The sequence below is a fragment of the Scyliorhinus torazame genome, chromosome 8, assembly GCF_047496885.1.
Source record: "Scyliorhinus torazame isolate Kashiwa2021f chromosome 8, sScyTor2.1, whole genome shotgun sequence".
NCBI lineage: Eukaryota > Metazoa > Chordata > Chondrichthyes > Carcharhiniformes > Scyliorhinidae > Scyliorhinus > Scyliorhinus torazame.
Window position 1 is genome coordinate 72,309,344 of NC_092714.1, and position 72,089 is coordinate 72,381,432.

The 72,089-nt window shown below is 52.3% G+C and overlaps 1 long non-coding RNA gene across 1 annotated transcript; it reads left to right on the plus strand.

Annotated features, from left to right (window-relative positions):
- Window positions 1-6,190: 6,190 nt before the first annotated feature.
- On the plus strand, window positions 6,191-42,529 carry LOC140428747 (uncharacterized). The gene is made up of 2 exons (XR_011948854.1): window positions 6,191-6,291; window positions 41,730-42,529. It is a non-coding gene; the product is annotated as an uncharacterized lncRNA (long non-coding RNA).
- The last annotated feature ends 29,560 nt before the right edge of the window (window positions 42,530-72,089 follow it).

The following is a 72,089-nucleotide window of genomic DNA, read 5'->3' on the forward strand; positions in this document are numbered from 1 at the left end:
CCCTGCCTGCTTCTCACAGGACAAGGCTTTGTCCATCAGCTCACCCCCTCTCCCCTTCCCCTCCTCCCCCACCATTGACCTCCTTCCCCAGCCCCCCAACCCCGACATTTCATGCTCCATCCTCCGAGGCTCTGTGTTACATCACACCAGGTTGATGGGCCTGTGTCAGCACTGTCAGTAGGTCAATATATAAGGCAGGAGAGTAATAATCGCTCGCTGTGTGGTTAGGTCTGGTTCTCCTCAGTTTATGCCAAAGTCTGACTGCTGTCTTTGTGCTCACAGCGTTCTCATACCCATCCTCTGAATGGGGTCTACATTGGGGGTGTTTGATCTTGGACCACTGTGCCTGGGGGCAGGGGGTTAGGGTAGCGGAGGGCAACAAGGGGTGGGGGTGCAGGCAGGCCCGCTGTGAAGATTTAACAGGAAAATTAACAAGTACCAGGTGTAACATGATTTAATAGTGCACATATGACATTTCCATTGCCCCTAGCTACTGTGCCCAATCAGTGATCCTCAATCATCTTGATCTTACATGGTCTAGTGCTACATCAAGATGCGTTCCAGAATGCACATCAAAGGTGGAGGCATCCCTTGGTGGATGTCATCTGGAGGACCTGGTGCCGGAGGGCCCCGGCCGACTTACCAGTGTCACTGGCATTGCCGGACCACCTTATTCAGCCCCCTGCCCTTTAGATGCACTGGTGCCAGGAGGGAGGCAATCATAGGAACTGGACTCCACCATTGTCTTTCTGTTGGCAGGCATTTGGTTGGCCTCCAGCGCTTCTTCCTCCCTGACAGTGTCCAGGGGGCCCTAGGAGTGAGCTCCAGGGGCCTCTACAATATCCGGCTCCGCTGGTTCTGGAGCCTTGCCATTGTCCGCATCATGGTGTCAACGCCTTCGGTGATGCTCCTCTGTGACTCGGCCATGCCCAGAAGTGCCTCAGCAGTATTTATCTGTCTGGAGTATGTCCCTCAGCAGCTGGGACCTGATGTTGAGGCCCTCACCCATGGTCGTCACAGACTGAACCACGCCTTGGACACAGCCACTTAATAGACTCTGGCGTTGTGCTGCAGTCCTTCCACTATGGTTACCACACTAGCAGTGTTGGTCTTGGTGCCACGCTTTGTCAGCATCATCTCCTGCGCCCGGAGCCTTTGGGGCTCCTCCAATCAGCTATGCACCTGCCGGAGTGTTGCTGACATCCCCTGCTGAATCTCACAGCCGTGCATCAGCTCTGGAATAACCTTGCCCAGAGGCTCGGCATCTGACTGGGACTCAACTGAGTCCTGGGATCCAGCAGACCTCCGATTGCTGAATCCCTTGGATGTTTCTGCCTCCATCTGATGTGTATCAGCAACTGTGTGTCACTCACCAGATTGTGCCCCAGAAGCCTGTCCACTAATGTCGCCCCCCCCCTGAGTTGTGTACCTCTGCTCTGGTGGAAAGTGGGGGTGATAGCTGTGATGCATCGCCGGTGTTCTCTCCAGAGTTCTCATCTGAGGTGGTCTCTTTTGTGGCAAGGGTGGGGACAACTGTGGAAGGCCCAGCCCCATCAGATGGAGATCCTGTGAGAGAATGGACATGTGGTCAGTGAGAGGGAAGGATCATTTTGTCTGACATGAACAACTTATTTGAGACAGGTATTCTGGGTGAAGGTACAGTGGATCCTCAGCTCTGCGGCACAGGCCAACCTCACTGTCAGTGACTGCTCTCTCCCCTGTCAATTCCGTGATCTCCAGGACATGTTCCTTGTGGAGGGTGAGGACTCTGATCTCTGCTACTCCTCTGCCCGTCTTGGCTCTTTAACACCTATTATGATCCAACTTATCCTGCGGGACAAAGAGAGGGCACCGTGAACTGCACGATTGATGGATCGGGGGGTCTATGGCAGGTGGCATGTGTGGGCACTGCAACTGGACATAAAGGAGTTGTGCTAGTGGGTGCAAAGCACTGCTGAGGAACAAGTCCAAAGACCAGTTGTAGGGGTTGTGAGGTGTCATCCAGTGATTTGTCGGGGGCGGGGGGGGTTTGTGAATTTCAGTGGTGGCAGCCGGAACTGATGTCAAGAGGGAGGTGGTAACTTACCCTTGCAGCTCAGTGGAAGTCATTGGTCTTCCGACATTGTGGCCGCAATTCTCTTGCCGCGTTGCGTTCAAGCGAGAACACAACATGGCTGGAGAATCGCGGGAGTGGCCTCCAGCTGACCTCCCGACAGCCTCCACGCCTCGAGGTATTCACCCAAATCCTGCGAGACGTCGAAGTCAGACCCCCACCCAAAATGGGCGCGACCAAATGACAATGGCTCCCAAGGGAGGCTGCAGCCAGGCGCCGATCAGTGCTGGTTCACGCAAACATGGACCAGACGGAACATCACCCTGGGGGTCTCCCGGGCCATCGGAGGCCTCTGGGTGGTTAGGGTAAATGCAGGGTAGCTCCCTGGCCTCCCACTGGAACGTGGGCACCTTGGCACTTTGGCACTGCCACCCTGGCACTGTCAAGATGCCCGTGTGGCACTACCAAGCCAGCAGGAGCACTGCCTGGGTGCCAGGGTAGCAGTGCAAAGTTGCACGAGTGTCAGGGTGGCATTGCCAAGAGTCAGGGGCCGAGAAGGGGGATCCTCCTGGTCATGCTGCCTGAACTGTCAGCCACTGCCACTGCCCCCCAGGTGGAATTGGTGGCCCTGCTGCTGGCCTTCCGACCCCCTCGGGGACAGGATGTCCCGTCTCACACCCACTGCGTCGAGAAGCCTGGTCAGGTCACATTGCCAAAGCGAAGAGCAGGTCTATGCGCTGCCATGCTTGTGTGTTGACTGGGAGTGGGTGAGAGGTGAGGGAGCATTTAAAGGCAGCTCCCCCTTGTTAGCAGCAGGACCCTGAGGCGGGGGGGGCTGGCGAATCAGACAGCGAGACAGCCAGTAATGGCGAGAAACTCCAGGGGGCTAATTTCTGGCAGTAAGTACTGTTAAATATGGGCAGCGATCTCGACAACGTGGCCGTCGGCACCCTTCCCGCCAATCACGTCCAAAATGAGTTAGAACTTTTTCCGTTAAATCGCGCCCCGTGTACTCTGAAGAAGGTGGAGTTTGAAATTTCTCCAGCAAAGAGTCAGAGCAGATATGAAGAGCTAACTGAGGAACTCTTTGGGGAAACTTTTCTATTTGTGTCCATAATTTTAATCAGCAATTCCACACCAAGCTGAATGTTTGCCCAGTCCTGTGCTGAATGAGTTAATTACCTCAGTCTCAGTTCCTTTGGCTGGGAGTCTCTAAGTCTGCCAGGAAATGAACAGCTACATGATTGTTCGTATGCCGGCAGACAATGAGGGCAGGTAATATATTCTCATCCAGACTAAAGGAGATTTAGAGGGGGCTGTAAATATAATTGAATATTCAAGGTATAGTAGCTTTTTCCATAGATTATTAATTATGAAAAGGTCAAATTCCTCTGCAGTTTCAGTATAATTTATTAGGAATAACTGTAAGTACAAGTAGAACATTCACAAAGGTGAACTTTTTGAATAAGGTTTTGAAGATCAGCTCAAATACATTGTGGTTCTAGGAGCTGGAAAATGAGCAGGTTGCGCCCAAGAAATCAAAAATCAATTTGACTATTCAATTGTAGATTAAGAATTATTACTGCTATATCAATGAATCAATTCTAAACTCACATAGCCAAGTACACCAATTAGGCAGTGAGTTGGCATATTGTCACAGCTGTTATTGTTACAGCTGTGATATTTGAAAATGTCAGTCATTAATGCCTAATTTATTTTCAGTCCAGGAACATGCAGTCCAGAATAAATCTGGTTCCATGCTGGTTCACCTGAAGTGGTTTGTACTGCACACTCGGATTGATTTTATTCTGATGTGAGTAACAGGGAGACCTCGTGAAGATATTGGGCGGGATTCTCCGTGCCCGACCCCAATATCGTAATTGACGATAGGATGGAGAATCCATGTTTGTGATCAAATTCGGGGCGGCGCCTATATTCGGATGCTCTGCCCCTTCCAAAACAGCATCACGAGGAGTACACTGCACGCTGTTGGGACCGCCTTAGGATGCTACCTGAAGACCCCCCCCCCCCCCGCCCCAGATGCTCCGCCCCCGATGAGCCGAGTTCCCGATGGCACGGGACACGTGTGTTCTCAGTTTTCATGAACCCGCCGTGGCGGCTGCAAACTGTGTCCAGCGGCGTCACAGTCGGGGGGGGGGGGGGGGCCGTGCTGCTGGCCGGCGGGGCTTCGGCGAGGGCTGGGGGAACTGTTGGGGGTGGACCAAGCATGACGAGGTGGTGTCCAGGGGGGCACTATCTGGCAGGTCGGGTCCGTGTGCAGCCGGCGCCATGTTGTATGGCATGACCGCTGCAGGTTGTCACCGTGCGCATCCGCTGCCACGGACCCGGCAATTCTCCAGGCGTTTATATTGGGAAGGGTGTGCGTTTTACGTGGTGTGGTTGCTAGCCCCTCACCGGTCGGAGCATCGGTGCGGGCGCGTCACTAACCTTTTTGTCGTACAACCAGACATTTCCTCTGGACATAGCTTCAAAATCGGAGAATCCAGCCCCATAACTAGTCACCAAGAAATCCAATGAGGAGTTCAGGATAATCATTTTTCACCAAAAGAAATATAGAATTCCGACAGTGCAGACGGAGGCCATTCAGCACATCGTGTATGCACCGACCCTCTGAAAGAGCACCCTATCTAGGCCCACTCCCCACCCTATCCCCATAACCCCATCTAACCTTCTCAGGTTCGGACACTAAGGGTCAACCTAGCATGGCTAATCCACCTAACCTACACATCTTTGAACTGGAGCACCCAGAGGAAACTCAAGCAGACATGGGGCAAATGTACAAACATCACACAGTCACCCACGGCTGAAATTGAATCCGGGTCCCTGGCGTTGTGAGGCAATAGTGCTAACCACTGTGCCACCGGGCTGTAAAGAGGGTAAAATGTGGAACTTGTTACCGCAGGGAGCGGTTGAAGTGAATAGTATAGATGCATTTAAGGGGGAGTGAAACGAACATTTGAGGGAATGAACTGTTCCGTTGGCAGATTTAAATGATTAAAAATGGGAGGAGGCTCGATGCAGCATAAACAGCAGCATGTTGGGTAGAATGACCTGTCTCTTTGCCATATATCCTATGCTACATGATCCACAGAAATATCATTACATTGCCTTCTTCTATAAAATATTTTAAAACTCAAAAAAACACTGCTGTAATGGCATCGCAAAGCACTATGTGATTTGTAAAATTAAGAAACTGATTCCACAGTCTACCCATGCTGTACTCCATGCCCACACTATACTCCATGGTTACAGACACACCATGGTTGGTTGTGCGAAATCCCAGCCAGCACAAGCACATTCTACAGGATGAGTTAATTGGGCTAATTTGAACACTCTCTCTATGTGAACGTGGTTAGAATCTATGGTCCCACAAAACTGTGCTGCTTTGCAATTATAATACAAAAACTGTGTGACTAGCAGTATAGCCAGAATCTTAACAGACTTTGATCACCTATGTAATCATTAACTAACAGCTTTGGTGTGCTAAAGATCAAGAAATTTGTTTTGTTAAATAAATGTTTCTCCATTGTGCTTTCAACTTCATTAAGAATTTAAGTAATGCATTTATTGTAAATGTTTTTCAGCAAAATTCATTTGTTTGGAAGCATTGGTAATGATGGATTTTGCTAAGTATTCCTTGTGCTAATATTTTGGGATTTACAGCATATTTGAGCTAATCCTGACCAGCTACCTCCACTTGGAATATGTATATTCACACGACCTTGATTTTGCAATTTGTCAGCCTCCTATGAATGGACAGTGTTGCTATTGAACGTGTCATTCAAGTCAGAACTGTATGTTTGTATACAGACGAGGGAGCATAATTATATCATTTGTAGCAACTTTGTTTTGATAAAGGCTTAGAAACAGTAAAACCCAAATTTCAAAAACTGACAGTACAGCAGATGCGAACTTACCGTGGCAGCCAATGTAATGTGAAAGATTTCTAATGTTACTATCTTCCCCTGTGAGTCTAGCAAGCACATCCTCAAAACATGCTCACAATTTCAATAGAAATCTTCACAAACATATTCAATATCACTGCACACGTCACTCTTCCCAGCGTGAGTTTTCAGAACAGACCATATTGCATGTATTCATGTCACATTTACATTACAGCATTGCACCAGAGGCAGCCCCTGACTGATGACAGCAGAACAGAGACTCGAGCTGAAGTGGGTTTCCCTCACACGATTAGAGGTGCAGTGCTGCGGAAGGTGAATATAAGTGTGTGTCTCCGTGTTAGCTACGACAGGCTGTTCAATATTGTAACTGTGAGCAGACTGATCTTTGTCTGCAGCTGTTATGGTCATCTAGTGTTTGCATTGTTGATCTATGATAACCAGGCAAAAGGGTGGAGACCTGAAGATTGGACAATAAAAAAGGTATATCAGGGTTAGACCCCCTCATAAATGTGATGGAGAAATTGTGCAATTCCTCCTCCAAGGGTTACCAGATGCCAGATTTCCCGGTTACATGGGGCAGTGGGCACTGGAGATGAACCACAGTAAATGATGTACACTCCCAGTGACTCAGCAAACACAAACAGGGTCAGTACTGTAAGGTAAAAATGGACACATTTCTAGCATTCCCCCCCCCCCCCTCCCATCCAGAGATCATGCGTCATTGGCACTTGGGGGTCAGAATTGGGATACTGGAGACATTATTCATAAACCGGAAAGTATTATGTTACACCTTTAACAACCACTTAGCTTCAGACAAAACAAAATGTAGAACCATGTATTCCTGGTTATGAAAGTTTCAATAGATGGCACAGTGGTTAGCATTACTGCCTCACGGCGCCGAGGTCTCGGGTTCAATCCCGGCTCTGGGTCACTGTCCGTGTGGAGTTTGCACATTCTCTCCGTGTTTGCGTGGGTTTCGCCCCCACAACCCAAAGATGTGCAGAGTAGGTGGATTGGCCATGCTAAATTGCCCCTTAATTGTAAAAAATTAATTGGATACTCTAAAAAAAAATTTTAAATGAAAGTTTCAAGAGACATAATAAGCAAAACGGGAGGACAAATGGAATTAATAATTAAAGGTGCAATTATACCATTCAGAAGAAATTACATTATCAAAAAGATTTTGCTCAGACTGAGTGTCTCTAAACTTAGTTTGGAAATAGTAAAGACTCTGTGTCACTACTTTAGACGATTATAAACTATAAATATATACAGTGAGAAAAGAATCGGGGAATTGATTTATCGAAGTACTTGAGCTGTAACAATGGAGGAAGTTAAACAATCCAAAGGTTTCCTGGGAAAATGGCAGTGATGGTGGCCAAGAAGGGAGGGGTTCACAGAATGCATTCATGATTGTTTCCTAGGCACAATGTTTACAAGTTCAATAAATAAAAAATAAGGACGGCACTCATTCGAGTGCAGACCTTAGCCACTGTGTTAATCCAATATACAGCTCTTCCTTGAAGCTTTTCCCTCCCTGGTTCATGTCCTGTAAATACAAAGCTGAAAAGGGGAATATTTTTATTAACAATTTCCATTGCACAGAGGAGGTTTCAGGCCAATTCACAACCAGCAACCTGCTTTGAAAACTCTGCTCACATTTTGACAGGCGTGACAAATTCCACCACAACAGTTAAGACAATTCAAAAAATGCAAGGGTGTAGTGGTAATGTCACAGGATTGGTTTTCCAAAGACCCAGGTTAGTGCTTTGGGGATATGGGTTCAAATCTCAGCTGGTGGAATTTATTTTAAATTAATATATCTTGAAATTAAAGCTAGTCTCAGTGATGGTGACCAAGGCAACTACCATTGTTTGTTGTAAAAACCAATCTGGTTCACTAATGACCTTTAGGGAAGGAAATCTGCCATCCTTTCGGGGTCTGGCCTACATGTGACTCCAGTCCCATAGAATTGTTGTTAATTTTGAAATGGTCTAGCAAGTCACTCAGTTTAAGGGCAGTTTAAGTTTAAGGTAAAAGATGTTGATCTTGCCAGCGACACCCAAATCCCATGAAAGAATATTTCAAAATACTAAAACTATACTAAATAAAATAACCCATAGCATCCTTAACAAACGTTAATTTCCCCTACCTCCCATCGTTAATGGATCATAGAATCACTACAATACAGACAAAGGCCATTTGGCCCATCAAGTCTACACGGACCCTGTGAAAGAGCACCCTCCCTAGGCCCACGCCTGTACCCTATCCCCATAACTGCACCTATCCTTTTTTGGAACTAAGGGGCAATTTAGCATGGCCAATCCACCTAATTCGCACATCTTTGGCCTGTGGGAGGAAACCGGAGTAGCCAAAGGAAACCCACGCAGACATGGGGAGAATGTACAAACTCCACTCAGTTACCCAACCGGATCCCTGGTCCTGTGAGGCAGCAGTGCTAACCACTGTGCCACTGTGCCATCCCATTCTTTAAAATCCTTTAAAAATATTCCAGGATGACTTCCAGTGCGGTGGCATGAAATAGCCGCTGCATCTTGGGTGGATCCCACGCAGGCTCCGGCACTTTCGGCTTATCTGCCCGATTGGAGGAATTTGTTATTTAAAATGGATTTTCCGGGAAGTGAAACTGACAACAAAGCGTATGATGTTGAAATTGACATCGAAAAGGGGCAGAGGGGTGAAATAGCAGATGCCGAGCCCAAGCAATGAGGCATCAAAGATGGCGGCGCAAGCGCACATGCCTATCACTCTCAACATGATGGTAGGAGTGGGAGCCAGAGAGTTAAAGAAATTTGGTGACCAAATGGATGAGCGCTTCAAGAAACATGGTCAGGAATTGAAGGTTTAATTTAAAGCCACGGTGGAAGAAGCTTTAGGCCCAGTCAGGATCCAACTGAGTAAAACAATTAAAGTGGTAGGCACGCAGGTGCAGAGATTGAAAAATGTGGAGAACGCCTTAGAGTCCCAGCACGAAGACAGACTTGCATCCTTGGAGGCTGAAATGTCGATCGCCAGAGACAGGAACAAGGACTTCAAGGCAAAGCTGGATGATTTAGAAAACAGGTCCAGGCGAATGAACCTGAGGCTGGTGGGTTTACCTGAGGGAGTTGTGGGTGCACGGTCGACCGACTATGTCACTGCAAAGTTTTCCCAATTGATGAGCGGTGATGAGGTATTTGCTGAGCACAGGGCCTTGAGGCGGAGATCGCAACCGAATGAGTCACCTAGAATGGTGATCATTCGATTTCATCGTTTTCAGAGAACGCAGCAGGTCCTGGAATAGGCCAAGAAAGCCCAGAACATCAACTGGGACGACAACATGGTAAAGATTTACCAGGACATTGGCACAGAACTGGCAAAGCAACAGGTGGTCTTCAATATTGTGAAGGTGGTCCTGTTTAATCGAGGAGAGCAATTTGAGGTTGTGCACCCAGCGAAATTAAGGGTCATGTTAAATGCAAAAGATTTCAATTTCGAAAGTCTTGAGCAGGCGGAGGTCTTTATCAAAGATCATGGTCTAGACACAATTTCTGGGATACGGGCGGGCGGGCGGTTGGTCGGTTGGGATGTTAATATTTTACTGCTTTTATTGTTCATGTTCATGTTGTTAAGGTGTTGAGTTGGGTTAATGGTGGAGATGTTTGGATGGGGTTTTTCAAAAATGATTTTCCTTCTTTATGGACTCAGTAGTTGCTGGGGCGCGGTGGGGGGGATGGGTTTAAGACCTCAGTTTAAGACCTTTGTTTATTATGGCTGGGAAAGAGGATCCGGGGGAAACGTGCTTGGGGCAGATATGAAGGCAATAGTTAAGGAATAGGTGGGACCTGGGGTGGGTGGTCACCTTACTACCACTTTAAAGTTAGTTAGTGGGAGATGGGGCTGCAATGTATTGGGATTGTTTGGTTAAGCTCGTTGGGTCTAGAAGGGAGGGGGAAGGGGAGGTGGTTAGAGAAGACGACAGGCTAACTGTTGACTGGAGGAGATTGGGGGGGGGTGGGGGGTAGACTGACAGTGACCAAACGGGTTTTGTTAAGGGGTGGAGGTTGACAGCGAATGTGAGCTGACTGTTGAATGTGGTGCTTGCTCCGGGGGAGGGTCGTGTCCTGGAGATCATAATCTCGCTCGACGTGGAGAAGGCGTTCGACTGGGTAGAGTGGAATTATCGATTTGCAGTTTTAATATAGAAATATTTTCGACTCTTCCTCAACTGTTTTATTTGCCAATTTCTCCATCCAATGTATTTTGGCACAGTCTCTTATGATTTCTGAAATTTGCTAATTCCAGACCTTTTATAGCTTTCTATCGGGTCCCCCTTCATTCTTCTGAACTCCAGCAAATACAATGAATAAGAAAACTGGCTCAGAAATAAAGAAACAAACATTGATAAAGTTAAAGCTAGTAAGGCAAATGACAACTAATACAAAAATTATACAGTAAGAAGTCTTACAACACCAGATTAAAGTCCAACAGGTTTGTTTCGATGGCACTAGCTTTCGGAGCGCTGCTCCTTCCTCAGGTCACCTGAGGAAGGAGCAGCGCTCCGAAAGCTAGTGACATCGAAACAAACCTGTTGGACTTTAACCTGGTGTTGTAAGACTTCTTACTGTGCTCACCCCAGTCCAACGCCGGCATCTCCACATCACAAAAATGATATGCTGGATTCTCCGCCGCTCACCAATGGTAGCGGAGTTCCCAATGCAGCGAAGAATCCAGCATTTAGAAACATCTCGGAGTTAAGTGCTGTCCCTTATTCTTTTTCTCAGCATAAAGCACTTAACTGCTTTTGATGTTGTCATAAGTTGTCAATCATAGCTAGATGTTTATAAACATTGTGGTTAGTTTCACGGCAAGGTACTTGAGATCCATTCAAGCATAAAGGGAAATTAAGTTTTAAAATCCAGGCATCTGGCTGTCTGGAAGCTGTCAATTACAGACTAGTAAAAGCTTTTTCTCCTTGAAGTGCATAGAAGCCTTGCAGGTCAAAGGATTGTAGGTGGTTGAAATCTTGGTGATGTGGTTTTTGCTTTCGATGAAAATACAGCTGCTGTTTTCTCTGCCTAAGGCAACAGGTGAGTTTTAAAGCATACTCACTAGCGAGGGGCACCATGCCTCCAACGCTGTAAAAGGCCACATAATGCTGATACCCAAAAAGGACAAAGACCCAATCGAGTGTGGATCATACTGACTCATTTCACTGCTCAATGTAGATGCAAAAAGACTTGTACAACTCCTGGCCAAGCGGCTGGGGAACTGCGTACCAGAGGTGGTCGCCGAAGACCAGACGGGCTTTGCTAAGGGTAGACAGCTAACTGTGACCATCAGGCACCTGCTGAATGTGATAATGATCCCATCGGGGAGAGAACACCAGAGGCGATCGTTTCCCAGAATGCAGAAAAGGCATTCGACAGAGTAGAATAATAATACTTCACTGAGGTACTAGAACGGTTTGGACTAGGGACAGGGTTCACCTCATAGGTGAAAGTCCTGTACAACGCCCCCAAGGCAAGCTTACAGACCAAAGCCACCAGCTCTGAATACTTCCAGCTACACAGAAGCACAAGGTAGGGACGCTTGCCGTCCCCTTTCCGGTTTGCCCTGGCAATCGAGCGGCTGGTAATTGCCCTGAGAGTGACAAGAGGTTGGGAGGGAATCTGAAGGGGGGGGCACAGAGTCTCACTGTATGCAGATGACCTGCTCCTCTACATCTCAGACCCACAAAGCGGTATGAAAGAAATCATTATGTTCCTGGGAGAGTTCGGAGCCTTCTCAGGCTACAAACCCAACCTGGGCAAAAGCAAAGTTGTCCAGTTGAACCCGAGAGGGGGAGGGGCAGAGCTGGAAGGTCTACCATTTAAAATAGCCCGAAACACATTCTGCTACCTGGGGGATCCACAAGTGGAACCTAACCAATCTGGTGGAGGAAGTCAAACAGGATCTACTGAGATGGGATGCACTCCCGCTTTCCCTGGCGGGGAGGGTGCAGATGATCAAGATGAACGTACTGCCCAGGTTCCTCTTCCTGCTTAGATCCATACCGATCTATACCCCCAAGGCCTTTTTCCATTCAATAGATAAGATGATTATGGTGTTTGTGTGTGGGGTGGGTGGTGGGGGGGGCACAAGAGTCCAAGAATCCCCAAAACAGTACTGCAAAGGAGAAGAAACATGGGATGCCTGGCCCTCCCAAACATGGAATACTACCACTGAGCAGCCACAACGGAAAGAGTGAGGTGATGGGCGAAGGACCCAAGCATGGAATGGGTGAGGATGGAGGAGTCCTCATGTACATGGCTGACCTTTCGAGCTCTTGTCACCAGCAAAACATTGAACAAACCCAGTGGTGGTAGCGGCCCTGGGAATGTGGAACCAGATGAGGCAACATTTCAGTCTGACTGAAGTGTGCATCATGGCCCTCATCTGCGGCAACTATGGCAACCATAGGTTCGCACAAGCCATGCTAGAAGCCACCTTCAAGAGGTGGAGACAGGACTGGGGGACACTGACGGTTAGGGGCTTTTAAACGGGTGGCAGGCTAGCGACCTTAGAGGAGCTGACAGAGAGACTGGACTTACCAAACAGGAACAGACTCCGACATACACATATCAAAAACTTTCTCTGCAAGCAGACGACTACATTCCCACGAACCCCAAAAAGCACAATGCTCGAGGGTAACTGGACACGGACAGTCTGGGGAGGGGAAACTGTGGGGACCTGTACGAACGATGTTTAGAAAGGACGCGCTCCCTACTGGACGAAACACGGGAAAAATGGTAGGAAGAGCTAGGGACGGAAATAGGGTGGGGACTCTGGAGCGGAACACTGTGCAGAGCCAACTCCACCTACTCATGCACAAGGCTAATGCAGCTGCATGTGCTGCACAGGGCGCAGCTAACAAGAACCAGAACGAGCAGGTTCTTCCCGGAGGTGGAGGACAAATGTGAACGGTGCCAAGAAGGCCCAGCCAACCACGCCCGCATGTTCTGGGCTTGTCCCAGACTTGTCGGGTTCTGACAGCCTTCTTCGAGGCAATGTCCAAGGTTGTGAGGGTGGAGCCGTGCCCAAAAGTGGCAGTCTTCAGGGTATCAGACCAGCCAGAACTATTCATGGGAAGAGGGTCGAAGCCCCAGCTTTATCTAATCACCTGCCGGAGAATCCTGCTTGTCTGGAGATCAGCAGTACCATCCACAGCCGCAGACTGGTTGGCAGGCCGATCGGAATTTTTCCACCTGGAGACGATCAAGTTCGCCATCCAAGGGTCAGAGGATGGCTTCCGCAAAGCATGGAGGTCATTCACCAACTAGGTGGGCAGGGGAGGAGGTACCATATCAAAGGAAATTGATATGTAGATTGTAACCGGCACATTACTGCTTGTATAGTATATAATATGTAAAACAAAACGTCAATAAAAACATTATAGAACATAGAACATGACAGCGCAGAACAGGCCCTTCGGCCCTCGATGTTGCGCCGACCTGTGAAACCACTCTAAAGCCCATCTACACTATTCCCTTATCGTCCACATGTCTATCCAATGACCATTTGAATGCCTTTAGTGTTGGCGAGTCCACTACTGTTGCAGGCAGGGCATTCCATGCCCTTACTACTCTCTGAGTAAAGAACCTACCTCTGGCATCTGTCTTATATCTATCTCCCCTCAATTTAAAGGTATGTCCCCTCGTGCTCGACATCACCATCCGAGGAAAAAGGCTCTCACTGTCCACCCTATCCAATCCTCTGATCATCTTGTATGCCTCAATTAAGTCACCTCTTAACCTTCTCTCTAACGAAAACAGCCTCAAGTCCCTCAGCCTTTCCTCATAAGGGGCGAGTTCTCCGACCCCCCGCCGGGTCGGAGAATCGCCGGGGGCTGGCGTGAATCCCGCCCCTGCCGGTTGCCAAATTCTCCACCACCGGATATTCGCCGGGGGCGGGAATCGTGCCGCGCTGGTTGGCGCCCCCCCCCCGCGATTCTCCGGCCCGGATGGGCCGAAGTCCCACCGGCGTACATTAAACCAGGAGCACCCGGGGTCCTGGGGGGGGCGCGGGGCGATCTGGCCCCGGGAGGTGCCCCCATGGTGGCCTGGCCCGCGATCGGGGCCCACCGATCCGCGGGCGGGCCTGTGCCGCGGGGGCACTCTTTCCCTTCCGCCTTCGCCACGGTCTCCACCATGGCGGAGGCGGAAGATACTCTCTCCACTGCGCATGCGCGGGAATGCCGTCAGCGGCTGCTAACGCTCCCGCGCATGCGCCGCCCGGAGATGTCATTTCCGCGCCAGCTGGCGGGGCACCAAAGGCCTTTTCCGCCAGCTGGCGGGGCGGAAATTCATCCGGCGCCGACCTAGCCCCTTAAGGTTGGGGCTCGGCCCCCAAAGATGCGGAGCGTTCCGCACCTTTGGGGCGGCGCGATGCCCGACTGATTTGCGCAGTTTTGGGCGCCAGTCGGCGGACATCGCGCCGTTTCCGGAGAATTTCGCCCAAGATCTTCCCTCCATACAAGGCAACATTCTGGTAAATCTCCTCTGCACCCTTTACAATGCTTCTACATCCTTCCTGTAATGCGGCGACCAGAATTGCACGCAATACTCCAAATGCGGCCGCACCAGAGTTTTGTACAGCTGCAACATGACCTCATGGCTCCGAAACTCAATCCCTCTACCAATAAGAGCTAACACACCGTACGCCTTCTTAACAACCCTCTCAACCTGGGTGGCAACTTTCAGGGATCTATGTACATGGACACCAAGATCTCTCTGCTCATCCACACTGCCAAGAATCTTACCATTAGCCCAGTACTCTGTCTTCCTGTTATTCCTTCCAAAATGAATCACCTCACACTTTTCTGCATTAAACTCCATTTGCCACCTCTCAGCCCAGCGCTGCAGCTTATCTGTGTCCCTCTGTAACTTGTAACATCCTTCCGCTCTGTCCACAACTCCACCGACTTTAGTGTCATCTGCAAATTTACTCACCCATCCTTCTACGCCCTCCTCCAGGTCATTTATAAAAATTACGAACAGCAGTAGCCCCAAAACACATCCTTGTGGTACACCACTAGAAACTGGACTCCAGTCTGAACATTTCCCATCAACCACCACCCTTTGTCTTCTTCCAGCTAGCCAATTTCTGATCCAAACTGCTAAATCACTCTGAATCCCATGCCTCCGTATTTTCCGTAGTAGCCTACCGTGGTGAACATTATCAAACGCTTTACTGAAATCCATATACACCACATCAACTGCTTTACCCTCATCCACCTGTTTGGTCACTTTCTCAAGGAACTCAATAAGGTTTGTGAGGCACGACCTACCCTTCACAAAACTATGTTGACTATCTCTAATCAAATTATTCCTTTCCAGATGATTAAACATGCTATCTCTTATAAACCTTTCCAAGATTTTGCCCACAACAGAAGTAAGGCTCACTGGTCTATAGTTACCGGGGTTGTCTCTACTCCCCTTCTTGAACAAGGGGACAACATTTGCTATCCTCCAGTCTTCTGGCACTATTCCTGTAGACAAAGATGACTTAAAGATCAAAGCCATAGGCTCAGCAACCTCCTCCATAGCTTCACAGAGAATCCTAGGATAAATCCCATCCGGCCCAGGGGACTTATCTATTTTCACACTTTCCAGAATTGCTAACACCTCCTCCTTATGAACCTCAAGCCCTTCTAGTCTAGTAGCCTGAATCTCAGTATTCTCCTCGATAACATTGTCTTTTTCCTGTGTGAATACTGACGAAAAATATTCATTTCGCACCTCTCCTATCTCCTCGGACTCCACGCACAACTTCCCACTACTGTCCTTGACTGGCCCTACTCTTACCCTCGTCATTCGTTTATTCCTGACATATCTATAGAAAGCTTTAGGGTTATCCTTGATCCTACCTGCCAAAGACTTCTCATGTCCCCTCCTGGCTCTTCTTAGCTCTCTCTTTAGGTCCTTCCTAGCTAACTTGTAACTCTCGAGCGCCCTAACTGAACCTTCCCGTCTCATCTTTACATAAGCCTCCTTCTTCCTCTTGACAAGTGTTTCGACTGCTTTAGTAAACCACGGTTCCCTTGCTCGACCACTTCCTCCCTGTCTGACAGGTACATACTTATCAAGGACACGCAGTCGCTGTTCCTTGAACAAGCTCCACATTTCCATTGTGCCCATCCCCTGCAGTTTTCCGTTCCATCCGCTGCATCCTAAATCTTGCCTCATCGCATCATAATTGCCTTTCCCCCAGATATTACTCTTGCCCTGCGGTATATACCTATCCCTTTCCATCACTAAAGTAAACGTAATCGAATTGTGGTCACTATCACCAAAGTGCTCACCTACCTCCAAATCTTAACACCTGTCCTGGTTCATTACCCAGTACCAAATCCAATATGGCCTCGCCTCTCGTTGGCCTATCTACATACTGTGTCAGGAAACCCTCCTGCACACATTGGACAAAAACAGACCCATCTAAAGTACTCGAACTATAGCGTTTCCAGTCAATATTTGGAAAGTTAAAGTCCCCCATAACAACTACCCTGTTGCTTTCGCTCCTATCCAGAATCATCTTTGCAATCCTCTCCTCTACATCTCTGGAACTTTTCGAAGGCCTATAGAAAACACCGAACAGGGTGACCTCTCCTTTCCTGTTTCTAACCTCAGCCCATACTACCTCAGTAGACGAGTCCTCATCAAACGTCCTTTCTGCCACCGTAATACTGTCCTTGACTAACAATGCCACCCCTCCTCCTCTTTTACCACCTTCCCTGAGCTTACTGAAATATCTAAACCCCGGCAACTGCAACAACCATTCCTGTCCCTGCTCTATCCATGTCTCCGAAATGGCCACAACATCCAAGTCCCAGGTACCACCTTAATCACCCACCTGATTCCGGATGCTCCTGGCATTGAAGAAGACACACTTTAAACCATAATCCTGCCTGCCGGTACACTCCTGCAACTTTGAAACCTTACTCATGTCCTCACTACTCTCAACCTCCTGTATACTGGAGCTACAATTCAGGTTCCCAAGCCCCTGCTGAACTAGTTTAAACCCTCCCGAAGAGCATTAGCGAATTTCTCCCCCAGGATATTGGTACCCCTCTGGTCCAGGTGTAGACCATCCCGTTTGTAGAGGTCCCACCGACCCCAGAATGAGTCCCAATTATCCAGAAATCTGAAACCCTCCCTCCTGCACGATCCCTGTAGCCACGTGTTCAACTCCTCTCTCTCCCTGTTCCTCGTCTCGCTATCACATGGCACGGGTAACAACCCAGAGATAATAACTCTGTTTGTCCTAGATCTAAGTTTTCACCCTAACTCCCTGAATTCCTGCCTTACATCCCTATCCCTTTTCCTACCTATGTCGTTGGTACCTATGTGGACCACGACTTGGGGCTGCTCCCCCTCCCCCTTAAGGATCCAGAAAACATGATCCGAGACTTCACGCTCCCTGGCACCTGGGAGGCAACACACCAACTGTGAGTCTCTCTCGTTCCCACAGAATCTCCTATCAATCCCCCTAACTATGGAGCCTCCAATGACTAATGCTCTACTCCTCTCCCCCTTCCCTTCTGAGCAACAGGGACAGACTCTGTGCCAGAGACCTGTGCCCCATGGCTTACCCCTGGTAAGTCCCCCCCCCAACAGTATCCAAAGCGGTATACTTGTTACTAAGGGGAACGACCACAGGGGATCCCTGTACTGACTGCTTCCTCCCAGCCCCTCTCACTGTCATCCGTCTATCTTTATTCTTCAGAGTAACTACATCCCTGAAGCTTCTATCTATGACCACCTCTGCCTCCCGAATGATCTGATGTTCATCCAGCTCCAGTTCCCTAACGCAGTTTCTGAGGAGCTGGAGATGGGTGCACTTCCCACAGATGAAATCATCCGGGTCACTGACGGCGTCCCTCACCTCAAACATTCTGCAGGAGGAACATTGCACTACCTTCCCTGCCATCCCCTCGAGATACAAAAAGAACAAAAGAGCTTATCTGTTATTCACTCCCCTTCTCAGCCAGCATTCACTCAGCAACCTCTGCGTCCCGCACGATAACACCTGAGGGAAAATAAAAGAAAAACTACTTACCAGTCACCAGTCAGTCCCTTACCTGCAGGCTGTGACGTCATGGTTCAACTTCTTTCAACTTCTACCTGCCCTCGAGCTCCCTCTTGATCTTTACAGCGGTTGTTTTTTTTTTTGCTTAGAGGAGGGGGTAGGGAGGGAAACAATGAAGAAGTGTTTCAGGATTACGTGTCACTTGACAATAGCTCCTCCACAAACCACCTTCAAGTTGGAGTGAGCACACGGACGTATGCAAATTTCCCCCACAACAGCCAACCAGCAGCTCCGCTTTACTGCCCGCTGCTGGCTGCCTGTGTACACTTGAACAGCTAGGGTCTCTTGCTCAGATACACCTTCAAGCTAGGGTGAGCACACGGATGTATGCAAATATCCCCCACAACAGCCAATCAGCAGCTCTGCTCTACCGCCCTCTGCTGGAAGCTTGACTTCACTTGAACAGCTAGGGTCTCTTGCTCAGGTACACCTTCAAGTTAGGGTGAGCACACGGACGTATGCAAATTGCCCCTGCAACAGCCAATCATCAGCTCCGCTCTACTGCTCTCTGCTGGATGCTTGTCTTCACTTGAACAGCTAGGGTCTCTTGCTCAGTTACACCTTCAAGTTAGGGTGAGCCCACGGACGTATGCAAATTTCCCCCACAACAGCCAACCAGCAGCTCCGCTTTACTGCCCGCTGCTGGCTGCCTGTGTACACTTGAACAGCTAGGGTCTCTTGCTCAGATACACCTTCAAGCTAGGGTGAGCACACGGATGTATGCAAATTTCCCCCGCAACAGCCAATCAGCATCTCTGCTCTTCTGCCCTCTGCTGGATGCTTGTCTTCACTTGAACAGCTAGGGTCTCTTGCTCAGGTACACCTTCAGGTTAGGGTGAGCACACGGACATAGGCAAATTTCCCCCACAACAGCCAAACAGCAGTTACACTCTACTGCCCTCTTCTGGATGCTTGTCTTCACTTGAACAGCTAGGGTCTCTTGCTCAGTTACACCTTCAAGTTAGGGTGAGCACACGGATGTATGCAAATTTCCCCCACAACAGCCAATCAGCAGCTCTGCTCTTCTGCCCTCTGCTGAATGCTTGTCTTCACTTGAACAGCTAGGGTCTCTTGCTTAGGTACACCTTCAAGTTAGGGTGAGCACACGGACGTATGCAAATTTCCCCGGCAACAGCCAATCAGCAGCTCTGCTCTACTGCCCTCTGCTGGATTCTTGTCTTCACTTGAACAGCTGAGGTATCTTGCTCAGGTACACTTTCAAGTTAAGGTGAGCACACGGACGTATGCAAATTTCCCCCACAACAGCCAATCAGCAGCTTTGCTCTACTGCCCTCTGCTGGATGGTTGTCTTCACTTGAACATCTAGGGTCTCTTGCTCAGGTACACCTTCAAGTTCGCGTGAGCACACGGACGTATGCAAATTTCCCCCGCAACAGCCAATCAGCAGCTCCGTTCTACTGCCCTCTGCCGGTTTCGTAAGTAGAGGGGCAATCCAAAGAGAAGAGTCAAAAGGACAATAGGAGAGGTAGGAGAGGAGGAAAGAACAGAAGGGAAGATTATAGTAGAAAGCTGCGCTGATTAAATTACAAAAGGGATGATTGTGTAAGGTAAAAATTGATGATAATAAGACAAGTAAAGGAAGTCAAAGAACAAGTTCAGCCAGACAGAGGAGGAGGTGATGAATGGGGAATGGCACTGCTGTCAAAATATGGGACCAGTAATAGTGCCATGTTCACAGGCAGCTCATCAGAATTCCCATAAGGAGGATAAATGATTGGAAATGATTGGGGCATACTAAGGTAGTGCGCAGGTTCTGGTGTGGAGTAGCTCCAGAACGCTGATGCACGATCAATTGAACAAAGACTAGAGTTGGATACAACTGAGGCTTTATTGCTCTAAGATGTGTGGCCTCCCGCAGCAGCTGGTAAAATGGCTGCTGAATGGAGGTCACGCATATGTATACTCCGCCTACTGGGTGGAGCCAGCAGGCAGGGACTACTGGCGAACCTGTAGCACAGGTCCTACCTTACATCACCTAATAAAGGTGTAACAGTGGTTTACCACATTCACCCCCTGTTAAAATTGAGTCCAGCGGGGGTGGCGGAGAACTATATACAGCAATTAATCTATATTTACAGTATTTGAGCAGAAGAAAAAGTATTTTGAAGTCCGCGGACCACTTAGAGGTTTAACCAGTCCGGTGCCTTGATGTTCCGCTGGGAGCAACGTAGTGGTGGCGGCGATGTCGATGTTGGCCCGATGTTCGGTGACTCCGGGAGCATGCCGAAATCCTCTTCATCCTCGGGGGTGGGCAGGGGAAGGACGGGTGGTCCTGGTGGGGTTAATGCTGGGAGCGCCGGGGGAGGGGAGGGTGGTGCCGGGCTGGAGGGGTGTGTGTGTCTGGAACCTGCTGGTGCCAGGTCCCTGAGGGAGACAGTATCCTGGGGCCGTCGGGGTACGCCACGTAGGCATACTGGGAGTTTGCATGGAGCAATTGCACCCTCTCCACCAACGGGTCCTTTCTAAAAGATGGACCTCCGTATCAAGCCAGATCGCTTGCAGCTGGATCCGCAATCAAGCGACGCCAAAAAGTACTTTAATCACTGGCTAGCTTGCTCCGAGGCGTACATCAACTCAGCGACCACCGCTGTTCCGGAGGCTCAGGAGATATAGATCCTGTACTCAAGGTTGAACTCCAACCTGTTTCCGCTGATCCAGGACGGCCCGAACTACGCCGACACCATGGCGCTTCTCAAAGAAAACTACGCACAGAAGACGAACACGCTCTTCGCCAGGCACGTACTCGTCACTCGCTCTCAACTCCCTGGTGAGTCCATAGAAGGCTTCTGCCGGGCCCTAATCCCACTCGTCTGGGACTGTGACTGTCAGGCCATTACGACCACTGAACATTCGAACCTCCTTAAGCGGGACGCGTTCGTAACAGGGATTGGGTCGGACCTCATACGCCAAAGACTGTTAGAAGTGGCCACGCTCGATCTAGCTGAGATAAAGAAGCTAGCGCTCTCTATGACGGTCGCCTCGTGCATCAGTCAGGCCTACCCTCCCCAGCCACGCGGCCCACCCCTCCTATGCATCGTGGACCCCACAGACGGACGCCCCAGCGGGGCCCTTATCCAGCCAGTACGCCTGCGCCACATGCCAGCCCACGCACCCCGGGGGTCCCCGATGTTACTTCTGCGGCCAGCAGAAACACCCTCGCCAACGTTGCCCGGCCCGCGCGGCCCTTTGCAAGGTTAGCGGCAAAAAGGGGCACTTCGCCGCGGTGTGCCAGGCCCGCGCAGTCGCCGCTATCGCCCCCGCCACCCCTAGTCTATACACAATGGGTGCTGCCATCTTCATCTCCCCGGACCACGTGCGGCCAGTGGGCGCCGCCATCTTCTCCCCCTCAGTCCATGTGCGGCCCATGGGTGCCTCCATCTTGTCCAACCCCCGCAACGTGCGGCCCATGGGCGCTGCCATTTGGTCCCCTGCAGGATCTGCAGGTGCCGCCATCTTGTCTCCCCCACAGCACATGGACACCGATAGCATTCCAGGACCTGTGCCCCCCGGGCTCCCCATCATCCAACGCCAGCGTCGACCGACCACGACTCGCCTCAGTGACGATCGACCAGTCTCGTCCGTACAAACTGGCCACCGCATCGACCAGCGTGAAAATCAACGGCCACGTGACCGCTTGCCTGCTGGACTCCGGGAGCACCGAAAGCTTCATACACCCAGATACGGTAAGACGCTGCTCCCTCGCGGTACACCCCGCCAACCAAAGAATCTCCCTGGCCTCCGGATCCCATTCCGTCACGATCCGGGGGTTCTGCATGGTCACACTCATGGTCCAGGGCGTAGAATTCAGCGGCTTCCGCCTCTACGTCCTCCCTAACCTCTGCGCTGCTCTACCACTAGGCCTGGATTTCCAGTGCAATCTCCAGAGCCTAACATTCAAATTCGGCGGGCCCCTACCACCCCTCACTGTGTGCAGCCTTGCGACCCTAAAGGTCGATCCTCCTTCTCTGTTCACAAATCTAACCCCGGATTGCAAACCCGTCGCCACCAGGAGTAGACGATACAGCACCCAGGACAGGCCCTTCATCAGGTCCAAGGTCCAGCGGCTGCTTCGGGAAGGCATCATCGAGGCCAGCAACAGCCCCTGGAGAGCCTAAGTGGTAGTCGTTAAAACTGGGGAGAAACACAAAATGGTCGTGGACTACAGCCAGACCATCAATCGGTACACGCAACTCGACGCGTACCCCCTCCCACGCATATCTGATATGGTTAATCAGATTGCACAGTACCGGGTCTTCTCAATGGTAGACCTCAAATCCGTCTACCACCAGCTCCCCATTCGTAAATCAGACTGTCCATACACTGCTTTCGAGGCGGACGGTCGTCTCCATCACTTCCTCAGGGTTCTCTAACGTCACTAACGGGGTCTCAGTCTTCCAAAGGGAAATGGACCTAATGGTCGACCGGTACGGTTTGCGGGCCACCTTCCCGTACCTAGACAACATCACCATTTGCGGCCATGACAAGCAGGACCACGATGCCAACCTTGCCAAATTTCTCCACACCGCCACTCTCCTCAACCTCACCTACAACAAGGAGAAGTGCATGTTTAGCATGACCCGCTTAGCCATACTTGGCTATGTGGTCCAGAACGGAGTTCTGGGGCCCGATCCCGACCGCATGCGCCCCCTCATGGAGCTTCCCCTTCCCCACTGCCCCAAGGCCCTCAAACGCTGCCTGGGGTTCTTCTCATATTACGCCCAGTGGGTCCCAAACTATGCGGACAAGGCCCACCCACTAATACAGTCCACACACTTTCCCCTGGCGGCCGAGGCACAACAGACCTTTGCCCGTTTCAGAGCCGATCTCGCCAAGGCCGGGATGCACACAGTAGACGAGGCACTGCCCTTTATAGAACATAGAACATAGAACAATACAGCGCAGTACAGGCCCTTCGGCCCACGATGTTGCACCGAAACAAAAGCCATCTAACCTACACTAGGCCATTATCATCCATATGTTTATCCAATAAACTTTTAAATGCCCTCAATGTTGGCGAGTTCACTACTGTAGCAGGTAGGGCATTCCACGGCCTCACTCTTTGCGTAAAGAACCTACCTCTGACCTCTGTCCTATATCTATTACCCCTCAGTTTAAAGTTATGTCCCCTCGTGCCAGCCATTTCCATCCGCGGGAGAAGGCTCTCACTGTCCACCCTATCCAACCACCTGATCATTTTGTATGCCTCTATTAAGTCTCCTCTTAACCTTCTTCTCTCCAACGAAAACAACCTCAAGTCCATCAGCCTTTCCTCATAAGATTTTCCCTCCATACCAGGCAACATCCTGGTAAATCTCCTCTGCACCCGCTCCAAAGCCTCCACGTCCTTCCTATAATGCGGTGACCAGAACTGTACGCAATACTCCAAATGCGGCCGTACCAGAGTTCTGTACAGCTGCAACATGACCTCCCGACTCCGGAACTCAATCCCTCTACCAATAAAGGCCAACACTCCATAGGCCTTCTTCACAACCCTATCAACCTGGGTGGCAACTTTCAGGGATCTATGTACATGGACACCTAGATCCCTCTGCTCAATCACACTTTCAAGAACTTTACCATTAGCCAAATATTCCGCATTCCTGTTATTCCTTCCAAAGTGAATCACCTCACACTTCTCTACATTAAACTCCATTTGCCACCTCTCAGCCCAGCTCTGCAGCTTATCTATATCCCTCTGTAACCTGATACATCCTTCCACACTATCGACAACACCACCGACTTTAGTATCGTCTGCAAATTTACTCACCCACCCTTCTGCGCCTTCCTCTAGGTCATTGATAAAAATGACAAACAGCAACGGCCCCAGAACAGATCCTTGTGGTACTCCACTTGTGACTGTACTCCATTCTGAACATTTCCCATCAACCACCACCCTCTGTCTTCTTTCAGCTAGCCAATTTCTGATCCACATCTCTAAATCACCCTCAATCCCCAGCCTCCGTATTTTCTGCAATAGCCTACCGTGGGGAACATTATCAAACGCTTTGCTGAAATCCATATGCACCACATCAACTGCTCTACCCTCATCTACCTGTTCAGTCACCTTCTCAAAGAATTCAATAAGGTTTGTGAGGCATGACCTACCCTTCACAAAGCCATGCTGACTATCCCTGATCATATTATTCCTATCTAGATGATTATAAATCTTGTCTCTTATAATCCCCTCCAAGACTTTACCCACTACAGACGTGAGGCTCACCGGTCTATAGTTGCCGGGGTTGTCTCTGCTCCCCTTCTTGAACAAAGGGACCACATTTGCTGTCCTCCAGTCCTCTGGCACTATTCCTGTAGCCAATGATGACATAAAAATCAAAGCCAAAGGTCCAGCAATCTCTTCCCTGGCCTCCCAGAGAATCCTAGGATAAATCCCATCAGGTCCCGGGGACTTATCCATTTTCAGCCTGTCCAGAATTGCCAACACCTCTCCCCTACGTACCTCAATGCCATCTATTCTATTAGCCTGGGGCTCAGCATTCTCCTCCACAAAATTATCTTTTTCCTGAGTGAATACTGACGAAAAATATTCATTTAGTATCTCGCCTATCTCTTCAGACTCCACACACAATTTCCCATCCCTGTCCTTGACTGGTCCTACTCTTTCCCTAGTCATTCGCTTATTCTTGACATACCTATGGAAAGCTTTTGAGTTTTCCTTGATCCTTCCTGCCAAATACTTCTCATGTCCCCTCCTTGCTCGTCTTAGCTCTCTCTTTAGATCCTTCCTCGCTACCTTGTAACTATCCATCGCCCCAACTGAAACTTCACACCTCATCTTCACATAGGCCTCCTTCTTCCTCTTAACAAGAGATTCCACTTCCTTGGTAAACCACGGTTCCCTCGCTCGACGCCTTCCTCCCTGCCTGACCGGTACATACTTATCAAGATTACGCAGTAGCTGATCCTTGAACAAGCCCCACTTATCCAGTGTGTCCAACACTTGCAGCCTACTTCTCCACCTTATCCCCCCCAAGTCACGTCTAATGGCATCATAATTGCCCTTCCCCCAGCTATAACTCTTGCCCTGCGGTGTATACTTATCCCTTTCCATCATTAACGTAAACGTCACCGAATTGTGGTCACTGTCCCCAAAGTGCTCTCCTACCTCCAAATCCAACACCTGGCCTGGTTCATTACCCAAAACCAAATCCAACGTGGCCTCGCCTCTTGTTGGCCTGTCAACATATTGTTTCAGGAAACCCTCCTGCACACACTGTACAAAAAATGACCCATCTATTGTACTCGAACTATATATTTTCCAGTCAATATTTGGAAAGTTAAAGTCTCCCATAATAACTACCCTGTTACTTTCGCTCTTATCCAGAATCATCTTCGCCATCCTTTCCTCTACATCCCTAGACCTATTAGGAGGCCTATAAAAAACTCCCAACAGGGTGACCTCTCCTTTCCTGTTTCTAACTTCAGCCCATACTACCTCGGAAGAAGAGTCCCCATCTAGCATCCTCTCCGCCACCGTAATACTGCTCTTGACTAGCAGCGCCACACCTCCCCCTCTTTTGCCTCCTTCTCTGAGCTTACTAAAACACCTAAACCCCTTTCAAGTAGAGATTGACGCATCGGACGTCGCCCTAGCCGCCACCCTCATTCAGGCAGGCAGACCCGTGGCATTCTTCTCCCGCGCATTTCATGCCTCAGAAATTCGGCACTCATCCGTCGAAAAAGAGGCCCAAGCTATTGTTGAGGCTGTGCGGCATTGGAGGCATTACCTGACCGGCAGGAGATTCACCCTCCTCACTGACCAACGATCAGTAGCCTTCATGTTCAATAGCACACAGCGGGGATTTTGTATCGTCTCGGCAAACTCAACGAGCCCCCAGATGCCCTATTCTGAGGTACATGTGCCAGCGCACAAGTAGACCGACTCCGGGCCCTGCACGACAGCATTTGTCACCCGGGAGTCACACGATTGTACCATTTTGTCAAGGCTCGCAATCTGCCCTACTCCGTCCAGGAAGTACGGACAATCACCAGGGTCTGCCAGGCCTGTCCGGAGTGCAAGCCGCACTTCTACCGGCCGGACCGTGCGCGCCTGGTGAAGGCCTCCCGCCCCTTTGAACGCCTCAGCATGGATTTCAAAGGGCCCCTCCCCTCCACTAACCGAAACACGTATATTCTCAGTGTGGTCGATGAGTACTCCAGATTCCTCTTCGCCATCCTATGCCCCGATGTGATGTCTGCCACCATCATCAAAGCCGTAAACATTATTTTCGCCAGCTGCTGTGGGAGGCCACATATCTTAGAGCAATAAATTTATGCACGATCAATTGAACAAAGACTAGTTTAGCACACTGGGCTAAATAGCTGGCTTTTAAAGTAGACCAAGGCAGGTCAGGAGCACGGTTCAATTCCCGTACCAGTCTCCCCGAACAGGCGCCGGAATGTGGCGACTAGGGGCTTTTCACAGTAACTTCATTGAAGCCTACTTGTGACAATAAGTGATTTTCATTTTAATTTCAGAGTTGGATACAACTGAGGCTTTATTGCTCTAAGATGTGTGGCCTCCCACAGCAGCTGGCGAAATGACTGCTGAATGGAGGACACGCATATTTATTCTCGGCCTACTGGGCGGAGCCAGCAGGCAGGGACTACCGATGAACCTGTAGTACAGGTCTACCTTACATCACCTAATAACGGTGTAACAGTGGTTTACCACAAACGCTACCTGAAATGGTGGGTTTTCCCACATCACCGAAGGTAGAGCATTAGTCCTGTCAAACAGCTGGCAACAGCAGCACCACATAGTTAGTTGTCACAAGCAAATTGAATGCTCAATCACCTGTAGAGACCAACAATGCTATCATCATACTGCTGCCTTGTAAGAGCATTCCCCAGCATTCAGAGAAGTTACAGCAGCAGAAAATTGAAAGATGGCAACTTATAAAGAATTCCATAGGTGTAAACCTATGTGTGTGCAAATATATTTGTGTTGAAGTCAGGGTTTGAATTAAATATAATCAACAAAAACTGTCGGATTGCACAACCATGGCAGCCAATGCAAACAGAATTACTTCTATTCCTGTGCAATATAAACTGGATATACATTTGTACCAATTCGAAATCAAAGATTTAATTTGCATTACGTAGGCAACTTAAAACAGCAAACACCCAAATGGAAAGATTCATTTAATAAATGTTATGAACAAGTAGATATCATCACACATACTATGACAATCAGCATAAATGAGGTTTTATATGTTACACTTTGTTTCATATCAACTTTGATAAGATTAAATCCTGAATGAGTTCAAACAGTTTCCATCTATAAACCATCTTCTTTCAGTGCCAGATAAACCGAGAGATATTGTAGTTTAATATTAACATCACAGGATCAAATCCTTTAAAAGATCAAAAGTGTAGACTCCAATTTAAGTTCAAAGTTCTTTTAATATGAGTTATTTGTCCAACCATAAATTACTCAAAGATTTCTACCAGTGCTATCTTCATGTCTCCAACTATCTCATGCGTATTGCTTTTCTGGTGCTAAGTTTCAAACCATCCAACTTGATTTGCAAACTTGCAAATCAGACACAAGTGATCGGTACTGTTCCCTGATATTTCTTTGATAAATTGACTGCCTAGCTCCGAACTGAAAAATAATTTGAGACGTTTGGCCCCAGTTTTGAAACACAGCCCATACAATGGTACTGGGATCAAAGATCTAGAAATTGGCTTGCGTATCAGATGTTGTGCAGGCGTCTAAGGGTCCAATATGGTGGGAGTCATGTGCATGCTCACTCCATGACAGAAGTGACATATTAGTAAAGGCTCCTCCTGCAGATTAGGGGTGGGATTCTCCATTTCAGAGACTAAGGGCACGATTCGCCTAAAAGGGAACAAAGTCCCCTAGCAAGCGCATTTAGCCGCATGTTTCTTGGCACTTGCAGTGCTGAGAAACACATGGCTATTCAACGTGACTCACATTGAATAAGGGGCCTGAACAGGAATGCACGGGAACCCGAACGCAATATGGGAGGATCCGCACCCCCCAACACCCACAGCAGGCAACACCAGCCCGATCGCACATGAGCAAAAAATGGCAGCTTGTATAAAAATGGCACCAACCTCACAGAGCCCATGACGGCCTACCACCTTGGCAGTGCAAGGCTGGCACCCAGGTGGCACCAGCAGTGCCAGAGCATCACCAAAGGGCATGCAGCTGGAGGCCTCCAATCCCCTGGCAGACCCCACGAGTGCTTTTCCGTCTGGTCCCCTTTTGTGACCAGCACTCACCCAAGGTCTCCGAGACAAAGGGGGTGAATCCCAAACCCTCAGGTACCTCAGGACTCTACACATTAGAGTAAGGCTTACTGCTCTAATATGCAGATTTTCTAAAATGTGGTCCCTCCCATTGTGGGCAGGATTCACTTCACAACGTCACTCGAGATTGCGTTGAATCTTGTGAGACGTGTGAGCCAGGTCTATCCCGGGAGCGGGATCTCCTGGCTTCAGCAGCGAGCTGCTTTTCTGGTGCAGCCTGACGGTTGGATCGCGCCCTAAGTGTTGACGCTGGGCCTAAATCGGCGAACTTCCTCGACAACTAAATTGGCGCCAGTCCCGGAGAAATTCCAGATCCATTAAAGGGCTAGCACCGGCGCCACGATCGTTTCCACTGAAAAACAGAGTCCAATTCGCTGGGGTTGGGATTGCCACTCGAGAGGCTGACAAGCTGCAGCCGCACATTAGCACCCAATCCCCCACACACAATCATCCCAGCTAGCAAGATGACAGCACGGAGAGCGACACCCTGGATTGCGGACGCAGAGCTCAAGACGATGCTGGACGCTGTCGTGTTATGCAGACATGCAGATAATGATATACAGACAGGCACAGACAGGCAGCTAATGAACACAGAGAACAGGACATGACCAATGAGCAGGCAGGACACTCAGGGGTGGTAACTCACTATAAAAGGCACGAGGCACTCACACTCCGCCTCTTTCCACTGATGAACATCCACAGAATGAGTCAGGGTGTATGTACAGTATCACACCTCCAGCACGTGGCTAAGAGCTAGTCACGTTCATTCAGACAGAGTAACCACACTTAGGTTAGCAGAGTCGAACTCATAGAGAACTGTGCTAACTGTGCTACTGGTTCGATAAATCAGATTGAACTAACTTCAAGGTCTGGAGTATCTTTTGGTTAAAGCTGCATCCAGTTGCAACCTGCGTTATCCCAGAGTACACAACACGACAGACGCCATGGAGGAGAGGCAGGCCACCCTGTTCCATGGGGTGAGAAGGAGGCTGCCACCCACTGCTGTACACCGGACCTGGGCTCAGGTGACAGAGGCCGTGAGTGCCCTGGGCACCACCGCCAAGGCCGGACAGTAGTGCAGGAAGAAGCTGCACAGCCTCAGGGCGGCCAAGGTGAGTAACCAGCAGCATGCCCCTTGCACCAACCCCCACCCCACACAACCGCATAAACTATCCCCCCCACCCAAAGGGTAACCAAACCCTGGAGGACGGCATCAGGCAAGCAAGTGAATCCCCGCTGAGTGGCGGTGTCCAAATGGCATGTGTGGCCTCACCACCCCCTCTCCTCCCACTCACCTTTCCCTCACCAGCCCCTCACCTCCCCTTCACCACTCCGCCTCCCCCTCACCACCCCCACACCGCAGCACCTCCGCCACACCAACCCCACGCCATCCCACCTCCCCCACACCACCCCAACCCGCGATCCAATCATGCGTCATGTCTTGAGTCTTGCAGGATCACCTGGCGACGAGGCGAGCCCCGTTGGTGTCCCCCGCCCCGACCCCAACCCCGAGTGATTCCAGCAAGGAGTCCGCAATGGATAGCGAAGGGAGCTGCCAATCGCCAGCCCTAGACATCCCGGAGCCGGGGTCAACACTGACTTTCTGTCACATGGTGCAGGCTTTGGGGGCAATGGTATCAGCCATGGGTCAGGATGTCCATGGCGGTGTGCGGGCGGTGGCTGAGGCACAGGACAGGGCTGCCCTGTCACAGATCCAGTCAAGCTTGGCCCAGTCAAAGCAGGTTATGGCTGCGGGCATCTCCGGCATTGCCCGGGCACTGGCTGACTTCAGAGAGAAGTGGCACAGTCACTCAGTGATGTGGCTCAGTCCCAGAGGGAGGTGGCCCAGTCCCTGAGCTCTATGGCTGAGAGGATGGAGACCCTGGTTGAGATGAGAGTGAGCCTCCAGGACTGGCAGCGACAGGTGGTGGGAAGCCCCATACGCTTTCTGCGGTCACACCCCCGTCTCAAGGAATAGCCTGGGGGGCCACCGGGCACCCCGAGGGAGGAGAAGGTGATGGGGCCCGTGACTCGCGCAGGGTAGCTGCTGGAACACCACAGCGCCTCAGACTCCCCGACCCCGCTCCTGTCCCTGGCGCATCCGGTTGGCAGTGAGCAGTAGGCAGAACACCTGGGACACCTGATTAACTTGCGGGCCCAATCCAGGCCCGGTGGCTCCAGAGGACGGCCGCCAAAGGTCGCCCAGGTCACAGGGTGAGAATCGCAATAGTCCGCTTTCACTCCTGGTGTACCACCTGGGATCTACCTAGGCAGTGTTAGGGCCTGTAAGGCCAGAAAGGTAGACACATGTTACGTTGGCATGGGTGCAAGACACAAGACAGTGTCAGGGGCTACAACACAAACCATTCAAGAGATATTCACCTGTTCAAAATAAACACCTGTGCACAAAAGTTCCAAACTGCCTTGGTGCTCATTCAGAAGTGTGTGAGGGATGGGCTGGCTACAGAGGGTGTGCTGGGGGAGGGGGGGATGGGCAAACATTGGAGGTGTGCACAGGCCACAGCCCTCAGGTCGGAGGGCGCACATCGCCCTGGTGCTCTGGCCCTCCCCCTCCCTCTCAAACCCGCACTCTTTCCACACTTCCGCCACCCCATGGGCTTGGTGAGATCGTTTGATGGATTGACCAACTCACATGCAGGGATCGCCGAGGCAGGACGGTGAAAAGGAGTCAGAATTTGTCAAACAATATGGAGCACCAGAGCTAATCGCAGAGCGGGTGGTCATCATCCCCCATCCCATGGACCAGACCCGCTGTTACTGCCAACCCAGAGCCCGCACCCCGTAGTGATCAGGTAGGAATCATGGAGGGGATTTCAGGGGGGGCGGTGGTGCGGGGAGGTTTGTCATGGGAGGGGAGTATTAAGCCGGCGGATGAGGGGGGAACAGTTGTGGGTGGTGCACGGGTTGTGGGGTGGGATGTTCGTGTTGTCGGCCAGGCCCCCTGCTCGGCGAACCTGGAGGCGATTAGAGCATCCCATGCGCGCCAACTCTGGCCCCCTGTGCCTGCCAGGCCCCATGCCCTGCCCATCTTCCTCCCCCCCCCACATCCTCCTCGTCAGACGAGGCCTGGTTTTCATCTACCTCTTTGAGTATGTCTGGGTTCTGCTGGACGATGTTGTGGAGGACACAGCAGGCCACCACGATGTAGGAGACTCTCCTAGCGCTGTACTGGAGGGCCCCTCCAGAGCAGTCTAGGCACCAAATCACATCTTCGGGATGCTGGTGCACAGCTTGATCACACCCCTGGTTGCTGCATGGGCGTTGTTGTAGCGTGTCTCCGCTTCGGCCTGTGGCCTCCGGATTGTCATCATCAGCCATGATCGTAGCAGATAACCCCTGTCGCCCAGGAGCCAAACCCTCACATGGATGAGCGACTCGAAGGTGTCAGGAACTGTTGAGTGTGCCAGGATGAAGACGTCGTACATACTGTCCGGGTGCAGACGTGCATCCCATGGTCACACACCAGCTGCACGATCATCGAGTGGAAATCCTTTCGGTTTGTGAAGACCGGCCGGACATGGGCCTCTGCTTGTAGGGCGACATACATCCCGTCGATCTATATGCACCAACCTGGCATATAGGTCCTCCGTGATGGCATGGATGCATCTGTGCACCGAGCTCTGTGAGATCCCGGACAGGTTCCCACTCGGCACCTGGAAGGACTCCGTGGCGTAAAGGTTCACAGAAACCATCACCTTGGCAGCCACCGGGAGCGGGTATCCTACCCCATATCCAGGTGCGCCATGATCCGGCAGATATTCCAAATTGTCCCCCTGCTTATCCGTAGTCTTCGATAGCATGCCAGTCTGGCAGGTCCTTGAATGACAGGTTCTGCTGGTACACACGAGGCCTGATGCAGCACCTCCATACCACCTCCTCCTCGGCCTGTTAGGCAGCCGATTTTCCATCCTCACCGGCTGCCTCCTGTTCCTCTGGCCCTAGGACCAGCTGTGATGGCAGCTACCTTATCCACATCCGGCTGCACACCCAATTGGGAGATGTGGTCCCCGAGGAACTTGAGTTCTGTCTGACCAAAAGAGCATTTGGTCCTGTTGAGGCGGAGGCCATGCTCATGTATATGTCTGAATATGCGCTGGAGGCGACTAACATGCTCCTGCGGGGTGGTGGACCAAATGATTATGTCACCGACATAGACGCGAACATCTTCAATACCTTCCATGATTTGTTCCATAATCCTATGGAATACTTCTGAAGCAGATATGATCCCAAACGGCATCCTGTTGTAACAATATCTTCCAAAGGGGGTGTTAAATGTGCAGAGTTTCCTGCTGGATTTATCGAGCTGGATTTGCCAGAATCCTTTTGAGGCGTCGAGTTTGGTCAAGAGCTTGGCGCGAGCCATTTCACATGTGAGCTCTTCACACTTGGGAATTGGATAGTGCTCTCTCATAATATTGCGATTTAGATCCTTGGGATCAATGCAAATTCTCAATTCGCCAGAAGGCTTTTTTACACACACCATGGAACTGACCCAGTCGGTCGGTTCCGTGACTTTGGTAATAACTCCTTGGTTCTGGAGGTCCTGCAGCTGCTGCTTGAGGCGGTCCTTAAGGGGTGCTGGGACCCTGCGAGGTGCGTGCACCAAAGGCGTGGCATTCGGTTTTAATAAAATCTTGTAGGTGTACGGGAGCGTGCCCATGCCCTCGAAGACGTTGTGGTACTGGTTGATAATGGCATCGAGCTGCGCCCTGAAGTCAGTGTCCTGAAAGGCAGACGCGTCAGCAGGAGAGAGAGAGTGAACTCTCTGAACTAGGTTCAACAGCTTCCATGCCTGCGTGCTAAGCAGGGAGGCTTTCAAGGAGCCCACGATTTCAAAGGGAAGGATGGCTTTGCGGGACCTGTGCATCACTTCAAGTTGGCATGAACCGCTGGCAGCAATGGCATTGCCATTATAATCTAATAGCTGGCAGACTGATGGCAGGATGGCTGGTTTCACACGAAGGCTTTGGAGGTCAGACCGCGCAATGAGATTGGCGGAGGCACCAGTGTCCAGGCGGAATCATATTTGGGACCGGTTGACCGTAAGGGTGGCACACCACTCATCGTCCGGATCGATGCTGTAAACCGACAGAGGCTGTATTCTCTGCTTCGGGGACACCCTGTTTTTTGTAATGATACCGACTCAAAAAGGCGCCTTCGGGTCCCCGGTGTCAATATCGGGTAGCAGGTCCAAATCGGACTCGGTGACCGTGGGTTGAATGGCCCGGACATTCCTGCGGGCTGGCTGGAGCGACGAGTGTTGGCAGGCTGAGCTGATCTGCATAAAACAGCATAGTGGCCAAGTTTGCCACATCGCAGGCATCGTCGGGATTTGCCAGGACATTGCCGCTTTAAGTGGGCGGAGCCACAGTTGCCGCACGTTGTAGTGTCAGTACATTCGCTGTGCCACCGCGCATGCGCGGTGCAGCACTACGTGGTGCGCGCCTGTGCAGTACGTTTGTCAATGTCGCCGTCCCCTCGTTCGGTGCGCACAAGCGCGGGAGTCCACGAAAAGCGCGCAAAATGGCCTCCCTCATCCAGGCTGAGGCCCTGGAGTTGCTCGATTGCTTGGACCCGTTCTGCCGCGTGGGGACCTTGCCGCGCCATTTCAGCCGCTTGGATGTGGGAATACCGACTAGTGGCGTGTTCATGTAGCACGCAGGTCTCGATGGCAATCGCTAGGGTGAGCTGCTTTACCTTGTGGAGCTACTGGCGTAGGGGGTCCGACTGAACACCGAAAACAATCTGGTCGCGTATCATGGAGTCAGAGGTGGGCCCGTAATTACAGGACTGCGTAAAGATGCAGAGGTGGGTGAGAAAGGACTGGAAAGGTTCATCCTTACCCTGCAAACGCTGTTGGAATACATAGCGCTCAAAACTTTCATTCACCTCGATGTCACAGTGACTGTCAAACTTAAGGAGGACCGTCTTGAATTTTGATTTATCTTCACCATCAGCGAAGGTGAGAGAATTGAAAATGTGGATGGCATGTTCCCCGCCCATGGATAGGAAGAGAGCGATCTTCCTGGTGTCTGAGGCAGCTTCCCGGTCTGTGGCTTCAAGGTAGAGCTGAAAGCGTTGTTTGAGTATCTTCCAGTTGGCCCCCAGGTTACCGGTGATGCGGAGCGGCGGCGGTGGGCGGACGCTGTCCATTTTGCAGGATGGCTGTATGCTGGTGGAAGGCAGATCACTTGCAGATGGGTCTAAGAAGTTCTAACATCCCTCGACTCCTGATATCATGATGTGTTGGGTGCTCTGGATCCGTGGAACACATACAGGCCACCAACACTTAAAATAGTACAACACTATTTTATTAAGTTAGAAACTGTTGAACATACTTTCACTGTGGGTTAACACGATGTTAGATTAAACTAAAGACCTATGCCTGTCCTAACCAGTCTATGCACTCAGCACATGGTGAAGATCTATGCTGTAAGCTGTAAGCTCTGTCCTTTGGGAGGCTGCATCCCGAATGAGCGGGAACTCTGATGCCCTCTGTCTTTATAGTGAGTGTGTTCTAACTGGTGATTGGCTGCGGTGTTGTGTGTGTTGATTGGTCTTGCTGTCTGTCCATCAGTGTGTGTGTCTGCACCATGATATACTGGTGTATATTATGACAGCTCCTACTTGTACAGCCGCAGTGCATCCCCCTGGGCTGCAGCAGCGAGGATGAAGGCCATTCCTGTTTGGATTCCGAATTCCATTGTTTGCAGTTGGTGAAAGGCAGACATAGTAGCATGGTGCTTACCCCAGTGCCCAGCCAAGTCCAATGGGCTACATGGTGGTCACGGTCTGCACTGTACCTCCTGACCCCGCATGTCCCCTTCCCCATCCTCCCTCCTACCCCATCTCCACACCCATCCACAGCAGTTCCCTCGGCACTTTGCCCGCACCGGCACGCCGGGGATCTCTGGTCCTGACACCCATCCCTGCCAGCAGGTGTACCCATGGCTGGCCCTGCTCATACTCAGGAACACTTTGTGGCCACTGTCCGGTGCTCTCCTGCAGGGGCTGCTGTGTGTGGTTGCCCTTATGTGGGCGACATGATGCCCCGCTGATGGGTGGCGCCCGGGCTATGGGAGGAGGTGGAGGGGGGTTGGAGTGCGGGTGTGTTGGGCTGGGGTTACTTGTACGGCCAGTGTCATTCTGGGCCATGGTGGGATGCGCAGCAAGATGGCTAACTTGCAAGCCGCGGCAATGGCGGTGCATGCCTGAACACGCAGGTCCCGGGGGAGATCACCCCGACCCCACGGTCCATACCCTGGTCACCCCCTGCTACTCCTCTCTCTCACCCCCACCCCCCCACACACCGCCGGATGTGGCAGGTGTCCCCCCCCTTCAGCCGCCTCCAGCAGAAGGTCCAGCACCCACGGTCGTGCCCCTGGAAACATGTCCTTCCTCCTCTCTCTCGCTCAACAGCAATGGTGCCTGTTTCCCAATTCTTAAAAGCACAAGTAAACCTTTCTGTCGGTAATTCCTCCTGGCAGAGGTGGAACATCATGGGAGCCGCAGAGAATACCAGGTCGAGCCTGCCATCAGGGCAGCACGGTAGCATTGTGGATAGCACAATTGCTTCACAGCTCCAGGATCCCAGGTTCGATTCCGGCTTGGGTCTCTGTCTGTGCGGAGTCTGCACATCCTCCCCGTGTGTGCGTGGGTTTCCTCCGGGTGCTCCGGTTTCCTCCCACTGTCCAAAAGATGTGCAGGTTAGGTGGATTGGCCATGATAAATTGCCCTTCGTGTCCAAAATTGCCCTTAGTGTTGGGTGGGGTTAATGGGTTATGGGGATAGGGTGGAGGTGTTGACCTTGGGTAGGGTGCTCTTTCCAAGAGACGGTGCAGACTCGATGGGCCGAATGGCCTCCTTCTGCACTGTAAATTCTATATTCTATGTAATGATACGCCAACGACATTTACTGTACATGTGGAAGAGAATGTATTCACGCCGCTGTCGGGGCACCAGATCTTGGCTTTCTGTCGGGCACCCAGCGGCGGCCACAATTTTCAGCTTGTGTGATTCTCCGCCCAATCGCGCTTCGCGATTCTGGCATCGCTGGACAAAGAATCCCGCCTCAGGTGTCTAAAATACATGTTAGCCATTTTGCATAAGCAAGAATGGGGCCTAATGCTTATTTAAAGCTCCCCTTGCAAAATTGATTGTGAATCACCATATTATGCAATGTGCACAGTGCAATGTTTCTTCTGCTGCCTCGTGGCCAAGCCAATGGTTCATAAAGATTAAAAAGTATCTGAATTATAGATAGATAGTTTCCAGTTTGAAAGGGGGCGTCTGAAGGATGATCTTATAGATATATATATATGGCATTTTTAATGATTTGCCAAAAATTAACCCAGAATTTTATTTTAAATAAAATTATAGGAGTTAAACTAGGAGGCAACAGGTTAACTACATTTAGGACTGAAATCAGGAATTTCTCCCCTACAATGTGATCGACATGTGAAATAAACTTAAGAGCAGTAGAGGCAAAACCACTGGAATAGATCAAGAAGAAACTGAAGGCTACAATGGGAAGTCATTATAATATTTCAGGAGGATGAATTAGCATGGCCGAAAGACATTGACTTATTTGACTTAAAGTTGGGCTTGATAAAATGTTTACATTGCAAGATAGTAATGGAACTATGTCATAGACTAAAGGTTAACATCCTCTATTGTTAACACGTTCTTGCCTTTGCATTAGTACCTTTTAAAAGAACAAGCAAAGCAATGGTCCATTTGTGAAAAGGCCTGTTTTAGAGATACGAATGTCATTAAAAATGAAGACATTGATAACATGTTAATGCCTTTTGGATAAATTACATTACATTTGGTGAACAAGATAGGCCAGCAACTTAAAAGATCTCTGAACTTGAGGTAATACATTAGCATGGAGCCTATTTACTACCACAGATCAAGGCCTGCAGGCTCAGCATCAGAAATAATTATCTCTTTTGTTCTTGCTGGGCAGCATACAATCTCTTTATGGTTCAAATTATTCTATTGATAAATTCACCATTTATTATTTCATGATTGTTAACTTATTTTAACACTGTGCCATAAAGAGATGCATCATGGGCAGCCAGTGAATATTTATTCCACAGGCAGACCCATGTTTGAATGTGTATTGGCATATAATTAGATCAATATGTTTTTAATGCAGTATTGTCATGTTACACTGTCATAAAGGGTGGTGAAATCAGATTCACTAATACATTTCAAAAAGAAACTGGAGATGTACTTAGAAGGTGAAAAATGGTCGGATTATGGGGAAACAACCTAGGAGCAGAACTAATTGGATAACTCTAGTCACCGGCACAATGTCTCTTACTTCCCATTATCAGTATGCTTTGTATGGAATGAGGTATGTCTTTCTTCACCCTGGGAATGTGTATTCCAAGTAAATCTCTCAGCAACAAGTTTCCGTGAGTTTAAAATAAAGAAGTTGATTTATTCTCACACATTTACACCAAATTAATGCAATGTTACACTCAAAATCACATGCATGCGCATACACAAACATACACAAAGTTTGGATAAGATAAAGTTTGTGCACTTTTACAGATTACAGTTTATTCAGTCTCTGATTTATGAGTTATAATTTCCCACATGACACATCTGTGGTTGTTTGAATGGATTTGATGATTTAAAGTTGAAGTGAGGTCCTTGTAAACCAAAGAGTTCACAGCAGGTTGTGAGGTTTCTTGTGGTCAAATATCTAGGAGGTTGGTTCTCAGGTGAACTTTGAAACTGCAACTGATTAAGTACTTTGGCTGCTTGATGATGTGCAGCTTTTTCAGAGTCTGGTTCTCAAACTGACTGATGACTGATGGTTCTGATAGGTCCTGGGATAATAACATTGCAGTTCCTGAAACCAGCTTTCATGACATGATCACTGGATTAACACTTCTGGGGCCCACCTGTCTAGTTGGCATGAGGGAGGCCATCAGGATACTATGGGAAATTGAGATTGAGTTTTGATTTTGTCCAGAATGAAAAAACAAGGAGTCAAGGTATTGGCCCATCCTTAAACAATGAGATATGTGAATTCCACAAATGGCTGTGAGGTACCCTCAGCTATGTCCATATTTAATTAGATATTTTCCAAAGACTTGATACTGTCTAGTCCAAATGCTAAAAGTTACATGATTTTAAGTCACAGCCATCTTAACAGCTAGTTTGTGTCCAATTTCTAAAAGTTGACTGAAAGTTCATCATGGCCAAAATCTTCTCATCTCTAGATTGTTGTAGACCAAGATGTACAACCCATGATGACTAGTGGGATCCCAAGGAAGTCCTGATGCGCTGACCTATCTGGGAATTGCCCAGGAGATTTGAACTTCTGATGGGAAATTCCCATGGTCCTCAGGGGCCTCTGCAAATGTCTCTGACGCTGAGCCAGAGTCAGACTTAGGACAGTTCAGTGGGACTTACTTGTATAATTACCCATCAAATGTTAGGCAGAAAAATCCTACTCTAAGTCCTGGGTAATTACAGAACTGACCCGCTAATCATTCACATTTAACACCTGTAGCCACCTGGGTTGGCCAAGCCCCGATTTAAAATGGAGAACAGCAAAGGCTGAAGGGAAATTCAGCCAACACAGGCAGAAACCAGCAGGTGCAAGTTACTGTGTATTAAACTCTGCAAAAGCCCAGACAGCATCGATACAAGCAGCCATCTGCATAATAATGTAGCAGCCATCTACATACTAATGCGCGATCCCCGGGAACAATCGCAACATTTGGGACAAACAAAGCTAAGCCAGACTCCCCGGCGCCAGCAGGAGCCAACACAAAAGAGGTTAATGGACACCTCAAGACCGCCCATCGATCAGGGAACCGCTCCAGTATTGGAGAAATCGAACCAAGCGATTGGAACGAAGTCCAATCACTTGGAACCAGGTACAGGGTCTGCCCCGAAAGGCGGGAAGCCCCTGGGGACTATAAAGTTAAGCCCCCAAGTTCAAATCGTTCTTCTTGACCGGGTCACTCAGCAACGCGAACCAACCCTTGACCGTGACTGGTGCAGCTGCCACCGATATCCAGTAAGTCTTAAGTCAACGCTCGCTACGAGATAGGCGCTCCTAGCTACCAGTCCGTATCAACTTCGAATCCCGCAGACTCAGAACCCGAACGAAAGGCCATTTGTTCCCCTGACCTGGTGGGCCAGTCCGAAGCTAAGTATAGGCCTGTTAGTTGTAGAAGTAGCTTAGAAGTAGAATTTGTGCATGAGTAGCGATTACTGTGTATAATAATGTGCTTTGATTTGAATCTTACTAATCAGTGTATTGAGTTATTGATCATTACTTGAACTTGAACCTCGTGGCGGTATCATAAAGATACCTGGCGACTCGAGAGCAAAGGTTATAAAACAGAGCCAATTGAACCAACCAAAAGTTAACAACACACCCCATTAATCCCCATCCACTCCTGACTACTCCGGGCCTGACCTGACTAACCCACCAACCATCTGACTCCCTCACCGCCCCCCCAACCCAACCTGACTACCCCAACTCCAACTCCCAGACTATCCTCCTAACACAACCCGACTCCCCTCTGACCCGCTTACCACCTCACCAACCTGTCACCATACCCACCTCCCACCCTACCCATCCTGCCCTACTCACCTGCCATCCTACACATACCAATCAGCCACCTGCCACCTTGCCCATTTAACCACTTACCTTACCCACCCTACCACCTTACCCATTCGCTCCTTCATCCACTCACCCAATCACCCATTCACTAACACTCACACTGGACTTTTAAATTTATCATGCGGCAGTTAGTGCCATTAAAAGGGAATTTGTCATAGCTTCCACTTGCGCTACAGCCACGTGATAGAGTTCTTTGAGGGACGCTAAACTCTAGATTTCTGGAGGAGCTGAGCTCAGAAGAGCCAGCAAGAAATGCGGAGCAATGTCTAGGCGTGGAAAGGTTCGAGGAGGGTGGCAATCTGATGACGGATGTTGCTTCGCGGCAAATGTGACAGACCTGTACTGGGCATGTCACTCTGTAAAAAAGCTGCCACAGATATGCAGGGCTGAATAGTCTACTTCAGTGTTGCATCAGTTTATGATTATATAATCCCCATTAGATACATCTTGCAACCAGTAGTTGTTTGATCTGTAGCTTCTCAACTATTGGGATTCTGAAATTGGTGTCTTATAAACTAAAATGTGTTATGTGTAGGTTCTCAATTAGATATAGAACAATACACATTTTATCACTGTAATGGTATGTCAACATTAATACTATGTGATCTAATTACTGCCTGAGAACAACACAGGAGCAGCCCAATAGATATTCTGTGGTCTATACTGCTATATGCATATAATGCAACCAGTACCAGAATACAAACTTCAAATAGATTCAGCAAGTGATAGACGTAGATAGCAACAGTGTTATCAAGAAGCATTTACTCAGTTCAGTTTGGATTCCACTGAATTGAAGTTCATGGGAATCAAGGAAAACTCTCCTCTGCTTGGAGTCATATGCAGCAGGAAGGAAGATGATTGTGGTTATTGGAGGCCAATCATCTCAGCCACAAGACATCATGAGTGTCTTTCTTGGGTATCCAAGGCCCTACTATCTTCACCTGCTACATCCCTGAGGCAGGATTCTCTATCCCTGCAGCCAGCGAATGGGGTTTCCCATTGCGGGAAATCCACGGGCGTGAGTGCGCTTGCCGGCGAAACGGAGGGTCCCGCCGACGGAGAATTCAGCCCCCGATCTTTCCTCCATCATAAATTAGATGTTGTGATGATCACTAAAGATTGTCCAATGTTGTACAATGTTAAGTTCCATTTGCAATTCTTCAAATATTGAAGCAGTTAAGACCTGGACAACTTTCAGGACCTGGACAACTTTCAGGCATGGGCTGGTTTTTAATAAAATAATCTTTATTTACATTTTTTAAAAAAATAAGAGACTTTCAGAAGGCCAGTAAAGAGCAATGGGGGATGGTGGTTGCTCACTGGTTATAACTGTCTGCATGTGACCACCAGCCATTACATCAGATCAGCAGATGTTCTCTCCTGAACAGAATTTAGACTGGAGAACAAGGTAGAGGAACAGATGTTTTAGATTTTCCTGCTTCATCAGTTGTTTGCAATCCATGGTAACTTAGATGGCTTTTCCTCTGCATTTCTCCTTCACAAAATCATTACTCACATCTTTGTAGGTAAGATTGTAAAGGTGATTTTTCAATTGTCAATATTGCTGAAATTGTCAAATGTTCCTTACTCATCGTACTTCCCAGATAATTTTTCACTCTTTTCAATATAGAGAAAGAACATTCACCAGAATCATTTGTGACAGGTACTGTTAAAAAGATCTTCAGAATGGTTTCACCATTTGGAAAGATTGCCGACAAACCATCACGCACAAGTCTAAACAAATCAGCTGGTGATCTCCAGACTCAGAGCTAATCATTATCGATGAAATGAATGGTTTCACCTTATCTTCAAAAAGATTTGTGTTTATGTCCTCCCAGTAGAATTCAATTAACCTCTTACTGCAGTGTCTCTTAGCATTCACATCCAAACCTTTGTTGAAAAGCATGCAAAATTATTCAACATCTTCTTCAGAGATTCACTAGCAATTGCACCATTACTGTGTCACAAATAACATTGATAGTCTCAATGATAATCTTCTCTTTCCCTTTCAAAGTGTTTTAATTGTCTCTAGTTTCATAAAAAATAACTTCCTCTGTCTTGTACGCTTCTCATCAGCAGAGGGACCTGTATTCTTTGTTAATGTTAGTGCCTCAGCTTCCACTGAGATATGGTCATTTCGAACTACCACACCAAAACTTGTAACTGAGGCTAACAATTGTGAAGCATTCAATAAAGTTGTAACAACATTTTGCAGCGATTTACTGACAACATTAATTCTTTGAAGTAAACGGATACCCAATCAGTGACAATTACAATTTTGTACTTTTCAAACTTGTCTGCTCAGAATTTTGCTTCAGTTTTCATGCGTGATGACTAAACCTAAATTTGAAATTATATCCAAAACTGTTGTCCCCAGGCACTCTGAAGTGTGGGATTGTAGCTGGACAAAATAAAGAAATCACTCTACAACTTCACCATCGCTGGTCACATATCTTAAAATTAATGTTAATTGGTCCACATGACTCAAATCTGGTGTTGAATCACCGATTGTGAAATAGTATTTGGCATCTCTGACTTCAATAGTGAATTGGTTTCTGAGTTGCTCTGCCATTATAGTGGTGAAGCCATCGTAGGTTCTGTACATTAAAATGTTGGTCTTCCATGAGCCACAATATAGATTATTTTTCAAATGTTCTTTGAGAAGCTCATCAAATTCACTGAGATATTCACGGCAGCCTAAAAAATTATCTCTTTGACTTGACACTGATGAATCATCATGTCCTCTTAAAGGTAGTCCCAAAGAAGACAGCAGTTTGGCTGTGGCAACATGCCTCAGCACTTTCCTCCAGTAGAAATGAATGCACACATAGCCCTAATATGACTTTTGGAAGTTTTGCAATCAGCAATATCTCTTCCAACGTTTCTCCAGTTAGAGTACCCATCAACAAATGATGGGTTTCCCTTTACTAGGGTCAGGGATTAATTTGCAAGCATAACAATAGACGTCCTTAGAGATTTTCGGGGAAAAAAAATCAACCAATCTCTCCTTTCCGTCATATCATTTCTCTTCACCCTCAGAAAATGGGACTTATGAAGAATTCGAACCTGCTTTCGGCCTTGAGCCTTAAACTGTTTTCTCAAATTTTCTATGTTCTCTGGTCTATTTATTACAAAATATTCAATCAAACCCAGAGGACCAGATTTTGGCCAGAAGGCAATGTCTTCAGGGTAGGTTTCTTCCTTCACTTCAGCAGCAGGAGAACAATGAGTTTGAGAATTATCTTGTGCCAGTCCCATTTCAGAGTCCACATCATGTTCAAGTGTTCAGGCCACGTGTTGTCTCTGGAAAGCAACAGGTCAAAGTCATCAGACAAAGTCACCAAAACCTGTGTTGAATGTTGTTGTTGAGGATGAATGTGCAGATGCGAGGGGTCAGGACAGGAGGCTGGAGGAGCTGCCGCTCAAGAGGATGGAGAGGAGTTTCCGGTATTTGGGTATCCAGGTGGCCAGGAGTTGGGGGGTCCTGCACAGGCTCAACTTGGCGCAGTTGGTAGACCAGATGGAGGAGGACTTTAGGAGATGGGACGTGTTGCCACTCTCTGGTGGGCAGGGTGTAGTCCGTTAAGATGGCGGTCCTCCCTAGGTTCTTGTTCGTGTTCCAGTGCCTGCCTATTCTCATCCCTAAGGCCTTTTTCAAGCGAGTGAGCAAGAGCATTATGGGGTTCGTATGGGCAAGTAAGACCCCAAGGGTTAAGAGACTGTTCTTGGAGCGCAGTCGGGGGAGGGGGTGGGCTGGTGCTGCCGAATCTGTGTAGCTACTACTGGGCAGCTAATGTGGCAATGATTCAGAAATGGGTAATGGAGGGAGAGGGAGCAGCGTGGAAAAGACTGGAGGTGGCGTCATGTGTGGGTACTAGCCTGGGGGCACTGGTGACAGCACCGTTGCCGCTACCGCCGACGCGGTACACCACGAGCCAGGTGGTAGCGGCGACACTGAGGATCTGGGGGCAGTGGAGACGGCACTGGGGGGAAGGTGGGGGCCTCAGTTTGGTCCCCGATACGGAACAACCATAGGTTTGCACCGAGCAGGATGGATGGCGGATCTCTAAGTTGGCATCGGGCGGGAATTAAAAGGATGGGGGACCTATTCATTGATGGGACCTTTGCCAGTCTGAGGGCGCTGGAGGAGAAATTTGGGTTACCTCCAGGAAATGCCTTCAGGTATATGCAGGTTAGGGCGTTTGTGAGGAGGCAGGTAGGGGAATTTCCGCTGCTGCCTGCCCGGAGGATACAGGACAGGGTGATTTCGGGTGTGTGGGTCGGAGAGGGTAAGGTCTCGGCGATTTACCAGGAGCTGCATGAGGTAGAGGAAGCCTCGGTGGAGGAGCTGAAGGGCAAGTGGGAGGAGTAGCTGGGTGAAGGCCTGTGGGCTGACGCCCTGGGCAGGGGAAACTGCTCCTCGTCTTGTGCCAGGCTCAGCCTGATCCAGTTTAAAGTGGTGCACAGGGCGCATATGACATGGGCGAGGATGTGTAAGGTTTTTGGGGTAGAGGACAGGTGTGTGAGGTGTTCAGGGAGCCCAGCAAATCACGCCCATATGTTCTGGGCGTGTCCAGCGCTTGAGGGGTTTTGGAGGGGCTTCGCAAGGGCTGTGTCCAGAGTCTTGGATACTCGGGTAAAACCGAGCTGGGGGTTAGCAATATTTGGGGTGTCAGATGAGCCGGGAGTGCAGGAGCCGAAAGAGGCCGGAGTTCTGGCCTTTGCCGCTTTGGTAGCCCAGAGAAGGATCTTACTAATTGGAGGGACGCGAAGCCCCCAAGCGTAGAGGCTTGGATCAATGACATGGCGGGGTTTCTCAGGTTGGAGAAGATAAAGTTTGCCTTGAGAGGGTCTGTGCAGGGGTTCTCCAGGCGGTGGCAACGGTTCCTAGACTTTCTCGCGGAACGTTAGGTGGAGGTCAATGGCAGCAGCAACCTGGGGGGGGGTTTCTTGTTTTGGTTTATTTAAGGGGCGTTTGCCCCATTTTTGTTCTTAGTTTGTTAGATAGTTTAATGGTGAGAGGATTAAGTTGCTTTGTGTGTTGGCGTAATGCCCTTTTTATTTCTCTTTTGTATATTTTCTTTCCTTTCTGGAGTGTTTTGTAAAGATTTATTGGAAAAATTTTGAATAAACATATGTTTAAAAAAAGAGGATAAATGTGCAGTTTGGGCACTGCTCAATACTTCAAACCTTTTAAAGTAAAGTGCCGAGCTTCGCCCTCTTGATTCACCTCCAACTTCCTGCGTTTTTGATTTCCAGATTCTCTCCATATTGACTGGGGATGATCTGTCTTCATTTCAACGATTCTCGAATAAGTCTTCAGAATCTTTTGTGAAGAGAAACTTCCTTAAGCAAACGCAGCCGCTCAAAAGCAGTGACAAATTAAAGGAGGCTTATGAGTTGTTAGGGAGATATTCTTCGGAAATTGTGAAAAGAATCGGTGTGAGGATGAGCCAGAGTTCACTGCGAAAATCCAACCAGAGGAACTGGCTGCTGGCAATCATTTTTGGGAAAGCCGTGATGCTGATGGATGGTCAAGGCAAGCCAGGTAGCATAAAAGACACTGCAATCAATCAGGAAGAAAAATGACTGACACCAGCTCCTGGCTGGCTGCCTGGTTGTTGCTGCTGGCTATCTGGCCAGGCCTCTGCTCTCTCTTCTTTTTGAAAATGTTTTTAATGAGTTTTCATATTTTATATCTAATAATTTATAAATTACAAAGTAGAAAACCGCGCCAAAAAACCAACACATATATTCATAGAATCATAGAATTTACAGAGCAGAAGGAGGCCATTTGGCCCATCTGGGCTATACCGGCCCTTGGGAAGAGCACCCTACTTAAGCCCATAACTCCACCCTATACCCATAACCCCACCTAACGTTTTGGATACTAAGGGGCAATTTAGCATGGCCAATCTACCTATCTGCACTTCTTTGAACTTTGGGAGGAAACCGGAGCACCCGGAGGAAACCCACGCAGTCACGGGGAGAAAGGGTAAACTCCACACAGTCACCGAGACTGGAATTGAACCTGGGTCCCTGGAGCTGTGATGCAGCAGTGCTAACCACTGTGCCACCGTGCTGCCCAGCAAGTGTCTTCACTACAACTGTGGCCGTGAGCCTCTTTTAGTCGACATACCAATTTTACATTCCCCAATATGACCAAAACACATATTTACATGCGTCTATTTATGTTTGGTTTGGGCCTTGGGTTGCCATTGGACTAGTCCACTGCAACTTTATCCCTTCTGCTTTTCCCTCACATTCTTTTTGTGTGTCTTCACCCCACCCCTTCCTCCCACCATTCCCCTCCCCGACCTCCTTTCCTTTTTCTCTCTGTCCCGTGACTCGCCTGTGTCTCACCTCCCGCTCTCCTCCTCCCCATTATTCTACTGTTGCTGCCTCTGCTCTTCCCCGACCTCACCATCCAATCCGGTTGCTGCCCAACCCCCTCTCTCTCAGCTCTGAGCCTGGCTTGCCCCTGGCTTTGGTTGAGTGGCCTCTCTCCTGCTAGCCGCTGCTCCAATGATACCAGTCACATTGGGCAGCATGTTGTAGAAAATGACTGTGTGATATGATTAATAGTTCTGACTGATTGTTTTCACCCTCCTCCCCCCCGATGAGCCATCCACCAGAGGCTGACAATGCTCCATTGACACTGGAGCAGGCGACAATGGAAGATGTACCCACAACACACCCTCTCATCACGAAGCACCAGCACAGATACTGGCATGTCAGTGGGCAATAGCCTGTTGGCTCAATTGGTAGTGCACAGTGGTGGCACATCATACTTGTTGGAGCAGATGGTGGAGGCAGAGAGTGCCCAGGACACCAACAGTTGTAGTCAGGAGTGCAATGCTCCATCGCCAGTTGCTGAAATTACAATCAGGAAATTCAACCCAATCCGCCATAAAACCCTCCATTTGATCGCACCACATTAAACATCCATTCCCTCGACCACCAGTGCAATACGGCTACCATGTGTACAATCCATGAGTTCACTTGACTTTTCATTAAGAGTATTAAAACCTAAGTACCAATTAAATTGAAGTTTCGAAATTACAGTCTTGCAAAACCAAAAGACAAACGAAAACTGCAGCAATCTAATTAGCAATCTCAAATGTACAATCTTGTGCTGCTCCACAAGCACCTTCACTCATCTGTTTTAACATGGCTGCCGAACCCTCCAAGGAAAACACGCTGCCAGTCTCAGGTCACTACCAGCTCCAGCTTACCTGTTCCAAAGAAGACGCATATTGCAGTTGAAGTGTTAACACTGTCTCTCTCTCCACAGATGCTGCCAGATCTGCTGAGTTTTTCCAGCATTTTCTTTTTTTGAACAGCTTACCCGGAAGTACTTCCATTGGCCATGAAGTACTTCCTTTGAGGATCTCCATGGGTCAGATTTTTTAATGTTTTTTTAACAGGATGTCAGTGTCACTGGCAGGCTAGCACATTTGTTGCCCATGCCTAACTGAGCGTCTTGCTAAGCCATTTCAGGGGGTAGTTAAGAGTCAACCACGTTGTGAAGTCACATGTAGGCCAGACCAGGGGAGGATGGCAGATGTCCTTCCCTAAAAGGGCATGAGTGAACCTGATGGTTTTTTACAACAATGGATGATAGTTTCATGGTCACCATTACTGAGACTAGCTTTCAATTCCAGATTTGTTCATTACAATTTCAATTCCAACATCTTCCCAGAGGATTAGTCTGAGCATTTGTGTCTCTCGTCCACTTACATTACCACCAAGCCATTCTCTCCCCTTGATGCATTTTATTTTCACAGCTGTCAGCACCAACTGACTAAGTGCCAGGAGCAGTTGCGCACGTGCACTTGGCATATGTTTGTCAGTGCATTTTAGGTGCTTCTGCAGGCCAAGTTAGAAGCTGCTGCAGATCTGATATGACCCGGTGCCATACATTGTCCAGGTCTGAACGACAAGGTGCATGACAGCAACGTATCAATGGTTGTTTTGGAAAGATTTTCCAAACCCATAATTTGCACCAATAAGGACAAGGACTGCACTTGCATGGGAACGTCATCACCTCTGAGTTCCCCTCCAAGTCACACGCTATCCTGCCTTGGATAGGCTCAAAGTCTACTTAACAGCTTTGTGAGAACATCTGCACCACATGGACTGCAGCATTTCAACATTGTCCATCGTCACTTTCTTAAAAGCAACTAGGGATGGGCAATAAATGGGATCTTACACAACCCCTATAAACCCAAAAATGTATTTAAAATGACTTCACATGTACAAATAGCTATAAAGGTATTACCAATGAACAAATCAACATAAGTCATTTGGATATAATGTTAACTTGTTATAGCTACTAAAATATAGTCTAGCAATAGAGTTAGAATCATATAATCCCAACAGTGCAGAAGGAGGCCAATTGACCCATCAAATCCACACCTACCCTCTGAAAGCACACCTGACCTAGGCCTACGCCCCACCCTATCCCTGTAACCGCACCTAACCTTTTGGACACTAGGGGGCAATTTAGAATGGCCAATCCACCTAACCTGCACATCTTTGGACTGTGGGAGGAAACTGGAGCAGTTGGCGGAAACCCACATAAACATGGGGAGAAAGTGCAAACTCTACATAGACCGTCGCCCAAGGCCGGAATTTAACCCGGGTCGTGGCGCTGTGAGGCAGCAGTGCTAACCAATGTGCCACCATGCCGCCCTTTTCAAAATAAAACATCCCTGTTCTATAAATAAAATATCCCTGTGCATTTGTCCTAGATGGTTGGCATTTGTTCAGTATGAAAACTATCTTTTCTTGTTATGAAAAATCTAAGTCTTTTTAAAATTAATTTGCAGGATGTGGGTGTTGCTGGCTAGGCCAATATTTATTGCCCATCCTAATTGCCCTTGAGATGTCTTTTGGAACTGCTGCAATCCATAAATACAGCATTTATATGGCTAGTCCAGTTCCATCTCTGATTAATGGGAACACCAGGATGATTATTGTGGGGAATTCAGCGATGGTATAACCACTGAATATCAAGGGGCGATAGTTTGATTCTCTCTTGTAGGAGATAGTTATTGCCTGGCACTTCTGTGGCACAAATGTAACTTGTTATTTGTCAACCCAAGCCTGGATATTGTCTGGGTCTTGCTACATTTGGATATGGACTGCTTTATTATCTCAGGAGTTGCTAATGGCGCTGAACATTGTGCAATCATTAACGAACATCCCTCCTTCTGACCTTATGATGGATGGAAGGCCATTGATGAAGCAGCTGATGATGGTTGGGCCCAGGACACTACCCTGAGCGACTCCTGCAGTGATGTCCTAGAACTGAGAGTATTGATCTCCAACTACCACAACCATCTTCCTTTGTGATAGCTAGGGTTCCAACCAGAGTTACCCCCCCCCCCCCCCCCCATTTACATTGACTTCCCTGTTGCTAGGACTCCTAGATGCCATACTCAGTCAAATGCTGCCTTGATGTCAAGGGCAGTCACTCTCACCTCACCTCTGAAATTCAGCTCTTTTGTTCATGTTTCATCCAAGACTGCTGAATAATAATGAAGGATATTAGTTTGCTCTTCATTTTTCCTTAAAAATTATGCTCCGTAATTCAGTAACATTCTCATTATGCTATGAAAGACACAAAAGCTTCACTGATAATAAGATTTTGTGAAATAAACATATTATTTGGAAGCATATTACTTCCTTTAAAAGTTTCTTCAATGTCAGAGCTGATGGTAGACGTTTAATTTCCAAGAAGCTAGAAATCTAAAGCAAGGCAGCCGGCATGGAAAATATGATTTGGCGAGGCAAGCAATCAGCTGAATAAATGTTGCTGACATGACCTTGAGCAGAGCAACAGGGAAGTTGTTCTGAAGGTAATGCTGTCAGCTGAATTTTCAGAGCTGAGTACGTATGAACAGCAGGCGTCTGCTGCTTTACAATGTGCAGACATCACTCCTGACCAGATTCCAAGTACGCTGTAAGCATTCTGCGATCCACGTCTGAACACATGTTGAAAAATAAAAATAACAGCTGAAGTTGGGTCATTTCTGTACTCGCATCAATTTTTATCGGAATAATACAGACCAAGTCACCCGGTTGAAAATCCTAATTTGTAGATTGATAGAAAAAGAGTGACGTGTTTACCACTCAGAAAGGGCAACTGGGGAGGTTAATAAGGTTGACAGTAGTCGTTCATAATGTCACATCAGTCTTGTGGGAATTGCTGCATGCTGGGTTTGCGCTGGCTATGTAACTGGTCTCAAGTCATTAGAGACTATTGTGAATCACTGCCTGGACTCGCTCCCCTCTGATATGATGCCAAACCCGCCACAAACTGCTCCCATTTCACTGTTTTCCTTTTCCTGTGAGCATTTGCCTCGTCCCCTCCCCCCTATTGATTTACCCTCTCCTCCGCCCTCAGACCTGCTGATTTCATTTTACATCACTGCATGCACTCAGGGGTCAGTCTGAGTTTGCGACCTGCAACCCAGTGACCCAAATGCCAGCCTGGGATTAATAAAACAACCACGGACATCGTCCATACATAATTATTTTTGAAAAGTTTAATAAATATGTATCAGCGTACACACACATTGGAGCAGGTACAATATATAGTCTGAAAATACAAATCTGGCTCACGATTCCCAGAAATGTTCCCCCTTTCCCTGTTTTTTTTGGCCAGCCTTCAAATGTTTGGGGGAAAATTCTTTGGAGACGTGCTGTCACCTTGGTAATATGTCCCTGGGCTGCAGGAGAGAATCATTGCCTGAGACTCTGAAATAGCATCCACAAATTTAGCAGCTCCCCCCCACTCCCCCCTCCTCTGCATATCTCAGTTGTTAAACTGGGACGGAATTTCTCTGCAGGCTGCAGAGCAGAACGGTGACATTTCATTTCTCACCATCGGGGCCTACATTCGACGTGGCCTCGACTGCCTGGGGGCGGGCTAGATAGATAATAAAATGCCTTTGAAACCTCCGTGATATGCAAGGTAACAACACTGTAAGGAGGTGAATGCCCCGGAATTGCTTCATTTATCAAATGAATAACTTTTAAAAAATGAATGGATGGCATTTAATTTCAAATCATCCTCTTTGCACCTCCTCCTCCCCCCCCCCCCCCCCCCGCCCCCCGATGCACTATCAATAACCATAAAGACGAGAGTAGTGGAATAATCGAGGTTTTATTGAGCAAAGATGTTGTGCCTCCTGTAGCTGGAACCAGAATGGCTGCAGCACCGGTGAGCACACACATTTATACTCCGCCTGCTGGGCGGAGCCAGCAGGCAGGGATTTACCCATGTACCTCTACTATACGGGCAGTGCCGTAATACATGGTGGTCACCTGTGACTCCGGGAGCGTGTTGTCCTCATCTTCGTCACCCCTGAGTGGAACCAGTGGGAGGACGCATCCCACCTCCGGACCTCCTCCCTCACTCGTTCCACCAGTCGGGACAGTTTGAGCTTATGCAGCCCGCCCCAGTCCTGTGCCACCTGAATCCCCAAATATCGGAAACTCTCCCCCACCAGCCTGAACGGCAACCCCTTCAGCCTACTCTCCTGCCCCCTCGCCTGAATTACAAACAACTCGCTCTTAGCCATCTTCAGTTTGTATCCGGAGAACCGGCCAAATTCCCTCAGGATTGCCATAATACCGTCTATCCCCACCATTGGGTCCGATACATATAACAGCAGATCATCCGCGTATAACGAGACTCCATGTTCCACTCCCCCCCGGACCAACCCTTTCCAGCCCCTAGAAGCTCTCAGTGCAATTGCCAGCGGCTCTATGGCCAGCGCAAATAGCAGTGGGGAGAGAGGGCAGCTCTGTCTTGTTCCACGGTGCAGTCTAAAGTAGTCCGATGTCGTCCTGTTCGTCCTTACACTCGCCTCCGGGGCTGATACAATAGCCTAACCCAGTCGATGAATGTGGTAATACCAGGTATTGCGGTACCAGAGAGAGGAATGACCATTGGCTAGACCGCGGGGTCTACCATTGGGCAATGTACATAGCCCCGCCCTGAGAGGCGGGGTATAAGAACCAATGCCGTCCCAGCAGCCTTCACGTCTGTAACTTCGCTGCTGGGTACAGTTCTCTCTGATTAAAGCTGAATCGATATGACTCCACGTGGACTCAAGAGTATTGATTGTGTATCAATGAACCCCGCCCCGAACCTGAACCGTCCTAGTACCTCCCACAGATAATCCCACTCGACCCGGTCAAAAGCCTTTTCAGCATCCATGGCTACGACTATCTCTACCTCCCTACCCTCCGGGAGCATCATAATCACGTTGAGCAGCCTTCTTCGGTTGGCCACCAGCTGCCTCCCCTTTACAAACCCGGTTTGGTCCTCCCCAATTACATCCGGGACACAGTCCTCAATTCCAGTCGCCAAGATCTTGGTCAGTAACTTGGCGTCTCCGTTGACCAAAGAGATCGGCCTGTATGACCCACAAGCCTCCGGTCCTTATCCCGTTTCAGAATGAGCGAGATGGTGGCCTGCGACATCGTCGGGGGTAAACTCCCTCTGTCTCTTGCCTCGTTAAAGGTCCTGGCCAGCACCGGCCCCACTATCCCGGCAAATGTTTTGTGAAATTCCACCGGATACCCATGCGGCCCCGGGTCTTTACCCGACTGCATGACCTTCAGGCCCCCCAACACCTCTTTGATCCTGACCAGGGCCCCCAGTCCGTCCACCAACCCTCTCCCCACTCTTGGGAAGGGCAGTCCGTCCAGGAATCGCCCATCCCCCCCCCCCCCCGGTCCCCCGGGTGGTTCCGAAGTGTACAGCTTCCTATAAAAGTCCCTAAAGACCTTGTTCAGCCCTGCTGGATCACCCACTAGATTACCCTCCCCATCCACTACCCTCCCTATTTCCCTGGCTGCTTCCCTCTTCCTTAGTTGCTGTGCAAGCATTCTACTGGCCTTCTCCCCACGCTCATAAGTCGCGCCTTTTACCTTTCTAAGCTGCTCTACTGCCTTGCCTGTAGTCAGCACCCAAAATTCGGCCTGCAGCCTCTGTCGTTTCCTGAGTAACTGGCCTTGGGGATTCCGTGTAACTCCTGTCCGTCCGTAGAATTTCCTTAATCAGTCGGTCAGTCTCTGCCCTATCTGTCCTGTCCCTGTACGCCCGGATTGAAATCAGCTCCCCTCTCACCACTGCCTTCAGTGCCTCCCAGAGCACCGCTGCCGAGACTTCTCCAGTATCGTTCACCTGCAGGTAATTCTGCATGCATTTCCTCAGCCTCTCGCACACCGCCTCGTCCGCGAGTAATCCAACTTCCAGCCTCCATGGTGGGCGCTGAAAGCTGTCCTTACTAAACTGCAGGTCTACCCAGTGCGGAGCATGGTCTGATATGGCAATTGCCGAATATTCTGCCCCCACCATTCCGGCCAGCAGGTCCCTACTCACAACAAAGTAGTCAATTCGGGAATACACCTTGTGGACGTGGGAGTAGTTTGAGAACTCCCTCGCCGTCGGCCAGCTAAACCTCCAAGGATCTGCTCCCCCCATTTGCTCCAAGATCCCTCTCAGTTCCTTTGCCAACTCTGGCAACCTGCCCGTTCTTGAGCATGACCGGTCCAGGCTCGGATCCAGGACTGTATTAAAGATCAAGTTACGCGAATCCAAGTCGGGGATCTTCCCTAGCATCCTCCTAATAAAATCCACATCGTCCCAATTAGGGGCATACACACTGACCAGGACTACTCGCACCCCTTCGAGCTTACCCCTCACCATAACGAACCTGCCACCGCCATCCTCGACTGCCCTCCACCTCAAATTGTACCTTTTGATTAAGGATCACAACCCCCCTCGGCTTAGAGTCCAGCCCCGAATGAAAGACCTGACTAACCCAGCCCTTCCTTAACCTAACCTGGTCTGCCACTTTCAGGTGCGTCTCCTGCAACAAGACTATGTCCGCCTTCAGAACTTGCAGATGTGCAAACACACGCGCCCTCTTCACTGGCCCGTTTAACCCTCTAACATTCCAGGTGATCAGCCTGGTTGGGAGTTGGGGGCACTTTGCCGCCCCCTTTGCCGGTCAGCCATCCCCTTTCCTTGGCCAGCCCCCCAGCCATGTGTCGTTCTTCCTCTGGCCCGCTCCCTGGCCGGCTCCACCCATGACCTCCTCACTGTTGCCATGCCCAGTTTCCATCCCCGTCAGCAGAACAACCCCCCCCCCCAGCAACACCATCCTACCACCTAACCCCTGCTCTAATCTAACTATATGGACACCCCCCCCACGCCCCCCCACCTCGGCTCCCGTTGACTAGCGGCACTCAGCTAGCCTGGGGCTCCCAGCCTCGGCTCCAGCCCGTCTCCCACCGATTGTTCCCAGTCACCCCTCCCCCTCCGACCCCTCCACATCACTTCCCCAGATCAGCCCGACTTAAGCAAACACTCTATACAAGTCAGAAACAACCCCCACAATAGCACAATTCAAGTTAAACAGGAAAAAAAGAGATTAGAAATAACAGGCACTCTCAGTCCTTCCCATACAGACATAGAAAAAAATTGCACAAAGTTCCCCTGAAGCATCCATTTTAACCCAACCCTTTTAACTGTTTTCTTTATTAATTTCCCCCAGCCAAACTCCAACTAAGCAAAGAGCCCAAAAAATAAACATTCAGGTACACCACGCAAAAAGCACGCAAAAAACAATAAAAAAAAATACATCCCAAAATGGGAGAGACACCACATATACTTAAAAGCTCTAACATGAGTCCAAATGTCCTCAGCTCAGGGCCAGCCCTGGCTTCTTAACGAAGTCCATCGCCTCTTCGGGGTCCTCAAAATAGTGGTGCTGACCCTTATACGTGACCCACAGTCGCGCCGGAAAAAGCAGCCCGAATTTCACCTTGTTTTTATACAGTATCTCCTTCACCTGCCTGTAGCCTCCCCTCCTCCTGGCCACCTCAGCGCTCAAATCCTGGTACACACGGAGGGTGGTATTGTCCCAAATACAGCTTTGTGTGCTCTTTGCCCATTGCAGCACCCGTTCCTTGTCCAGGTACCTGTGAAAGCGTACCACCATCGCTCGTGGGGGACCCCCTTGTCGCGGCTGCCTCACCTGCACTCTGTGTGCCCTGTCCACCACCGGCGGGCGCGGGAACACCTCGTTCCCCAGCAACTTCTGAAACATACCCTCTACATATGCGGCAGCGTCCAGCCCCTCTGCCCCCTCCGGGAGGTCCACGATTCTCACGTTCTGCTGGCGAGATCTGTTGTCCAGGTCCTCCAGCCTTTCCAGAAGCACTTTTTGCTGATCTCTCAGCCTCCGAATCTCCACATTCGCCCCCGTTTGAAAGTCAGCCTGCTCCTCCACTGACTTCTCCAACTGCTGGAACTTCTCAGCCTGATCATCCGCCTTTTTCCCATCCAGTCAATCGACTTCTGAAGCAGCTCCAAGTTGTCACGCTTCAAAGCCAAAAAGCCCTCCTGCATAGTCTGCAGCAGCTGCTCCATTGTGGGCTGGGCTGTCAGCTCCTTGCTCTGAACACCAGCCATGCTGGTCTCTCTCACAGCCTCCACTGTGCCCTTATTCGACCACCTCTTCTGCTGTTTACAGTCCCTCCAGCTTCTTAGGTCCATACAATTCTGTATGGGTCCAGTGCCTGAGTACTATTGCTTTCCAGTTCCGCGCTCAAAAGCTCAAAAAGGTCAGGGGAAAAGGTTCAAAAGTGTGGTGGTATGTATTAGGGGTAGTATGGTACCTGTGAAGCCGAGAGGCTATTGGCTGACAGGTCCCGGGTGTTGGTTGGATCTGCCGCCTGCTGGCTCCGCCCTCAAGGCTGAGTCTAAGAGCTCGAGTTCTCCCAACAGCCGCATTCTGTAACTGAGCAGCTGGGGAACAAGTCTTGCTTAATAAAGCCTCGATTGATTTCATCTCTTCTCGACTTGAGTGAGTAATTGTTGCGCTACAATTTATTAGGCAAACTTAAAAGACTATGGAGCTCCGGATCGCCCCGGAGTGTCTGCGAATCAGCCCCCATGCAGCAAACTCGGCAGCCGTGTTTAAACACTGGCTAAATGTATAGCCACTGTGCGAAATCAGTTCCAGGACCAGCCTTGTAAACCCCTACCACCATGCGAACCACCACCCCGCCGGGTTCTTTTTTAACAAGGGGTGAATGTGGTGGTATGTATTAGGGGTAGTATGGTACCTGTGAAGCCGAGAGGCTATTGGCTGACAGGTCCCGGGTCCTGGTTGGATCTGCCTCCTGCTGGCTCCGCCCTGAATGCGGAGTATAAGAGCTCGAGTTCTCCCAGCAGCCGCATTCTGTAACTGAGCTGCTGGGGAACAAGTCTTGCTTAATAAAGCCTCGATTGATTTCATCTCTTCTCGACTTGAGTGAGCAATTGTTGCACTACAAAAAGTCCGACCAAAACAGGAGCCACCAAATGTGCGACCTACTCCCTCATAGCCGCCACCGGAAGTCCAGGAGGTGGACTTTTTCGACCAAGGGGTCCGACTTATGGGTCCGCACATGCTTCCAACGGAGGACAGGTCCAGGAACTGTCAGCCATGTTGGGAGCGAGACCCCGGAGGTGGACTTCCTGGGGAAGGCAAACACACCTTTGTGAGGGGTCTCATTAGTGGCAGTGCAGAGGAGCGACCGGATGGAGTGGAGCGTGTCGGGGAAGACCTCCAGCCAGCGGGAGACCGGGAGATTTTTAGACTGCAGGGCCAGCAGGATCGCCTTCCAGACCGTCCTGTTCTCCCTCTCCACCTGCCTGTTTCCCCAGGGGTTGTAGCTGGTCGTCCTGCTCGAGGCAATGCCCTTGCTGAGCAGGAACTGACGCAGCTCATCGCTCATAAAAGAGGATCCCTGATCGCTGTGAACAGAGGTGGGGAAACCTAACAGTGTGAAGATGCCAGGGAAACCAGGAGTACTCATCAATCACGTTCAGAAAATACGTGTTGCGGCCGGTGGAGGGGAGGCTCCCTTTGAAATCCACGCTGAGGCGCTCAAAGGGGCGGGAGGCCTTCACCAGGTGCACTCTAACTGTCTGGTAGAAGTGCGGCTTGCACTCTGCGCAGACCTGGCAGTCTCTGGTGACGGTCCTGACCTCCTCACTGGAGTAGGGCAGGTTGCGGGCCTTGATGAAACGGAAGAACCGGGTGACCCCCAGGTGGCAAAGGTCATAGTGGAGAGCCCGGAGTCGGTCTATTTGTGCGCTGGCACATATACCGCGGGATAGGGCATCAGGGGGCTCGTTGAGCTTCGCCGGGCGATACAAGATCTCATAATTATAGGTGGAGAGCTCAATCCTCCACCTCAAGATCTTGTCGTTCTTGATCTTGCCCCACTGTGTATTGCTAAACATGAAAGCAACCGACCGTTGGTCAATGAGGAGAGTGAAACTCCTGCCGGCCAGGTAATGCCGCCAATGTCACACAGCCTCCACAATGGCTTGGGCCTCCTTTTCGACAGAGGAGTGCCGAATTTCGGAGGCATGGAGGGTGCGGGAAAAGAAGGCCACGGGCATGCCCGCCTGGTTGAGGGTGGCGGCCAGAGCTACGTCTGATGCATTGCTCTCCACCTGGAAGGGAGGGACTCGTTGATCGCGTGCATCGTGACCTTGGCGATGTCTGCCTTGATACGGTTGAAGGCCTGGCGGGCCTCAGCTGTCAGGATAAAAACTGTGGACTGAATGAGTGGGCGGGCCTTGTCTGCATAATTAGGGACCCACTGGGCATAGTAGGAGAAAAACCCCAAGCATCGTTTCAGGGCCTTGGGGCAGTGGAGGAGTGGGAGTTCCATGAGGGGGCGCATGCGGTCGGGGTCGGGCCCTAGGACTCCATTTTCCACGACATAGCCAAGGATGGCTAAGTGGTTGGTGCGGAACACACATTTCTCCTTATTGTATGTGAGGTTAAGGAGTTTGGCGATATGGAGGAATTTTTGGAGGTTTGCGTCGTGGTCCTGCTGATCGTGGCTGCAGATGATGATGTTATCTAGGTACGGGAAGGTGGCCTGCAGTCTTACCGGTCAACCATTCGATCCATTTCCCGTTGGAAGACCGAGACCCCATTAGTGACGCCAAAGGGAACCCTAAGGAAGTGATAGAGGCGGCCATCTACTTCGAACGCAGCGTATTGGCGGTCCTCCGGGCAAATGGGAGGCTGGTGGTAGGCGGGCTTCAGGTCCACTGTGGAAAAGACCCGATACTGCACAATCTGATTGACCATGTCGGATCTGCATGGGAGGGGGTACACGTCGAGCTGTGTGTACCGATTGATGGTCTGACTGTAGTCATTGACCATCCTGTGCTTCTCCCCAGTCTTTATTACCACCACTTGAGCTCACCAGGGTCTATTGCTGGCCTCAATGACCCCTCCCGCAGAAGCCGTTGGATATCCGACCTGATGAAGGTCCTGTCCTGGGCACTGTACCGTCTGCTCCCAGTGGCGACGGGTTTGCAATCCGGGGTGAGGTTGCAAACAGGAAAGGTGAATCGACCTTAAGGGTCGTGAGGCTGCAGACGGTGAGGGGAGTAGGGGTCCGCCGAATTTTAAGGTTAGGCTTTGGAGATGGCACTGAAAGTCCAGGCCGAGTAACAGGGCAGCGAAGAGGTGGGGGAGGACGTAGAGCCGGAAGTTGCTGAACTCTACGCCTTGGACGGTGAGGGTCGCGATACAGTACCCCCGGATTTCCACGGAATGGGATCCGGAGGCCAGGGAGATTTTCTGGGTGACGGGGTGTACCGTGAGGGCGCAGCATCTTACCGTAGTGGGGTGAATGAAGCTTTCTGTGCTCCCGGAGTCAAAAAGGCAGGTTGTCTCGTGCCCATCGATCTTCATCGTCATCGTCGCGGTCGCGAGGTTGCGGGGCCGGGACTGATCTAGGGTGATCGAGACAAGTTGCGGCAGATGCTGGGAGGTCCCAGGCTGGTCAGCGGTGGTGGAGGTAGCGGCAGGTGATGAACGGCCAGACGAGCAGCGGCCCTGAGATGCCGTCCAAAATGGCGCCTAAGGTGGTGGCGCCCACGGGGCGCACATGGCGGGCAATATCAAAGATGGCGGCACCCACGGGCCACACGTGGCTTGCAGTGAAGAAGATGGAGGCGCCCACGGGCTGCACGTGGCTTGTGAGGAGGAAAATGGTAGTACCCGTGGGTCGCACATAGGGAGTGTTGGAACGCCGGGCCTGGAAACAGCGGCGACCGACCGGGCCTGGCAAACAGCAGCGAAGTGTCCTTACTTCCCACAGCCGTTGCGGGTCGCGCTCTGTGTCGGGCAGCGCTGCCTGGGGTGTTTGCTTTGCCTGCAAAAATAGCACTTCGGCCCCCCAGAGTTGGCTGGCTGCCGCGCGGCGCAGGCGTGCGGTGAGCTGGAGTGGGCAGCTGGTGGGGCCCACAATGCCTATGAGGGTGCCGTGCAGTCGGGGGCGTAGGACTGGATGTTACGGGAGGCCACTTGTAACGAATTAGCGAGCTGCCTAGTTCTCGCAAGATCAAGCGTGGCCCCTTCCAGTAGCCGCTGGCGGATGTACGCAGACTTTATGCCCGTAACGTAAGCGTCTCGAATTAAAAGTTCGGTGTGCTGAACTGCCGAAACTGCCTGGCAGTCACAGTTCCTACCTTGGATGTGCAGGGCACGCCAGAAATCGCCCAGATACTCCCCGGGGAGTTGCTGTCTTGTGGCCAGGAGGTGCTTGGCGTATACTTGATTGACTGGTCGAACATAGTGTCCCTTCAGGAGCTCCATCGCTTCGGAGTAAGTGGGCGCATCCCGGATGAGGGAAGAATGTCAGGGCTCACCCGTGAATAGAGGACTTGGAGCTTCTGCGAGTCCGAGGGTTCTTCAGCGGCTGTCCTGAGGTAGCTTTCGAAGCAGACTAGCCAGTGGTCGAAGGCGGACGTAGTGTTGGCTGCTTGAGGGCTCAGCTGCAGGCGATCAGGCTTGATGCGGAGATCCATCGTTTAAAAAAAACTTTGCTCAATAAATTGATGCACTATCAATTACCACAAAGACGAGAGTAGTGGAATAATCAAGGTTTTATTGAGTAAAGATGTTGTGCCTCCTGTAGCTGGAACCAGAATGGCTGCAGCACCGGCGAGCACACACATTTATACACCGCCTACTGGGCGGAGCCAGCAGGCAGGGATTTACCCATGTACCTCTACTATACGGGCAGTGCCGTAATACATGTAATATACTACTCGCGGTGACTACCACACCGCCCGAATGCAGCATGTAGCTCAGCAGCAGCAGATAAGGGCGGGAAGAATAAAACCGATCGATAAATCCTGTCGGATAAATTACCCGTCTGCCTCCACAGCACCGTGTCGGATTAGCAGAGGTCAAGCATTCCTTCCGCAAACACATTTCCCGCCCACCGCCTCTTCTCAATTCCCTGAAGCAGCTTTCCTGTGAGCGCTGCTGAGGTTGGCAGCAGGAGTTGCAGGTGGAGGTCACTGCGAGCAGCAAACCAGGCTGTCTCCCTGGTCACTGTTTAACACATTGTTCTTCAAACTTTTTTCCACAAACCACTTTTGCCAACAGGCTGACTTTTGTGACCCACGCTAGCCGACCTTTGCGACCCACGCTGGGTGACCTTTGCGACCTATGTTGGCCGGCCTTCGCAACCCACGCTGGGTGACCTTTGCGACCTATGCTAGCCGGCCTTCGCGACCCATGCTGGGTGACCTTTGTGACCCACGCTAGCCGGCCTTCGCGACTCATGCTGGGTGACCTTTGCGACCCACGCTAGCCGGCCTTCGCGACCCATGCTGGGTGACCTTTGCGACCCACGCTAGCCGGCCTTCGCGACCCATGCTGGGTGACCTTTGTGACCCACGCTAGCCGGCCTTCGCGACCCATGCTGGGTGACCTTTGCGACCCACGCTAGCCGGCCTTCGTGACCCATGCTGGGTGACCTTTGCGACCAACGCTAGCCGGCCTTCGCGGCCCATGCTGGGTGACCTTTGCGACACACGTTGGTCGGCCTTCGTGACCCATGCTCGCCGACCTTTGTGACCCACGCTGGTCGGCCTTCGTGACCTATGCTGGGTGACCTTTGTGACCCACGCTGGTCGGCCTTCGCGACCCATGCTGGGTGACCTTTGTGACCCACGCTAGCCGGCCTTCGTGACCCATGCTGGGTGACCTTTGCGACCCGCGCTAGCCGGCCTTCGCGACCCATGCTGGGTGACCTTTGCGACACACGCTGGTCGGCCTTCGCGACCCATGCTGGGTGACCTTTGTGACCCACGCTAGCCGGCCTTCGTGACCTATGCTGGGTGACCTTTGCGACACACGCTGGTCGGCCTTCGTGACCCATGCTCGCTGACCTTTGCGACCCACGCTAGCCGGCCTCCGCGTCTCACGCTGGTCGACCTTTGTGACCCACGCTAGCCGGCCTTCGTGACCCATGCTCGCCGACCTTTGTGACCCACGCTAGCCGGCCTTCGTGACCTATGCTGGGTGACCTTTGCGACACACGCTGGTCGGCCTTCGTGACCCATGCTCGCTGACCTTTGCGACCCACGCTAGCCGGCCTCCGCGTCTCACGCTGGTCGACCTTTGTGACCCACGCTAGCCGGCCTTCGTGACCCATGCTCGCCGACCTTTGTGACCCACGCTAGCCGGCCTCCGCGTCTCCCGCTGGTCGACCTTTGTGACCCACGCTAGCCGGCCTCCGCGACCCATGCTGGGTGACCTTTGCTACCCACGCTAGCCGGCCTTCGCGACCCATACTCGCTGATCTTTGTGACCCACGCTAGCCGGCCTCCGCGACCCATACTCGCTGATCTTTGTGACCCACGCTAGCCGGCCTCCGCGACCCATACTCGCTGATCTTTGTGACCCACGCTAGCCGGCCTCCGCGACCCATGCTGGGTGACCTTTGTGACCCACTCTAGCCGGCCTTCGCGACCCATACTCGCTGATCTTTGTGACCCACGCTAGCCGGCCTCCGCGACCCATGCTGGGTGACCTTTGTGACCCACTCTAGCCGGCCTTCGCGACCCATACTCGCTGACCTTTGCGACCCACGCTAGCCGGCCTTCGCGACCCATGCTGGGTGACCTTTGTGACCCACGCTAGCCGGCCTTCGCGACCCATGCTCGCCGACCTTTGTGACCCACGCTAGCCGGCCTTCGTGACCCATGCTGGGTGACCTTTGTGACCCACGCTAGCCGGCCTTCGTGACCCATGCTCGCCGACCTTTGTGACCTACGCTAGCCGGCCTTCGTGACCCTTGCTGGGTGACCTTTGCCACCAACGCTAGCCGGCCTCCGCGTCTCACGCTGGTTGGCCTTTGTGACCCACGCTAGCCGGCCTTCGCGACCCATGCTGGGTGACCTTTGTGACCCACGCTAGCCGGCCTTCGTGGCCCATGCTGGGTGACCTTTGTGACCCACGCTAGCCGGCCTTCGTGACCCATGCTCGCCGACCTTTGCGACCCACGCTAGCCGGCCTTCGTGACCCATGCTGGGTGACCTTTGTGACCCACGCTAGCCGGCCTTCGTGACCCATGCTGGGTGACCTTTGCGACCCACGCTAGCCGGCCTTCGTGACCCATGCTCGCCGACCTTTGCGACCCACGCTAGCCGGCCTTCGTGACCCATGCTCGCCGACCTTTGCGACCCACGCTAGCCGGCCTTCGTGACCCATGCTGGGTGACCTTTGCGACCCACGCTAGCCGGCCTTCGTGACCCATGCTGGGTGACCTTTGTGACCCACGCTAGCCGGCCTTCGTGACCCATGCTCGCCGACCTTTGTGACCTACGCTAGCCGGCCTTCGTGACCCTTGCTGGGTGACCTTTGCCACCAACGCTAGCCGGCCTCCGCGTCTCACGCTGGTTGGCCTTTGTGACCCACGCTAGCCGGCCTTCGCGACCCATGCTGGGTGACCTTTGTGACCCACGCTAGCCGGCCTTCGTGGCCCATGCTGGGTGACCTTTGTGACCCACGCTAGCCGGCCTTCGTGACCCATGCTCGCCGACCTTTGCAACCCACGCTAGTCAGCCTTCGTGACCCATGCTGGGTGACCTTTGTGACCCACGCTAGTCGGCCTTCGTGACCCATGCTGGGTGACCTTTGTGACCCACGCTAGCCGGCCTTCGTGACCCATGCTCGCCGACCTTTGCGACCCACGCTAGCCGGCCTTCGTGACCCATGCTGGGTGACCTTTGTGACCCACGCTAGCCGGCCTTCGTGACCCATGCTCGCCGACCTTTGCGACCCACGCTAGCCGGCCTTCGTGACCCATGCTGGGTGACCTTTGTGACCCACGCTAGCCGGCCTTCGTGACCCATGCTGGGTGACCTTTGTGACCCACGCTAGCCGGCCTTCGTGACCCATGCTCGCCGACCTTTGCGACCCACGCTAGTCGGCCTTCGTGACCCATGCTGGGTGACCTTTGTGACCCACGCTAGCCGGCCTTCGTGACCCATGCTCGCCGACCTTTGCGACCCACGCTAGCCGGCCTTCGTGACCCATGCTGGGTGACCTTTGTGACCCACGCTAGCCGGCCTTCGTGACCCATGCTCGCTGACCTTTGCGACCCACGCTAGTCGGCCTTCGTGACCCATGCTGGGTGACCTTTGCGACCCACGCTAGCCGGCCTTCGCGACCCATGCTCGCCGACCTTTGTTACCCACACTAGCCGGCCTTCGTGACCCATGCACGCTGACCTTTGCGACCCACGCTAGCCGGCCTTCGCGACCCATGCTCGCCGACCTTTGTGACCCACGCTGGTCGGCCTTCGTGACCCATGCACGCTGACCTTTGTGACCCACGCTAGCCGGCCTCCGCGTCTCACGCTGGTCGGCCTTTGTGACCCACGCTAGCCGGCCTTCGTGACCCATGCTCGCCGACCTTTGTGACCCACGCTAGCCGGCCTCCGCGTCTCACGCTGGTCGACCTTTGTGACCCACGCTAGCCGGCCTCCGTGACCCATGCTCGCTGACCTTTGCGACCCACGCTAGCCGGCATTCGCGACCCATGCTGGGTGACCTTTGTGACCCACGCTAGCCGGCCATCGCGACCCATGCTCGCCGACCTTTGCGACCCACGCTAGCCGGCCTCTGCGTCTCACGCTGGTCGGCCTTTGTGACCCACGCTAGCCGGCCTTCGTGACCCATGCTGGGTGACCTTTGTGACCCACGCTAGCCAGCCTTCGTGACCCATGCTCGCCGACCTTTGCGACCCACGCTAGCCGGCCTTCGCGCCCCATGCTCGCCGACCTTTGCGACCCACGCTAGCCGGCCTTCGCGACCCATGCTGGGTGACCTTTGTGACCCACGCTAGCCGGCCTTCGCGACCCATGCTCGCCGACCTTTGTGCCCACGCTGGTCGGCCTTCGTGACCCATGCTGGGTGACCTTTGCGACCCACGCTAGCCGGCCTTCGTGACCCATGCTGGGTGACCTTTGCGACCCACGCTAGCCGGCCTTCGTGACCCATGCTGGGTGACCTTTGCAACCCACGCTAGCAGGCCTTCGTGACCCATGCTCGCAGACCTTTGTGACCCACGCTAGCCGGCCTTCGCGACCTATGCTGGGTGACCTTTGTGACCCACGCTAGCCGGCCTTCGTGACCCATGCTCGCCGACCTTTGGGACCCACGCTAGCCGGCCTTCGCGACCTATGCTGGGTGACCTTTGTGACCCACGCTTGCCGGCCTTCGCGACCTATGCTCGCCGACCTTTGCGACCCACGCTAGCCGGCCTTCGTGACCCATGCTCGCAGACCTTTGCGACCCACGCTAGCCGGCCTCCGCGTCTCACGCTGGGTGACCATTCTGACCCACGCTAGCCGGCCTTCGTGACCCATGCTCGCCGACCTTTGCGACCCACGCTAGCCGGCCTTCGCGACCCATGCTGGGTGACCTTTGTGACACACGCTAGCCAGCCTTCGTGACCCATGCTCGCCGACCTTTGCGACCCACGCTAGCCGGCCTTCATGACCCATGTTGGGTGACCTTTGTGACCCACGCTAGCCGGCCTCCACGTCTCACGCTGGTCGGCCATTACGACCCACGCTAGCCGTCCTTCGCGACCCATGCTGGGTGACCTTTGTGACCCACTCTAGCCGGCCTTCGTGACCCATGCTCGCCGACCTTTGCGACCCACGCTAGCCGGCCTTCGTGACTCATGTTGGGTGACATTTGTGACCCACGCTAGCCGGCCTCCACGTCTCACGCTGGTCGGCCATTGCGACCCACGCTAGCCGTCCTTCGTGACCCATGCTGGGTGACCTTTGTGACCCACGCTAGCCGGCCTTCGTGACCCATGCTGGGTGACCTTTGTGACCCACGCTAGCCGGCCTTCGTGACCCATGCTCGCCGACCTTTGCGACCCACGCTAGCCGGCCTTCGTGACCCATGCTGGGTGACCTTTGCGACCCACGCTGGCCGGCCTTCGTGACCCATGCTGGGTGACCTTTGTGACCCACGCTAGCCGGCCTTCGTGACCCATGCTGGGTGACCTTTGCGACCCACGCTAGCCGGCCTTCGCGACCCATGCTCGCCGACCTTTGTGACCCACGCTGGTCGGCCTTCGTGACCCATGCTCGCTGACCTTTGCGACTCACGCTAGCCGGCCTTCGTGACCCATGCTCGCTGACCTTTCTGACCCACGCTAGCCGGCCTCCGCGTCTCACGCTGGTCGGCCTTTGTGACCCACGCTAGCCGGCCTTCGTGACCCATGCTCGCCGACCTTTGTGACCCACGCTAGCCAGCCTCCGCGTCTCACGCTGGTCGACCTTTGCGACCCACGCTAGCCGGCCTTCGTGACCCATGCTGGGTGACCTTTGCGACCCGCGCTAGCCGGCCTTCGTGACCCATGCTGGGTGACCTTTGAGACCCACGCTAGACGGCCTTCGCGACCCATGCTGGGTGACCTTTGCGACCCACGCTAGCCGGCCTTCGCGACCCATGTTGGGTGACCTTTGTGACCCACGCTAGTCGGCCTTCGTGACCTATGCTCGCCGACCTTTGCGACCCACGCTAGCCGGCCTTCGTGACCCATGCTGGGTGACCTTTGCGACCCACGCTGGTCGGCCTTTGTGACCCACGCTAGCCGGCCTTCGTGACCCATGCTGGGTGACCTTTGCGACCCACGCTAGCCGGCCTTCGTGACCCATACTGGGTGACCTTTGGGACCCACGCTAGCCGGCCTTCGCGACCTATGCTCGCCGACCTTTGCGACCCACGCTATCCGGCCTTCGTGACCCATGCTCGCTGACCTTTGGGACCCACGCTAGCCGGCCTTCGCGACCCATGCTGGGTGACCTTTGTGACCCACGCTCGCCGGCCTTCGCGACCTATGCTCGCCGACCTTTGCGACCCACGCTAGCCGGCCTTCGTGACCCATGCTCGCAGACCTTTGCGACCCACGCTAGCCGGCCTTCGCGACCCATGCTGGGTGACCTTTGTGACTCACGCTAGCCGGCCTTCGTGACCCATGCTCGCCGACCTTTGCGACCCACGCTAGCCGGCCTTCGAGACCCATGCTGGGTGACCTTTGCTACCCACGCTAGCCGGCCTTCGCGACCTATGTTGGGTGACCTTTGTGACCCACGCTAGCCGGCCTCCGCGTCTCACGCTGGTCGGCCTTTGTGACCCACGCTAGCCGGCCTTCGTGACCCATGTTGGGTGACCTTTGTGACCCACGCTAGCCGGCCTCCGCGTCTCACGCTGGACGGCCTTTGCAACCCACGCTAGCCGGCCTTCGCGACCCATGCTGGGTGACCTTTGTGACCCACTCTAGCCGGCCTTCGTGACCCATGCTGGGTGACCGTTGTGACCCACGCTAGCCTACCTTCGTGACCCATGCTGGGTGACCTTTGTGACCCACGCTAGCCGGCCTTCGTGACCCATGCTCGCCGACCTTTGCGACCCACGCTAGCCGACCTTCGTGACCCATGCTGGGTGATCTTTGCGACCCACGCTAGCCGGCCTCCTCGTCTCACGCTGGGTGACCTTTGCGACCCACGCTAGCCGGCCTCCGCGACCCATGCTGGGTGACCTTTGTGACCCACGCTAGCCGGCCTTCGTGATCCATGCTCGCCGACCTTTGCGACCCACGCTAGCCGGCCTTCGCTACCCATGCTGGGTGACCTTTGTGAACCACGCTAGCCGGCCTTCGCGACCTATGCTCGCCGACCTTTGCGACCCACGCTAGCCGGCCTTCGTGACCCATGCTGGGTGACCTTTGTGACCCACGCTAGCCGGCCTTCGTGACCCATGCTGGGTGACCTTTGTAACCCACGCTAGCCGGCCTTCGTGACCCATGCTCGCCGACCTTTGCGACCCACGCTAGCCGGCCTTCGTGACCCATGCTGGGTGACCTTTGTGACCCACGCTAGCCGGCCTTCGTGACCCATGCTCGCTGACCTTTGCGACCCACGCTAGTCGGCCTTCGTGACCCATGCTGGGTGACCTTTGCGACCCACGCTAGCCGGCCTTCGCGACCCATGCTCGCCGACCTTTGTTACCCACACTAGCCGGCCTTCGTGACCCATGCACGCTGACCTTTGCGACCCACGCTAGCCGGCCTTCGCGACCCATGCTCGCCGACCTTTGTGACCCACGCTGGTCGGCCTTCGTGACCCATGCACGCTGACCTTTGTGACCCACGCTAGCCGGCCTCCGCGTCTCACGCTGGTCGGCCTTTGTGACCCACGCTAGCCGGCCTTCGTGACCCATGCTCGCCGACCTTTGTGACCCACGCTAGCCGGCCTCCGCGTCTCACGCTGGTCGACCTTTGTGACCCACGCTAGCCGGCCTCCGTGACCCATGCTCGCTGACCTTTGCGACCCACGCTAGCCGGCCTTCGCGACCCATGCTGGGTGACCTTTGTGACCCACGCTAGCCGGCCATCGCGACCCATGCTCGCCGACCTTTGCGACCCACGCTAGCCGGCCTTCGTGACCCATGCTCGCCGACCTTTGCGACCCACGCTAGCCGGCCTTCGTGACCCATGCTCGCCGACCTTTGTGACCCACGCTAGCCGGCCATTGCGACCCATGCTCGCCGACCTTTGCGACCCACGCTAGCCGGCCTTCGTGACCCATGCTCGCCGACCTTTGCGACCCACGCTAGCCGGCCTTCGCGCCCCATGCTCGCCGACCTTTGCGACCCACGCTAGCCGGCCTTCGCGACCCATGCTGGGTGACCTTTGCGACCCACGCTAGCCGGCCTTCGTGACCCATGCTGGGTGACCTTTGCGACCCACGCTAGCCGGCCTTCGTGACCCATGCTGGGTGACCTTTGTGACCCACGCTAGCCGGCCTTCGTGACCCATGCTCGCCGACCTTTGGGACCCACGCTAGCCGGCCTTCGCGACCTATGCTGGGTGACCTTTGTGACCCACGCTAGCCGGCATTCGCGACCTATGCTCGCCGACCTTTGCGACCCACGCTAGCCGGCCTTCGTGACCCATGCTCGCAGGCCTTTGCGACCCACGCTGGCCGGCCTTCGCGACCCATGCTGGGTGACCTTTCTGACCCACGCTAGCCGGCCTTCGTGACCCATGCTCGCCGACCTTTGCGACCCACGCTAGCCGGCCTTCGCGACCCATGCTGGGTGACCTTTGTGACACACGCTAGCCAGCCTTCGTGACCCATGCTCGCCGACCTTTGCGACCCACGCTAGCCGGCCCTCGTGACCCATGTTGGGTGACCTTTGTGACCCACGCTAGCCGGCCTCCACGTCTCACGCTGGTCGGCCATTACGACCCACGCTAGCCGTCCTTCGCGACCCATGCTGGGTGACCTTTGTGACCCACTCTTGCCGGCCTTCGTGACCCATGCTCGCCGACCTTTGCGACCCACGCTAGCCGGCCTTCGTGACTCATGTTGGGTGACCTTTGTGACCCACGCTAGCCGGCCTCCACGTCTCACGCTGGTCGGCCATTGCGACCCACGCTAGCCGTCCTTCGTGACCCATGCTGGGTGACCTTTGTGACCCACGCTAGCCGGCCTTCGTGACCCATGCTGGGTGACCTTTGTGACCCACGCTAGCCGGCCTTCGTGACCCATGCTCGCCGACCTTTGCGACCCACGCTAGCCGGCCTTCGTGACCCATGCTGGGTGACCTTTGCGACCCACGCTGGCCGGCCTTCGTGACCCATGCTGGGTGACCTTTGTGACCCACGCTAGCCGGCCTTCGTGACCCATGCTGGGTGACCTTTGCGACCCACGCTAGCCGGCCTTCGCGACCCATGCTCGCCGACCTTTGTGACCCACGCTGGTCGGCCTTCGTGACCCATGCTCGCTGACCTTTGCGACTCACGCTAGCCGGCCTTCGTGACCCATGCTCGCTGACCTTTCTGACCCACGCTAGCCGGCCTCCGCGTCTCACGCTGGTCGGCCTTTGTGACCCACGCTAGCCGGCCTTCGTGACCCATGCTCGCCGACCTTTGTGACCCACGCTAGCCAGCCTCCGCGTCTCACGCTGGTCGACCTTTGCGACCCACGCTAGCCGGCCTTCGTGACCCATGCTGGGTGACCTTTGCGACCCGCGCTAGCCGGCCTACGCGACCCATGCTGGGTGACCTTTGAGACCCACGCTAGACGGCCTTCGCGACCCATGCTGGGTGACCTTTGCGACCCACGCTAGCCGGCCTTCGCGACCCATGTTGGGTGACCTTTGTGACCCACGCTAGTCGGCCTTCGTGACCTATGCTCGCCGACCTTTGCGACCCACGCTAGCCGGCCTTCGTGACCCATGCTGGGTGACCTTTGCGACCCACGCTGGTCGGCCTTTGTGACCCACGCTAGCCGGCCTTCGTGACCCATGCTGGGTGACCTTTGCGACCCACGCTAGCCGGCCTTCGTGACCCATACTGAGTGACCTTTGGGACCCACGCTAGCCGGCCTTCGCGACCTATGCTCGCCGACCTTTGCGACCCACGCTAGCCGGCCTTCGTGACCCATGCTCGCTGACCTTTGGGACCCACGCTAGCCGGCCTTCGCGACCTATGCTGGGTGACCTTTGTGACCCACGCTCGCCGGCCTTCGCGACCTATGCTCGCCGACCTTTGCGACCCACGCTAGCCGGCCTTCGTGACCCATGCTCGCAGACCTTTGCGACCCACGCTAGCCGGCCTTCGCGACCCATGCTGGGTGACCTTTGTGACTCATGCTAGCCGGCCTTCGTGACCCATGCTCGCCGACCTTTGCGACCCACGCTAGCCGGCCTTCGCGACCCATGCTGGGTGACCTTTGCTACCCACGCTAGCCGGCCTTCGCGACCTATTTTGGGTGACCTTTGTGACCCACGCTAGCCGGCCTCCGCGTCTCACGCTGGTCGGCCTTTGTGACCCACGCTAGCCGGCCTCCGCGTCTCACGCTGGTCGGCCTTTGTGACCCACGCTAGCCGGCCTTCGTGACCCATGTTGGGCGACCTTTGTGACCCACGCTAGCCGGCCTTCGTGACCCATGTTGGGTGACCTTTGTGACCCACGCTAGCCGGCCTCCGCGTCTCACGCTGGACGGCCTTTGCGACCCACGCTAGCCGGCCTTCGCGACCCATGCTGGGTGACCTTTGTGACCCACTCTAGCCGGCCTTCGTGACCCATGCTGGGTGACCTTTGCGACCCACGCTAGCCGGCCGTCGCGACCTATGCTCGCCGACCTTTGCGACCCACGCTAGCCGGCCTTCGTGACCCATGCTGGGTGACCTTTGTGACCCACGCTAGCCGACCTTCGTGACCCATGCTGGGTGACCTTTGTGACCCACGCTAGCCGGCCTTCGTGACCCATGCTCGCCGACCTTTGCGACCCACGCTAGCCGGCCTTCGTGACCCATGCTCGCCGACCTTTGCGACCCACGCTAGCCGGCCTTCGTGACCCATGCTCGCAGACCTTTGCGACCCACGCTAGCCGGCCTCCGCGTCTCACGCTGGGTGACCTTTGTGACCCACGCTAGCCGGCCTTCGTGACCCATGCTGGGTGACCTTTGTGACCCATGCTCGCCGGCCTTCGCGACCCATGCTCGCAGACCTTTGCGACCCACGCTAGCCGGCCTCCGCGACCCATGCTGGGTGACCTTTGTGACCCACGCTAGCCGGCCTTCGTGATCCATGCTCGCCGACCTTTGCGACCCACGCTAGCCGGCCTTCGCGACCCATGCTGGGTGACCTTTGTGAACCACGCTAGCCGGCCTTCGCGACCTATGCTCGCCGACCTTTGCGACCCACGCTAGCCGGCCTTCGTGACCCATGCTCGCCGACCTTTGCGACCCACGCTAGCCGGCCTTCCTGACCCATGCTGGGTGACCTTTGTGACCCACGCTAGCCGGCCTTCGCGAGCTATGCTCGCCGACCTTTGCGACCTACGCTAGCCGGCCTTCGTGACCCATGCTGGGTGACCTTTGCGACCCGCGCTAGCCGTCCTTCGCGACCCATGCTGGGTGACCTTTGTGACCCACGCTAGCCGGCCTTCGCGACCCATGCTGGGTGACCTTTGCGACCCACGCTAGCCGGTCTTCGTGACCCATGCTGGGTGACCTTTGCGACCCACGCTAGCCGGCCTTCGTGACCCATGCTCGCTGACCTTTGGGACCCACGCTAGCCGGCCTTCGGGACCTATGCTGGGTGACCTTTGTGACCCACGCTAGCCGGCCTTCGCGACCTATGCTCGCCGACCTTTGCGACCCACGCTAGCCGGCCTTCGTGACCCATGCTCGCAGACCTTTGCGACCCACGCTAGCCGGCCTTCGCGACCCATGCTGGGTGACCTTTGTGACCCACGCTGGCCGGCCTTTGTGACCCATGCTCGCCGACCTTTGCGACCCACGCTTGCCGGCCTTCGCGACCCATGCTGGGTGACCTTTGTGACCCACGCTAGCCGGCCTTCGTGACCCATGCTCGCCGACCTTTGCGACCCACGCTAGCCGGCCTTCGTGACCCATGCTGGGTGACCTTTGCTACCCACGCTAGCCGGCCTTCGTGACCCATGCTCGCCGACCTTTGTGACCCACGCTAGCCGGCCTTCGCGACCTATGTTGGGTGACCTTTGTGACCCACGCTAGCCGGCCTCCGCG